The sequence below is a fragment of the Aotus nancymaae genome, unplaced genomic scaffold, assembly GCF_030222135.1.
Source record: "Aotus nancymaae isolate 86718 unplaced genomic scaffold, 86718_ANA_hifiasm-v0.15.2.pri h1tg000039l, whole genome shotgun sequence".
Lineage (NCBI taxonomy): Eukaryota > Metazoa > Chordata > Mammalia > Primates > Aotidae > Aotus > Aotus nancymaae.
In genome coordinates, this window is record NW_026988453.1 from 7,241,648 (window position 1) to 7,302,595 (window position 60,948).

General features: G+C 52.0%; 1 protein-coding gene across 2 annotated transcripts; it reads left to right on the forward strand.

Annotated features, from left to right (window-relative positions):
• Positions 1–33,164: 33,164 nt before the first annotated feature.
• On the forward strand, positions 33,165–60,706 carry SOX13 (SRY-box transcription factor 13). 2 transcript variants are annotated; one of them, XM_064360264.1, is made up of 14 exons: positions 33,165–33,222; positions 45,392–45,590; positions 47,123–47,234; positions 47,321–47,407; positions 48,981–49,153; positions 49,671–49,739; positions 50,149–50,260; positions 54,759–54,844; positions 55,096–55,258; positions 55,689–55,798; positions 55,945–56,041; positions 56,492–56,635; positions 57,612–57,828; positions 58,818–60,706. In XM_064360264.1, exons 1-14 carry the CDS (start codon positions 33,185–33,187, stop codon positions 59,092–59,094), a joined length of 1,884 nt encoding a protein of 627 aa, XP_064216334.1. In that variant the 5' UTR covers positions 33,165–33,184; the 3' UTR covers positions 59,095–60,706. The 2 variants fall into 2 exon arrangements, with proteins under 2 accessions (XP_064216334.1, XP_021532969.2); XM_021677294.2 differs by having other exon boundaries at positions 33,167–33,222; positions 50,146–50,260.
• The last annotated feature ends 242 nt before the right edge of the window (positions 60,707–60,948 follow it).

Sequence of the window (60,948 nt, forward strand, 5' to 3'; positions counted from 1 at the left end):
TACTCCCAGCTTAGCTCAGGCCTGCATCATTTACATCCTGGCCACTGCCATTGTCTGATCACTGGCTTCCTTCCTACCTCCAGCGAGACTGATGGCATCTGAGGCCTTGCTTGGAATCCCTCCGTGCCTCCCCATTTCCTTCCATCAATGAGTATTGATCAGTATTTATCAAGGGTCTGCTCTGCTCTTTACCAGTCCCTGGCTAGGCATACTGGAGAGACACACCCCTGTCCTTGAGGGGCTTACAGTCCAGAGGGGAGACAGACAAATGAATGGTTACCATATTATTTACAAGTGGGGAGTTTTCCAGAGCCCATAGATGGAACACCTGGCCCAGATATGGCCATCAAGAAAGGCTTCTGGGAAAGTTGATGTCTAGGCTGAGACCTAAAAGATGAATAAAAGGAGTTAGCCAAGCAAAACAATGGGCAAGGATGAAATCCAAAGCCCTTAGAAGGCCTTCAGAGCCTTGCTGACCATCACCTTTGGACACGCAGGCCATCCACACTGTGGGCATAGACTTATTAGTAGGTCCATGATTGTCACTCCTTTAACCTGCTCTACACCCACAGGTCCTTCCAAGACCCATTTCAGATGCCACCTTCCTAAGAAGACTCTGGTTCCAGTCCCCACACCCCATTGTCTTTGGCGGCCCCATGCCCATTTTCCTGCCCTATCTTAGCCCTCTCACTTCACTGCAACGGTACGTTGACCCGTTCCTCTACAAAATCAGAATCCAGAAAAGGCAGGACACTGTCTCATTTGTCTTCGTGTCCCTTGCACCCAGATGAGCAAGGCATATGTAGACTTTTTTTTTTTTTTTTTTTTTTGAGGCGGTGTCTCACTCTGTCCCCCAGGCTGGAGTGCAGTGGTGCGATCTCCACTCAGGACAACCTGTGCCTCCTGGGTTCAAGCAGTCCTCCTGCCTTAGCCTCTTGAGTAGCTGGAAGTACAGGCATGTGCCACCACACCCAGCTAATTTTTGTGTTTTTAGTAAAGAAGGGGTTTCACCACGTTGACCAGGTTGATCTCGAACTCCTAACCTCAGGTGATCTGCTGCCTTGGTCTCCCAAAGTGCTGGAATTACAGGTGTGAGCCACTGTGCCTGGTGACATGTAGGCATTTGATAAACATGTTGAATGAAAGGAATCCAACTCTCCATTCTCCTCTATCCTCCCCTATAACAGGACGGGAGAAAATAAGAGATTTAGTTGAGAGGCTGCAAAAGACAGGATTAGGGAGTGGTCGGAGACATCAGGAAGCCATCTAGCTGCAGGTGATCAGGTTCTTAAGAGAGGTCCGTCGAATCCAGGCTATCTGTCTGCAGGGGTTGGAAGTCTTGGAGCTGGACCACCTTCTTAGGTCTTGCTGTAAGGAGTGAAGATTCTCTGTAGCGACCCTCATACCTGGGCAACGGGAGCGGGCAGAATCCACCTTCTTTCTTCTCTTCCCTACACCCCTCACTCCGTCTCCACCCTCCCTCGCCGCCCGGAAACCTTAGCTTTCCCCTTTCCAACAGAGGTTTCCAGCTGTTGATGCCTGGATGGACCCGGCTGCAGGGAGGAGGGGGAAATTCTCTGTCCCTCCCTTCTTCTGCATGTCCCCACCCTCTCTCCTTCCCTCCTCCCCCTGCGCGCTCTCGGTCTCCCTCCCTCTTTCTCCTCTAGGCTGTCCTGTCGCCTCGCAGCAGCCAGCCGCGAGCGCCCTGCTCCAGTCCCGGCTTGGAACTGGACTGTGTGAGCACGGGTCCTGGAACCCGGGCCCAGGAGCGGCGAGCCCGGGTCTGAGCCCAGAGCTCAGCGGTCAGCCTCGTAGGCCCTGACTCGGAACCGAGCCGAGGCGCTGAGCGCGGAGCCGGAGAGCCCGAGAGCCGGAGAGCAGGGCGGGCGGCGCGTCTGGCGAGTCGCGGAGCAGGACCGCGGAAGGCAGGGAGACGGCCGCAAGCCCAGGGCAGAGGGCAGAGGGCAGAGAGCGGCCTGGCTCGGCGGAGAGGGCGCCGCCCGGCCGGAACCGAGCTCGCCGCCCCGGACGGCAGCCCCCCGTGGGGCGGGGACCCAGGGTGGCCGTGGGTCCGCAGCGACTCCTCGGCCGACGGCGGGGGGGCGTGCCCCCTCCCAGCCCAGTGGCCCCAACCCGGCCCGCCCGCGTCGTCGCGGGGGCATGTGAACGGGAAGCCCAGGCTGCGCCGCGAGGACTGCACGGAGGAGGAGCAGGAGCGCGGAGCCGCGAGCCCCGAGCCCCGAGCCCCGCGCCTGGCTGAGTAGTAAGTGCGCCCCTCCGCGCCGCGATCGCGCCGTCGCGCTCATCTCCCCCACCCCTCTGAAGTTTGACACTCGCGCCCCGACGTTTCTGGGCACCCACCGGCTCTCTTCCCTGCGAGTTTCTACCCTGTGCAAAGTTTTTCGAGGAGGGACGGACCCTCACCTACCGCCAACAACGCTGGTCAGTGGCGACTCCTTCCTGGCAGACCCGGGTCCTTGTGGAGAGGGGTGGCAGCCTGTAAGACAGTGTGTGGCGCTGTGTGTGTGTGTGTGTGTGTGTGTGTGTGTGTGTGTGTGTGTGTTCGGGCGCGCGAACCACGCAGGTCAAGCTTAGGGTGCACTCTCAACCCGCTCCTCGCCGGCCGCAGGGGACTAGGTCTTTCTTATAAGCTCGACTATGCCCCTGGTTTAAGGGTTTCTCAGCGGGAAGCCGAGGCGACCTGCGCGCGTCCTGCGTGGGGCTCAGGTGCCTACGACGAGGTGCAGAGCTCCTCCGCCATGGTTGCGTGGGGTGCTGGGGGCCAGACGCTCACCCCTTGCCACGGTTCCAGGGTCATTCCCCAGCGGACGAGACCGGCGCCGCATCCTGTTTGTTTTCTGCTCCGACTGCTCCTGTTCCACCCCCACCCCCACCCCAGGCTGCTTCTTACTACCCCCGCCTCCTGCCCTGGGATCTCGGAGCTGAGCCTGTTCATCCCGATTTCGCTGCAAACGCTGATCGCGCCAAGGGGTAGGGAGATGCGGAGCGGGTAGTAGCTCAGTTCCCAGCGGCTCGCCATTGTTTTCCCACCCCGCGCGTTCCGTACGTAAACACACACGCACACACAAGGTTGTGTGTGTGCGCCGGCTCTCGCTGCTTCGCGTCCCCAGGCGCGCAGGGATCGCCTGCGGGATTCGCCCAGCTGCCCGCGTGGGTCTTCAGGCTGAAGGCGCCCCAGGACTTAACTGGAGCTGGGGAGGGCCAGAGACGTGGGGATTGCCGGAGAGTCCCAGGCGGGGCAGTGAGCCCGGCCTGGGCGGGAAGTGAATTTTGAACTTCAGCCCTGGACCTTTCCGGGAGGACCCCGAGCGCTCGAGCGGCGGCTCCCGCCCTGGAGGGCCCGCGGCAGCTGCAAAGACTCCTTTGGCGCTCTTGGCAGCCGCCTCGGTGACAGAGGCTTGGAGGAAGCCGAGGAGTTTTCCTGGGAAGTTTGCTTTGACTCTCTGGGAATTTCCGGGCAGGACGCCTCGACGCTGGCGCTGGTGAAGGGGTCTGGTCAAAGACAGCCAGAAACGATGCTGCTAGCTCCTGACCACTAGGCTGTACTTCGATCTCAGTGGTCCAAGTAGGTGGGTCCCTACCTCCCGGAGTTAGTTCATGCCTTCCAAACCAGTATCCCCCAGATGATCACGACATGCTGGTTTCAACGATGGGTGCATAACTCTGCTCGTTTCGCAGTCAAGGGAGGCAAGCCCGGTTCCGGCCGGGCGGCGCTCTCTGTCGATCCAGGCCGCTCTCTGCCCTCTGCCCTCCGCCCTCCGCCCTGGGCTTGGGGCGGCCTCCCTGCCTTCCGCAGTCCTGCTGTCGGACTCGTCGGACGCGGCGCTGGCCAGCTAGCTCCGGCTCCCCGGCTGCCCGGCTCCCCGGCTCCCCGGCTCCCCCGCTCCGTAATCCGCGGCTGGGCGCAGTCCTGAGTCAGGGCCTGAGACCGAGCCCTGTTTCCACTGTGCTTCATTAGAAAGCGCCTCGCAAGATGCTGGGATTCAGCACTTTTGGATTCCAGTTCCCCATCGATGAACAGCGTGGGTTCGGACTTTCCCTCATGGGATATGGGCAGAGTTATGCACCCATCTTTGAAACTGGCATGTCGTGATCGTTTAGGGATACTGGTTTGGAAGGCATGAACTCCAGGAGGATAGGGACCCACCTACCTGGACCACTGAGAGCCAAAATAGCCTAGTGGCTGAGTCCTGGAGCTGGAGTTAGATCCAGATGCCACTGGTGGTGTGACTGTGGGCCATTTAACTTAACCTCTGTGCCTCAGTTTCCTCAGCCATAAAATAGGGTTAATATGAGCGCTTTGTGGGGTTGTTCTGAGGATTAAATGGCTTCATATAGTGAAACTGAGAACAGTGCCTGGCACATAGTAAGTGCTGGATGAGTATTAGCTGTTATTGCCATTATTACTCAACTGACCTTGTACAGAGTCCAAAAGAGCAAGTGGCGATTGCGCTCACCTAATGGATTATAATATTGTCCACTTCTGGGGAGGAAGAGAGCTTGTACTCTCTCTCACCCTTTCCTAATTCAGCCCCTCAGATCAAACTTATCCCTCCTACTCCTTGGCTAGTGCCATCTTCTTGAGTCTTTCTTCTTTTTCTTTTTTTCCTTCTTTCTCCCTCCCTTCCTTCATAGTTTTTGTGAAAACGTTTTATTCCCTCCTTTCCACATTCTTAAAAATCAATCTTGGCCCAACCGCAGTGTTCTCTCCATGGAAATCAGGTCCCAGGAAAGAAGTGTCTCCAAAAGGGTGTCCCTTGAGCATCCTCAGCCTGGGCTGCTGGCTCAGGATTGGATGTGCATTTGTGTCTCTGGGGACTGGGTGAATTTCCAGAGAGAGGAGCCCAGGTGTCTGGGGCCCAGGGGAAGAGTCAGGTGGGATGGGCTGGGACTGTCCCGGAAGGAGCCCTGCTCCCTGAGTAGTGTCTGTGTCTGTCTCCTGCTGCTGGGCTCACTAGGGAACCTGGAATAGCACAGCTGCCTGGGTGGATGGGATGTAGGATTTGGGGTGAGGGGCAAAGTGTCACCTCCGACTTTTGGATTTGACAGTTGGAGGATTTTCTAAGAATTTGCAGTTGGAGGATTTTCTAGGAATTTGAGTTTGTCACACGTTCCTTGTCTGATTCGGGACTTTGCAAATGCATAGCACAGGTAAGGAGTGAGCTGAGCAAGCAGGAGGAAGAACAGGCTGCTGCTGCCCAGCCACTCTGCTTTGGACAACAGGCTCCTGTCCTTTTTTCTGAGACCCTCCAACCTCCACCCCAGGCATGGGGGAGGATGGCCAGAAGGTTGCTTCTTTGTGTTGGAGATCCTGCAATTGGCAGTTTTTAGTGGTGACAACCGGCACTGTGGTCACCCCATTCATTCCTTCGACAGAAATTGTTGACTGCCTGCTGTGTGCCAGGGCCTGTGCTATGCAGTGGGATAACCAGAGAACAAGACAGGCAGTGTGCCTGCCTTCAAAGAGGCTTCTTTCTATTGCAGGGAGACAGACAAAAAATAATTTTAAGTAACCAAGACTATCAGATTATGACATGCAATGTGAAAGAAATACCGCAGGGTGATGTGATAGAAAACATATGTAGGTCAGGCAGTGGTGGCCCTAGATTGGGAGGCCAGTGAAGGCCACCCCGGGGAGAGGACAGCTCAGCCCAGGCCCTGAAGGATGGGAAGGAGCCAGCTGCATAAAGACCTGGAGAAAGGGGATTGCAGGCAGAGGGAATAGCAAATGAAACCCCCTGAGGCCAGAACATGGGCAACAGCTATGTGGCTGGAGAAGAGAGACTGGAGAATGAGAGCCAGAGCCAGAGCCTGGTAAGACTGGTTAGGAGTCTGGATTTTATTGCAGGCGATGGCAAGCCATCAGAGAGTTTTAAGTAGGGGAGTGACATGATCTGCTCTATGATTTTAAAAGATTTAATGGGACACAAGAAACGGTAATCATAGTTGCCCCAGGGGAGGGAAATGATGGCTGAGGAATGGGACGGACAAAGGATTGTTTTTGCTGCAGACCCTTTTGTCCTTTCTAAATTTAGTACCAGTTGGGGTTATTATACAAACCATATCCCCAAACCCCCAACAAACGTGGTTAACAAACAACAGTTTGTAACCTGGAAAATGTACATAAGAAGTGAAAAAAATCAGGATATAAAACTAGGGTACAGCCCCAGTCTTGTATAGATGATCGTAAGTATACACATGGCCATCATGTACACATGCCTAGACAGAAGACTGGGAGGGTGCATCACAGGATTTCCAGAGGTTACCTCTGGACACCGGACGTATGGATGCTTTAATTTCCTTCTTTATCTTCTCTTTATTTCTTCACTTTTCTACAATGGTCATGAATTACTTTTGTTTGTTTTGAGATGTAGTCTAGGCTGGAGTGCAGTGATGTGATCTCTGCTCACTGTAACCTCCGCCTCCCGAATTCAAGTGATTCCCCTGCCTCAGCCTCCCCAGGAGCTGGGACTACAGGCTCATATCACCACACCTGGCTAATTTTGTATTTTTAGTAGGGACAACGTTTCACCATGTTGATCAGGCTGGTCTCGAACTCCTGACCTCAAATGATCCCGTCCTCCTCAGCCTCCCAAAGTGCTGGGACTACAAGTGTGAGCCACTACAGCTGTCCAATTTACCTTTTTTTTTTTTGAGATGCAGTCTTGCTCTGTTGCCAACCGAGTGCAGCCTGTCTTGGTTCACTGCAACCTCCACCTCCCGGGTTCAAGCGATCCTCTTGCCTCAGCCTCCTGATAGCTGGGACTATAGGCGCAAGCCACCGTGCCCAGCTAATTTTTCGTATTTTTAGTAGAGTCAGGGTTTCACCATGTTGGCCAGGATGGTCTCGATCTCTTGACCTCGTGACCACCCACCTCAGCCTCCCAAAGTGCTGGGATTATAGGCGTGAGCAACCACACCCGGGCCAAATTACTTCTATAAGCGAAAAAAGAGAGATCACTTTGGCTGACTAGTAGTGAATAGCTGAAGGGGATCAAGGATGGAATCAGGCCAGTTAGGAGGCTGACTTGATGATTTGGATTACACTTGCTTGGGGAGGGCTTTCCACCTCCAGCTCAGATTTTGTGACCAGGAGTGCCAGGGTCAAGTCCTGGATGATGTGCTGCCTTGGCTCTGGAGAATACCCCACGTTCCACCTGCACCCGTCATTCCTCCTGGTGGGAGAGCCCCGTGGTGGGCATTTTGCTACAGTGGTGATTGGCAGACTAAGGAAAACATCCACAGTGAGAAGGATTTAGGGCCAGGAGAAATGTTTGTCCCATAACATCTCTGAGCCTCTGTTTTCCCTTCTGTGAAATGGGACAATAACAGTGATAATATCTTCCTCTTAGAACTGTTGGGAGGCCAATGGCTGATGATGTCTGCAGCAGCAGTGCTCCATGAATGGTAAGGGCTCTGGGGTTTGCTGTTGCCAGACATATGTTGGTTGTGCTAGGCCTCTTCCACCAAGGGATCTAGGTGTCCTTGCCCTTGAGAGGCTGACACTGCATTCTACAGAGGTTTTCTCCTCTCTGGGGGTGCTTTGAGATTGGTCCTTATTGGGCAGCTCCCCTGGGTAAGTCTCCAGGAAGCTGACACCACCGGAAAAAGCGGAATTCAAATGCAGCTGTGCTCCTGAGCCCCCTCCCCCAGCCACATTCAGGGGTGAAGCTGAGTGTTTGAAAAGGGGCTCTGTGCTGGGAGGGCCGGCCAGGCACACAGTAAATCGTGCTTTGAATGGGAGTTATTTTTGTGCTCAGTGTTTGCTTAAGAGGGCTCGCTCCTGCCTGAACTCGCTGCGATCCTCACCCTTTGCTAGTCCCCTTTCTGGAACCCGGATATGTCAGCCAGGGAGGCCATCACAATGCCTTTTATCAGATGGGGAGCTAGACCCACGGAGGATTGCTTCCCTTCTGTCAGCTCCCTGCCCTGAAGCAGGAAGGCACGCTCTGGACGGTGGTCTTTGCCTCGGTGACTACCCACCTTTCTGACTGCCCCTTCCTTAGTCCTTGGGAAGACTTGATTAGGATATTGCTACAGGCCAGCTCAGCACGGTTCCTCCAACCTCTGTCAGCTTCTCTGATCTAGAGTGACCGGTTTTTTAAAAAATGCAAATACTTTTCTCTGAGCAGCAGTGATACAGTGGTTCCCTCCTACGAGCCCTTGTATGCCATGGACCCAGCTTAAAGCCCATGGTGATGAAGACTTCGAAGCTCCCCTAGGAAAAGATTTCTGTCCAGCCTGTGTGGTCCACAGCATAGAACCTTTTTCTTTTTTGGAGATGGAGTCTGCTCTGCCACCAGGCTGAAGTGCAGTGGCACGATCTCAGCTCACTGCAACCTCCCCCTCCTGGGTTCAAGCGATTCTTCTGCCTCAGCCTCCCGAGTAGCTGGGATTACAGCTGCCCACCACCATGCCAGGCTAATTATTGTATTTTTAAAGAGATGGCGTTTCATCATCTTGGCCAGGCTGGACTTGAAGTCTTGACCTCATGATCTACCCGCCTCGGCATCCCAAAGTGCTGGGATTACAGGCATGAACCACGGTGCCCGGCCGCCTTTTTTTTTTTTTTTTTTTTTTTTTTTTGAGACAGAGTCTCGCTCTGTTGCCCAGGCCAGAGTGCAGTGGCTTGATCTTGGCTCATTGCAACCTCCGCCTCCTAGATTCAAATGATTCTCCTGCTTCAGGACCCCCAGTAGCTGGGATTACAGGCATGTATCACCAAGCCCCGTTAATTTTTGTATTTTTAGTAGAGATGGAGTTTCACCATGTTGGCCACGGCTGGTTACGAACTCCTGACCTCAGGCGATAAGCCCAACTCAGCCTCCCAGAACGCTGGGATTACAGGTGAGAACCACCGAGGCTGGCCTCACAGCATAGAACCTTGTAGCTGCAGGTGGCTGTCCTGCCCTAGGGGGTGGCAGGAGATCCTTCTTGCTTTAAGAAGACCCCTCTGCTTCCATGGTCTGCCTCTTCTGTGAGTACCTGGAGGCCCTGGGGCCTGCCTCCCTGCTCACTCCTGGCAAGAGCGGACTGTGGTGCTCTCAGGGAGGATCTCGATGGTCTTGATGGACAGCAGCAGTGGTCAGACCTCCTAGAGGCTGTGAGGTGAGGAGGAAGTGGCTGAGGTCTCCCCTGCCTCCTCCCAAGGTCTTCCATGGGCAAACCAAAGCCCCAGGATGTGTTGTGTCTGTGGCTGGGCATCTGAGTCCTGAGTGTGCACCGGGTGTGCACAGCTGGGAGACGTCCTGAGATCTGTAGCCACACGTTGAGGGCTTCAGCCAGGGGTGCTTTCTGGGGAGAGGAATGTGTATGGCATAGTAGAGGAAAAGAAGGAAGAAGTGGGGACAGCGTCTCCAGCTGCCACCTTTCTTCTCAAATAGCTTACGATACCCAGGCCCTTTTGGTCACAGGAAGTCTGACACTGGGAAGTCATCAAATTTGGAATTCAGTTCCTTCCACTCTCCCCCCAGCGGTGGCCTTAGCATTTAAATAGCCTTGGCATGAAGCCCCATAAACTGCCCAAGGGACTGGGGCAAGGTTGGGGGGGAGGGTATTAGTGTTACCCCCTACATTGTTCCCTGTGTCTTCTGGGGACCTGTCAGTGTTTTGGCTTGAGAGGAGAGAGAGGGGAAGGGGCCGCAGACTGGGCAGGAGCCCTCTCCATAGACTGGCTCCCCTCCCACTCTGGTGGTTTTGGTTGTAATCCCTGCCAAGCCTGGCCCTCCCTGGGGGATCCGCCCCAGAGGAGGCCAGACTGTTCTCCTCCCCTCTGCCTCACCTCCCCCAGTCCCCGCCCCCTGCTTGACTCAGAATGGAATGTGCAGCCTGTGGAACAAGATGGAGTGAGAACTAGTTCCCAGAGGGCCTTTGTCCCGCCCCCTCCCATCCCTCCACAAAGGAGGTGAGGAACCTGGGAGCAGGGCCTGGTCCCAGGTATGGCTGGTGGTGCCCTGGTGCAGAGGCAGGCAGATGCTGTGGGGGTCCAGGACCAGCCGTTTGAAGGCTTTCTTATAAGTCCGGCATGCGGGCAGGTGCTGAGTTAGAGGAGGTGAGGCAGGCAGAGCAGCTCCTGGAGCTGGGGGTGGTCAATATACTTTGTTGACTTCTTTTGTGTGTGTGTGTGTTTGGCGGGGAATCGCCTGAGGTCAGGAGTTCGAGACCAGCCTGGCCAACATGGTGAAACCCCTGACTTCTTATTTTTTTAAAAGATCGTGGCTCATATTCATTTTCTTATATCTGTAGTATCTAAAAGTAATACAACAAAGTGTATCACTTTTGACATTAGAATGAAAAGGATTTAAAATACATCTAATATTGCCAGATAGCGAAACAGAAAAGTCACCAGTGTTGGTTTCCACGGAAGACCAGAGGAGTCAGGGCTTGACCAGCGTTAAGAGGGGTTCCGGCAGGAGGAGTGGTTGTGGAAATATGTCAGACTGGGCCGATGTCCTTTCACGATGACAATTGAGGGGACCCCACAGACCCCCTGGCGGGCTCTGGGGGCGGGGTCAGCGGGGGGGCGTTGCCCGGGACTCATGGGGCCTCCTGCTTTGGCCCTGGCGCCTGGGAAAAGCTAGACAGGGAGGGGAGCCTTGGCGTGAGCCGCCCTCAACACTGATTTAAAAGCATTAACTCTTGCCTGGCCACACAAGGCAGGATCTGGCATTCCTCAGGGTGGAGGGTAAGGAGGGTTTTCCTGTCTTAGCCCTCAGCCTGTTCAGGGTGTGAGGTCCCCCACCCTCACCCGAACAACCTCTCCCCACCCTCCAGCCCTATTGAAGGAGTCTGAAGTCACTCAACCATCCCTGTGAGGTTTTGGTTCCGGCCTGTTCTATGAGGGTGCGGTAGGGTGGGGAAAGAAGTGGGAATAAAAGGCTTGGGGAGGGCTGGAAGGAAGCCTGTGTGCAGGTACAGCTGGCGCTCAGAGGCAGGTGGGGTGAGGTCAGTGGGGCTTGAATAGGACACTGCTGAAAGCAGAGGGAGTGGCCCCTTCAGCCTCTGCCATTTCTCAGGCTTGCCTGGCTCCTCTCTTCTTCGCAGGTGGAGGAGTGTGTGTGTGTGTGTGTGTGTGTGTGTTTGTGGAGGGCTGAGTGATGTGTGTGTGAGTGTGGTGTGTGTGTGTGGGGAGGGGCTGAGTGTGATGTGTGTGTGAGTGTGATGTGTAGGTGTGTGTGTGTGGGCCAGGTGTGTGTGTGTTTGTGGAAGGCTGTGGGGTGTGTGTGTGTGTGTGTGTGTGGAGGGCCAGGTGTGGGGTGTGTGTGTGTATGTGTGCAGGCAGGCAGGGGCCTGTGCTCTGGAGACCCTGGCCAGGCTCCTCTGACCCATGGGAACCAGGCAGGGCCTCCGAGAGCTCCAGGGAGACAGTGAGGACATTAGACGGATGTCAAGAAGGAAGGGAGAGTAGAGTGGGAGAAAAAGGAAGAGCCAGAAGAACCCCAAGAGCTTCTGCAGCAGATTGGGGTTTCAATGCCGGCATAGCTGGGGAGGGGCAGTAGTGGGCAGTCAACCCCTTCCCTCCTTTTGCTCTGTCAACTTTGTTTCCATGGTGATCGTGGAACCCCGAACAGGAAATAGGGTCAGAGAACAGAGGAAGGGGACCTGTGTCAAATCTTGACTTGGGTAGAGGTGGGTAGCAAGAGGGCTTCTCTTTGATATCTGAGGTAGACAAGAGATGGACTTGACTGCTCTCAGCCAGAGAATTCTTGAAATGGATATACAAGTCTAGGTGAATGAGCCTCTTTAGAGTTGTGCAGTGCACAGTCTGTACAACTGTACACATTAGCCTGCTGGAACTGGCTGAAAGCTTCAGGGACCTTTGCTTTTCATAATGTAAATTCTTCTTCTCTTCTACTGGGTTCTCCTGACCTTAGATCCACACTCCTCACCATGGTGGCACCCTCCATTTGGTGCTGATTTTGGCTATCTGTGTTACCATTTTCTGGGCACTGATTAACTTGAAGTTTGGAGAACCAGAGTTGTGTGTGGGGGGGGGAAGGGGGTTGTGTGTGAGTGTCGGTGTGTTTGGCAGTTTAGAAGGGATCTGTTGGACTGTTGACACCCTTTGTTGAGCCTGAGTCCTCTTGGGCCAATTGGGCACAGGTGTAAGGGACCTCCGGATTCCTGAGTCAGGACTGATTGGGTTTAGGAGCTCTCAGATGGGGCAGGTAAGACTGAAAAGGGACACATAGGGAAGAGGGGAAATTTCTGCCTCACCTGACAGCAACCCCTGCCCCAGGCCCTTCTGCTGTTCCTCAACTCACAGAGTCTTCTCATCTCCCTGCCTTCCTCTCTCCACCTCCCATCATCTAAACTCACCCATTCCTTGCCCTTTGGGATCCGTGCTCCTTGATCTCTAAGGAAACAGCTTGGCTAGCCAGCTTTACCAATCTAGGTGCGTGTGCTGGTGGCAGATGAACAGGCAACTCCAGAAGCACATCGGCCTTTTAAGCAGGCATGGGGCCTTACTAATGCAAGAGGTGATTGAAAAGCGGGAACTTGGCCGGGCGCGGTGGCTCACGCCGGTAATCTCAGCACTTTGGGAGGCTGAGGCAGGTGGATCACGAGGTCAGAAGATCGAGACCATCCTAGCTAACACAGTGAAACCCCGTCTCTATTAAAAAGTTTAAAAAAAAAGAAAAGTGGGAACTTGGGCTGGAGATGGAGTGGATGTTGGGGCCTGTTGGGGTCTGCTCTGGTCCTCCGTCCCTGAGGCAGGTATGTAGGGAGCACCTGCCTTGTGGCTATGCCTGGCCACCTGAGTCTGGGGCCGAAAGACGTGAGGCCAGCACAGCCTGACCCAGTTTTGAGAAAGTGAAGTAGGCTGGGTGCAGTGACTCACGCCTGTAATACCAGCACTTTAAGAGGCTGAGGTGGGCGGATCACCTGAGGTCGGGAGTTCGAGACCAGCCTGACCATCGTGGAGAAACGACATATCTACTAAAAATACAAAATTAACCAGTTGTAGTGGTATGTGCCTGTAATCCCAGCTACTTGAGAAGACTGAGGCAGGAGGATCTCTTGAACCCGGGAGGTGGAGGTTGTGGTGAGCCGAGATCACACCATTGCACTCCAGCCTGGCAACAAGAGTGAAACTTCGTCTCAAAGAAAAAAAGAAAAAAAAAAAGAAAGTGAAATAAATAACTGATATCGGTACTGACAAACCGAGGGGAAGGAGGGACAGGGCAGGATGCTGCTTCAGGAACACCCACACCAGATTTGGGCAGCCAGGGAAGTCTCCCTGAAAGATGCAACGTAAAGACCTAGAAGGTGGGGAGAACAGGTCAGAGGGAGGAGGAGGTCATAAGGGCGTGTCCCCTCCACATCTCCCAGGGGCCCCACCTGGGCCTTTGAGGGCGTGTCAGATGGTTCTGTTCATCACCAGGGACCCAGGTGACTTTATAGGGAGAGTGAGTGCTGGGCATTTGGAGACAAGGAGGCCAAGGGCTCCCAGAACTCAGGGGCCTGTAGAGCTACAGCTTGTATGTGCCAGCACGGGGGAGCATGGGTTTTGGTTTGCACTAACATATGTGGGTGCCCTGCCGGTGAGGGCCCTGGGGATGGGGACTGCCTATGGGATGGTGATGTGGGTCCAAGTGGGACTTGGGCACTGTGTGGTGTGTGGCCCAAGCTGCCGCGGGATTGAAACCCCAAGCCTCTCCCAGGCAGCTGCAGTAGGTGCAGGATTGCTAGGACCAACTGCAAATTAGCCAGGCTGGCATTAAATGCCTTTGCTGCCTCTCTCCTCCCGTCCCTCCTTACCCTCTCAAAAATCAACAACTGTGTCAACAGCAGGGCAATTGTGCTTGGCCAGCAGCCTCCAGGGCTGCCAGGACTGGGCAGGTGCTGGCAGGGGCTGCTGGAGCCCCACGCTGGGAGCAGGCTGGGCCTGGCTGCCAGGGCTGCAGGATAAACAAGGCCGCACACAGGCTCGGCCGGGAGGGAGGCCACAGGCAGGCAGGAGGCGAGAACAGGTGTCTCAGGAGCTCTGTAGACACAAAGGGCCTCTTGTCTCCTCCTCCCTGGCCCCAGGGAACCACCCCCCTCCTCCCTCCTCTCAGGCCCTGCCCAGAGATCAGTGACCAGGTCAGCCAGGGGGTGCTGTCTTCCAGATTCACCCCCTGCCTCCTCTCAGGGTTTGTTTTTCTTGCTTGAGACAGAGGTGAGACCAGTCCATGTTGGGGGGAGGTGCATTAGCCCGAGAGGCAGGAGAGCTGCCTCTGAGCAATCCACCAGCCCTAAGGCCCCTGTGTGTCTCAGTTTTCCTGCTGGAAACACAGCAAGATCTCTCTTCCCTGGGACACCCAAACATGAAATGGATGGGAGATGGGAATAGCATCTGGAACTTTGGGGAAGAAAGACGTGTTGAATGCCAGGAGTGATGTAAGCTGGGGTGAGACCTAAGGATTCCAGGTGGGATTTAAGGCAGGCGGTGACTGAGGTATGACAACCCACCTCCCTCCTTACCTATTTTAAAGCAGGCCTTTACAGAGCACCTACTGTGTGCCAGCCACTACACTAGCGACTGAGGAGGCCATGGAGAATAATATAGTACCAGTATAGACAGACAGGCAGCTTCTAGAGCCAGGCTGCCTGTGTGGTCTGGGGTAAGTAACGTAACCTAACCATGATGATAACGTTGTACCTGCCACAGGCTCATGGGGCCATTGTGATGGTGACATGTAAAGATGTAAAATGTGAGGCCAGGCGCGGTGGCTCACACCTCTGGCTCACATCCCAGTGCTTTGGGAGGCCGAGGTGGACGGATCACGAGGTCAGGAGTTCGAGACCAGACTGGCCAACATGGTGAAACCCCGTCTCTACTAAAAATACACAAATGAGCCGGGCATGGTGGCATGTGTCTGTAGTCCTAGCTACTTGAGAGGCTGAAGCAGGAGAATCGCTTGAACCTGGAAGGTGGAGGGAGGTTACTGTGAGCTGAGATTGTGCCACTGCCCTCCAGCCTGGGTGACAGAGCAAAACTCCATTTCAAAAAAAAAAAAGATGTAAAATGTAAAGAAAGGATATAAAACAGTGCCTGGCATATAGTAAGGGCCATTAAGAGGTGCCTGTTAGCCGGGCGCGGTGGCTCAAGCCTGTAATCCCAGCACTTTGGGAGGCCGAGGCGGGTGGATCACGAGGTCAAGAGATCGAGACCATTCTGGTCAACATGGTGAAACCCCGTCTCTACTAAAAATACAAAAAATTAGCTGGGCATGGTGGCGCGTGCCTGTAATCCCAGCTACTCAGGAGGCTTAGGCAGGAGAATTGCCTGAACCCAGGAGGCAGAGGTTGCGGTGAGCCAAGATCGCGCCATTGCACTCCAGCCTGGGTAACAGGAGTGAAACTCCATCTAAAAAAAAAAAAAAAAAAGAGGTGCCTGTTATTGTCCCTCTTCCTGAGAGAGAATATTGAAGGTTCAAATCTAGCCAGAGGGGGGGTAGAGAGGTAAACAGATAACGGCAGGTTGGTTAAGTACTGGACACCAGTGGTGTCCACGGTCCCCAGGATGCCCTGGAGGAATAATGAACTCTTCTAAGATTGTTTGGAAGGGATTTATAGAGGACATCTAGGCTGTTTTGAGTGAGGTGTAGGAGTTTGCTGGTCAAGAATGTAAGAACTACAAAAGCAGAAAGTGCATGTTTTAAAAAAAGAATGTAGGAAGTAGTGCCTTCTAGGCAGGGGCACCATGTGAGCCAGAGCCTGGAGGTGTGAAAGTGCCGGAAGTACATGTCTGTGAGCACAGCTGGAGGGGTGGCCTGGGCCGGGTGTGGAGGGCCTGCGTGGCCTGGAAGGGAGTGGGGCTCATCCTGAGCGCCTTGTCGGTTCCTCCAGGGTCAGGTGCTAGTTTTGGCTGTCATCTGTCTGTCTCACCTCCCCACTCCGCAGTTCACCGCATCATGAATAACTCAACCTCGCACACTCTGGAGTATCCTTCAATTTATGGAGAGGCAGGATAGTTTAGTGACAACACCATGGGTCGTTAGAGTCAGAAAGTTCTAGATTGGAGGCTTGTGGGTTTTGACTGTAGATATGGAGCCATTTACCTAATTTTTTTAAAGCCATATGTATATATATTTTGTTTTTTTTCTTGAGATTAAGTCTCCCTCTGTTGCCCAGGCTGGAGTGCAGCGGCGTAATCTCAGTTCACTGCAACCTCCGCCTCCCTGGTTCAAGTAATTGTCCTGCCTCAGCCTCCTGAGTAGCTGGGACTACAGGCACGTGCCACCACACCCGGCTAATTTCTTGTATTTTTAGTAGAGACAGGGTTTCACCATGTTGGCCAGGTTGGTCTCTATCTTCTGACCTCATGATCCACCCGCCTCAGCCTCCCAAAGTGCTGGGATTACAAGCGTGAGCCAGCGTGCCCAGCCAAGCTATATTTTCTTTATCCACAAAATGGGGTAATGGTTCTCCCCCATGGCAGGGTGATGGCACAGATTAGAGAAAAATGTGTGCTGGGCGCACAGTAAGTGGTAGCTGTTAGGGTTCCTCTGTGATCTGGCCCATGTCGGAAGCCTGTCTGGTCCTTGGTCTTTAGCTGTAACAAGGAGACAATGCTCTTTCTCCTTCCTTCTATGACTTCTGCAGAGGCGGAAGAGCCAGGCTGCCTATCGCCTGCGTAAATAAGTCAGGCTAAGAGGCCTAGGACGTCTCCCCTTATACAGAGGGGTCAGGTGCCCACTTTCCCAGGGGCACCAGCTGGGCCCTGCTGGACTGAAGCAGAAGAAGCCTGACTCCATGGTGGCTGCAGCTGTCTGTTCCAGGACCTTCCTGTGGCTTCCCACCAGGGGCTGCTCCCTGCACATGAGGCAGTAGGGCCCCCTGTCCCACCTTTTTTACGGGGGCCCCCTGACATCTCCCCTTCCCAGCTGTGCTGATGTTTCCGGGGTCTGCTGGGGCCACCGGTGCTAAGGCCCTGGTCTAGCTTCTACTGCTGATGGCTTGTATGCCCTCAGGCCTGTCACTTAGCCACTTGGAGTCTCACTTCCCCCATCTGCAACTTGGGAAGGACCATTTGGAGTCCTCTCGATATGAAATAAGAATTCTGGTTTGCTGGAAATAGAGTTAGATGAGGATGACGGCGACCACGCTGGCAGTTTTTGCTGCAGTTTCAAAACCCGGATGTGGAGTCACACTGCCACAGCCTGCACAGGATGCTTCTGTGAGGCTTATTTCAGGGGTACCTCCCAAACCCTCTAGTTTGGAAGGGCAGGGAGCATCTAATTCTTGAATTTGGCAGTTGAGGAAATTGGAAACGGTCTAGGTGGTGGGCTTTCCAGAGTCTGACCTGGCTGCGGATCTGCAGGGATGAGGCTGGTCTATGCAGCATGTCTGACTTGTTCGGAACAAGTGACAGTCCGCACTGGGATCTTGCTTTAGAGTCCCCTGGTCTCCTGCCTTGGTGTCTTGCCATTGGTTGTGGGGAACTGGTGATGGGAAGGGCCAGGGCATTGAGGAGTGTCTGGAGCCCACTGGGTCTCCAACAGTCACGGGGAACCATCCTGAGACTGGATCTGTGGGATGTGTGCTGTAGAGCCCCCATTTCCCCTGTCCTCCCTCACGTCCCACCTTGGCTGTGGACATTGCCCTGCTTTCTCTTCTTCGCCTGCAGTCATGTTTCTCAGGTAGCCACAAGGTGAGCTGAGACCAAGGAGAGGCGTTGGTGCAAAGGAGATGCTGGCCGATTAGGCTGGGGACACTACTCTGGGTTCTCCTGGCCAGGTGATCAGATGACTCCCTGCTTAGCCTTGGAAACTGCCCAAGTAAGAAAGAGCAAGGCAGAAAGAGCAGCGGGGACACTTGGATTTTTCCAGGGATTTTGTTCACATTTACATGCCATTTGCATATAACCAGTACACTAAACATAATTTTATAATCTATCCCCAGGCACATTCAGATTTGCCTTTTACTCTTATTCTTTCCAGAGATGGCTGGTTCTGCCTTTTTGCGCCTGTCTGTGCCTTCTCACTCCTGTCCCATTACTCCTACTCCTGGACAGAGGGTAGGTGACTAGGGACACAGTCAGCATGGGGTGATCGGACCTGACCTCTCTGGGCTAAGCACAGAGGGCTGAATGCACAGGCCCAACCTCCCCTCCCCACCCCACCCCAGCAGCCACCACCTCGCCTGTGTCAGGGATCAGGGCACCATGCCTGGCACTCAGCAGGTGTCCAGTAGACGTGAAACAAAAGCTCAATTCGAGTTCGGGCAAATACATGCCGTGGAGGCTCCTCCGGACCTGGCCTTTGAGCTCATGAAGGGAGAGGCTGGTGGGTTGAATGGAGCCTCTGGTGGTCCCCAGGGTGGGAGGAATCGATTTCCCTCTCAGCGACTGTGGCCAGGGAGCCATTTCTTTCTCTGCTTGGCCTTGCAGGAAACAGTGTTGAGAATGACAGGAGCAGAACGGAAGAGCTAGGCCTTGTATTAATTTGTTTTTCAGATTGAGTCTCTGTTACAAGCAATTTATTACATCCGGGTCTCCAGCCAAGCACATTCTGTTCTCCAGTGTTGGGGGAAGACACTTGGGGGGGGTTGGGGAAGAGGCTGGACAGGAAAGAGGAGCAGATGAACAATTTTATGACTGAGTGTGTGGTGTCTTGGCCTGTGCAAGAGGACGGTTTTAGCGCAGTGCATTTTGAGCCCAGCCCTGTGTGGGGAGGCGCTTCTCTGGACACCATGCCGTTCCCATGCGAGCCCAGACAGCCCTGGGGAGCAGGGTGAATGGCTTCCCTCCCACTCTCATGCCTGCCGGGCCTCAGGCTCCAGATTTCTCTCTGTGGAATGAGGTCAGAGCAGTGATGCTTGGAACAAAATCATCATTTCTTGAGGCAGCAAGGCCTGGGGAGACCCCTCCGAGGAACAGGGGAGCGGCTGTGTGAGGGGACCCCGGAAGAGGGGGAGCAGGTAAGGCGGCCACCCCTGTGGAAAGAATGGCGCACAAGCAAAACAACCCCCTCTGCAAAAGTGCTGAGCTGGTGGAATTTCACTTGGCGGCTGTGAGATCAGGGCAGTAGATAGAGCCCTGCGGGCACCAGGGCTGTGTGGGTGCGGGGGTCCCGGAAGAGAGGGCAGGGGCAGCACCTGTGGCACCCCCTCCACTGAGCTGGCCTCCACGCTGCCCAGGGCTCATCACTGGTCCCCATTCCTGGAGGTACGTCCCTTACCTCCATCCACCTGTCACGTAAGTTGGTCTCATTCTTCCCCTCTTTTTCCTCATTCTTCTCCCAACTATGGCTTTGGCTAGAAATAGCGACATCATCTAGTCTTCAAAGGGCCAGTGTTGCCCAGATGTCATGGTGCCAGAGGGCAGGGAATTCTGGTAGGAGGAACTCTTTCAGGAACCCGGAGGGAGGGCATACTTGAAGCTCCGGGGCCTCTGCCTTATGGCTGGGCCTCTGGTGGGAGCCCAGGCTGCTTAGAGAGGAGAGTGAACCCCTCGGTAGTGGCTTTTTGCATCCCACCCACATCTCCAAGCTGGGTGCAATTGGATGGTTGTCGAAGGGCAGATTCACTGGAAGGATAAGAAGCTCTAGTGGGACTCTGGGAAGAACCAGCACAGAGAATGTGTGTGTCGGGCAGTCGGGGAGAGAGGGTGCTAGGCAGGGAGAGCATGGCCTGGTTTCTAGCTGTGAGGTTTGGACTGTTACCCTCCACACAGAGCTGATGGCCACTTAACTCTGAGTTGGTTACTTGTCCTCTGTTCTCTGGGTTGCCAGCCTCCTCCCTGGCTAGCTCAAGACTTTTTTTTTGAGATGGAGTCTCGCTCTGTCTCCCAGGCTGGAGTGCAGTGGCCTGATCTCGGCTCACTGCAACCTCCGCCTCCTGGGTTCAAGCCATTCTCCTGCCTCAGCCTCCCAAGTAGCTGGGACCACAGGCATGTGCCACCATGCCTGGCTAACTTTTTTGTATTTTTAGTAGAGACAGGGTTTCACTACGTTGGCCAGGCTGGTTTCGAGCTCCTGACCTCAAGTTATCCACCTGCCTTGGCCTCGCAAAATGCTGGGATTATAGGTGTGAGACACCGCGCCCGGCCGAGCTCAAGACTCTTGCCGGAGGTTCAGGAAAGGATGAACTCAGATTCGATTCAGCACGGGTGAATTTGCTAAGTGTGTACTGAGCACGGATTCTGGGCCCAGTGTTATGCTAAGAGGAGCCTCCATAGGGCACCTTTTTACCAGGTGCTGTGAGGAACACCGGTGACTTACAGAGGCTGAGGAGCCCCTCTGGGATGGGAAGGGATGGTGTTTAGATTGCAGTTGGGTGGAGACCATGTAAGTCAGAAGGAACCTTGGACACAGGCCGAGGAGCTAGGACTTTGTTGACAGTGGGGAACCAGAGGATCTGTCAGAGAACTTTCAGAATGGGTGGCTCGTTCATTCAGGATGAAGCTGCTCTCTCATTGTCCTACAAAAAATTCCAACAGAACCCTGTTCTTTTCCTTTCCATTCAAAGACATTTTTGCTGCCTTCCGTATTGAACTGCCTGGTAACTGAGACAACTTTGTCTTCCCTGCCAGGGCTAGTGGGTTCCCAGGGCTGCCACCTGGGAAAAAGACAAGTTGCTTTTCCTAGTCTGCCCTGACTCATGCTGCTTATGGCTTTGGTCCCACTGGGGCCCAAGCAAATCAGCGTGGCCAGCTTTCCTGGGATATCCAGCATGTGCAGTTTCCAGGATGGGCATGCTTATGTTGTTCGGGATTGAGGAATATTGATCTCCAGATGTCTTTATTATTTATTTATTTAGAGACGGAATCTCGCTCTATTGCCTAGGCTGGAGTGCAGTGGCGTGATGCTGATTCATTGCAACCTCTGCCTCCCAGGTTCAAGTGATTCTTCTGCCTCAGCCTCCTGAGTCGCTGGGATTATAGACACCCAACAACATGCCTGGCTAATTTTTGTATTTTTAGTAGAGACGGGGTTTCATCATGTTGTCCAGGCTGGTCTCAAACTCCTGACCTTGTGATCCTCCCTCCTCGGCCTCCTAAAGTGTTGGGATTACAGGCGTGAGCCACCGTGCCCAGCCAACTTTGGCTCTTCTCTTCTTTTCTTTCTTTTTCTTCCTTCCTTCCTTTTTTCTTTCTTTCTTTCCTGTCTGCCTTTCTCTCCTTCTTTCCTTCCTTTTCTTCTCTGTCTCTTTCACTTTCTCTTCTTTCTTTATTTTTCCTGAGATGGAGTTTCACTCTCGTTGCCCAGGCTGGAGTGGAATGGCACGATCTTGGCTCACTGCAACCGCCCACGTTCAAATGATTCTTTTGCCTCAGCCTCCCAAGTAACTGGGATTACAGGCGCATGCCACAACGCCCAGCTAATTTTTGTATTTTTAGTAGAGACGGGGGTTTCACTATGCCGACCAGGATGGTCTCAAACTCCTGACTTCGTGATCCGCCTGCCTTGGCCTCCCAAAGTGCTGGGATTACGGGCGTGAGCCACTGCGCTGGGCCTCTCTCTCTTCTTTCTTTGACATAGGGTCTCGCTTTGTTGCCCAGGCTGGAGTGCAATGACACCACCCTAGCTCATGGTACCCTTGAGCTCCTGGGCTCAAGTGATTTTAGCTGTGACTTAGGTGCATGCTACTACACATGGCTAAATTTTAAGTTTTTTGTAGAAACAAAGTCTTGCTATGTTGCCTAGGCTAGTCTTCAAAGTCCTGGCCTCAAGCAGTCCTCCGGCCTTGGTCTCCTGAAGCACTGGGATTACTGGCATGGGCCCATCACATCTGGCTCAGAACTTTTTTTTTTTTCTTGGAGACAGGGTTTTGCTCTGTTGCTTAGGCTGGAGCACAGTGGCATCATCACGGCTCACTGCAGTCTTGACCTTCTAGGCTTAAGCAATCCTCCTGTCTCAGCCTCCCAAAGTACTCGGATTACAAGCCTGAGCCACCACGTGTGGCCTCAGAACTTTCTTACATTCTGGTTTTCTCACCTACAAAGTGGGAAAAGAATAACACCTATTTTGTGAGAGTAAAAGGATTTAATAAAGTGATATATATATATTATGACCCTTAATATAGAACCCGGAGTATAGATGGCTCTGGTAAGTGGGAGCTGACATTAGTGTCATGGCCGCTGTGGTGGTGGTTGTTGAAGTTTGTCCTGGGGTGGGACAGTTTAGCTCTCCTGGGCCTACTTGGATTTGGGGGGCCACTCCTCCTAGGGTCACAAGCATGACCTCTTTGGGATCTGGGAAAGGAAGGGAAGCAGCTCTCCGGTGTGTGGAGGGGATAAGTATTGTCCCCTGTCCCCTCTGTCCCCCACAGTATTCCTCCTTCAGTTGCTATGTGCAGATTCGCTGTGCAGCCCACGTTAAGTTACTTAGCTTCACTGCGTTTCCGCTTTTTAACTGTGAAATGCCATTAATCATGACACCCTCACTTGAGAAGGGAACATTAAAAGCATCACATGAGAAGAGTCTAGAATAGTGTGTGGGAATCGTATCCAGGTGTTTGCTACTGTTGCTGTTTGTGGCTGTGGTTATTCTGTTATTGGAGTGACCCCTGTTCAGTCAAAGAAGCAAGGGTGAGAGCCTCTGTCCCCAGTGTAGCAGCATGGGGACATGGGGTGGAGGTGAGCTGGGGCGTGGACCCGACATGCTGGCCCCAGGGAACAGCCCAGAATAGGAAAGAAACTGTTTGTCACATACTAGCTGTAGGTAGGGTGTTCCCAGGTGTGACCGAAATGACAGTCTAGCCCAGAGCACACTGCCTTTTCTTCCCACCCTAACTGCTGGTCACCAAGGGGACAGTTCTACACTACGTAGGATTGATTTCTGTGAAACCCATGGAATTTACATGTAGTTTTGAGGGACTGCTTTGAGGCATGAAGCCACCGCATTCACAAAACCCAATTGTGGGTGAATTGTAATTTATAACAATAAACAGCCTGTACCTGACCTTTGGACCCTGGGTGCTCAGGATGATGCCTGTAGGGCCTGACAGGAAGTGAGGGCGGTGGCGTGGGTGTGGGGGGCCACCCTCCCTCTGGCCATGGTGGCGGGCAGCATCCAGGCCCCGAGAGGGTTTGTCACTAGTTGTCCCCTTGGCACCAAGCCCCAGCAGGCGGAGAGGGTTAATTGGGGTTTGGAGTGCCTGTGGAAAAATCTTCTCAAAGATCCCGTGCTGTGGTTTGGAACTTTGGGGTCAGGCATACTGTAAGTGGAATTTTGTCTCCACACAAGCTTCAGTTTCCTCATCTATACAATGGGTTTCGTCCCTGCAGAAAATATCTGTGAAGTGCTTAGCTGGTGGTGATCACTCAATAAATAGCAGGACTGTCGTTATCTTTCTGATGAGGAGCGTCTGTATGTGGCCTGCCCTGAGCTACAACTCGATCGCGGAAATCAGAAGCTTAGCAACACTTATTTCCACTGCATTAAAGGCCTGCGAGCCCTCCCCTACCTATGGTTTTGTCTCTCAGAGAAGAAGTAATAATTCACTCCATGTGCAAATGGAAAAACTGAGACCTGAAAGGTTGGGCGGTTTGTTAAAGGCATCCAAATCTCTTACACAAGTGTGGGGCTTTATCAACCATCAAGTGTGTAAAGGGCATTGACATTTAGGCTCCTAGGGATCTGGTGTGTGTATTTTGACTCCCAGTTTACGGACTGGAAAGATGAGGCTCAGAGAACTTAGATGAGCCCAGGATCGCACATTGAGTTTGTAGCAGAGTTGACGCTCCAACTCGAGCCCTCTGCTTTTTCCACCGCACATGCAGACCTCTCACCTGGGCCCTTCTGGACCCTCTCTGCAATTATTTTTTCCCCTCCATACAGGTAGATCTGTGAAGGTGGAGAGTCAGGAGCCGGGAGGGACAGGGTTAAATTCTTCCTAAGCAACAGAGCTGGTTTTGAGCTGGGCGCCTTCAGTGACCCCGTTTATTGACCCCCTTCCCTTGGGTCAGGTCTGCAGGCAGTGGGGGAAGGGAAGCACTGCAGGGAGCTCTAATGGCCCAGTGGGGGCAGAGAGAGGGCCAGGAAGGGGATGCTCATCTGTCTCCCTCTTTGGACAGAGATGAACAAAGATGCCGGTGGCTTTTTCAGTCTCCATAGAAAATCCCTAAGGCTCCCTTGTGGGCCGCCATCGGCTCGGCCTCACTCTTAATCACACCGTGGAGCACGGGTAGCTCCTGTAGACACAGCAAACCCTGTGATGTGCTGTTGGTTAAGTAGGAACTGGGATATTTTTGCCAGTAAAGCACCAAATCAGAAAATGGAAGCATCAAATGAATCTTAGGGCTAGTGGGACTTTGGGGCTCGCCTGTCATTCATTGAAAAGGAAAAGGATGGTTTGGGTGGCCCACAGAAGCCAGCATCTGTGACCTCAAATGGATGAGTCCTCCCTGCAAACTGGGAATGCTGCCCACTTCCTCTTCCTCTCCCCAAGTGGCCCCTGTCCCGCCACTCCCTTCTATGAGCACAGACCTTCTGTTTTAGAGCTTCAGTCTGGACCATTGTGCTGTGTCCTCTCCAGGCAGGGAGGGCACCAGGAGTAAACCTTCTGCAGCCCTGAGCTGCACAGTGAGTCCCCCAGGGTTGTACAGCAAGTCAGGGGCAGAGCTGTTCTGAAAACAGGCATCAGCTCAGTGCTTGCCTTGAAACCGCCAACCTAAGATGCACATCCAAAACGATTTCCAGGAAAGTCAAGGAACTGATGTTAGGGGAAGACTAAATCTCTTCCTCCATCTCCATCTTCTCATCACCTGGGTCCCTTGAACTCCCTGCTGAGAAATCTTAAATACACCTTGTCTCTGGGTTGCACGTGGAAGCCTTTAATTGTTTCTGGAGGCAGTGATGGAAGGACTTCTAGTTGGTCTGGCGGGTCTGGCACTGTCTGGCTCTCGCTGCTTCTAGACACTTCAATTAGTGATGTTAATTACGGCCTTGGGAACACAGGTTCTCCCAAGGCAGCCATTCTGCAGCCCTGCTGCCCCGAAAACCCCCTCACCAGTTGGTGAGGCTGTTAATGGCCTTGCCTCTGCCCATCTGTGGATTAAAGATGCCCTGAAAGTGTAACTTATTAGCAGTTTTTTGTTCTCCCCATCTTTTAGAAAATTGGATTAAAGTAGACATAATGTAAAATTTACAATATTTAAGTATGTAGTTCAGAGGCACTGAGTCCATTCACATTGTTTTCCAACCTTTAGAGTTTCGCTCTGTCACCCAGGCTGGAGTGCAGTGGTGCGATTTCAGCTCACTGCAACCTCCGCCTCCCAGGTTCAAGCAATTCTTTTGCCTCAACCTCCCGAGTAGCTGGGATTACAGGCACACTCCATAATGCCCAGCTAATTTTTGTAATTTTAGGAGAGATGGGGTTTTACCACGTTGGCCAGGATGGTCTTGATCTCCTGACCTTGTGATCCACCCTCCTTGGCCTCCCAAAGTGCTGGGATTACAGGCTTGAGCCACTGCACCCAGCCTCTGTTCCCATTAAACAATCAATAGCTTCCCCTTCCTCTCTCACTCCGGCACCTGCAACTCTATTCTACTTTCTGTCTCCTACGAATTTAGCTATTCTAAGTACTTCACGTAAGTAGACTCATACAATATTTGACCTTTTGTGACTGGCTTATTTCAGTTAACATAACGTCTTCCAGATTTGTCTACATTGTAGATGTGTCAAGATTGCCTTCCAGCTTAGGGCTGATGATATTTCATTGCATGTATATATCATATTTTGTTGATCTGTTCATCCATTGATGGACACTTGAGTTGTTTCCCATTTTGGCTGTTGTGAGTAATATCACTATGAGTTTTGGGGGGTATATCCCCAGAAGTGGAATTGCTGGATCATATGGTAACTCTATGTCTAATTTTTTGAGGAGCCACCATCCTGTTTTTCCTTTCCTTTTCTTTTCTTTTCTTTCTTTCTTTCTCTTTCTTTTTCTTTCTCTCTCTCTCTCTCTTTTTTTTTTATGATACAGAGTCTCACTCTGTCTCTAGGCTGGAGTGCAGTGGCATGATCACAGCTCACTGTAGCATCAACCTCCTGGGCTCAAGCGATCCTCCCACCTCAGCCTCCCAAGTAGCTGGGACCACAGTGCATGCCACCACGCCCAGCTTATTTATTTTTGAGGTAGGGTCTTGCTCTGTCGCCCAGGTAGGAGTGCAGTGGTGCAATGTTGGCTCACTGCCGCCTCCATCTCCTGGGCTCAAGCAATTATCGTGCGTCAGCCTCCCAAGTAGCTGGGATTACAGGCACCCGCCACCACACCCGGCTAATTTTGTATTTTTAGTAGAGATGGAGTTTCATTTCACCTTGTTGGCCAGGCTGGTTTCAAACTCCTTGACTTCATAATCTGCCTGCCTCGGGCAGTGTTGAGATTACAGGTATGAGCCACCACGCCCACCTGATTTTTGTATTTTCTGTAGAAATGGGGTTTTGCCATGTTGCCCAGGCATCTATCCTGTTTTTCTTTTTTTTTTTTTTTTTTTTTTTTTTTTTTTTTTTTTGAGACGGAGTTTCGCTCTTGATACCCAGGCTGGAGCTCAATGGCGCGATCTCGGCTCACCGCAATCTCCGCCTCCTGGGTTCAGGCAATTCTCCTGCCTCAGCCTCCTGAGTAGCTGGGATTACAGGCACGCGCCACCGTGCCCAGCTAATTTTTTGTATTAGTAGAGACGGGGTTTCACCATGTTGACCAGGATGGTCTCGATCTCTTGACCTCGTGATCCACCCGCCTCGGCCTCCCAAAGTGCTGGGATTACAGGCTTGAGCCACCGCGCCCGGCCTCTATCCTGTTTTTCATAGCAGCTACACCACTTTTCATTTTACATTTCCATCAGAAAGTCTCTACATTCTTGCCAATTCTCCTCCTCTTTCTTTTCTTCTTCTTTCTCCTTCTTCTTAATAATAACCATCCTGTTAGGTGTGAAGTGAAACCCCATTGTGCTCTTTATCTTTTAAGAGGAACTCAGAACCTGAGGAACACTGATAGATGCTTCCACGTTGCAGCGGCCCTTGGGCCCAGGCTTTCTAGCCCTGTCCTGGCTTCCATTCTGTGTCCTAAACCCCTTTTGCTGATTTGTCCCCAGCCCATCAAGAGAGGGCAGGTGGGGTCCACTAACTGTTAGGGGCCCTGCCTTCCCTCCTGTCACAGCAGCAGAGTGGCTGTGACCTGGCAGAGGTGTTGGGAGGGTGGATGCCCTTAGGGGTCGGGAGGGTTTCAGTAAATGTGAAATTGAAAGAGTTGAGTCATTTCAACCATGGGGCACGGGGATAAAGCAAATTATGGCGCAGCCATAGAGTGGAAGATGCGCAACCATTAAGAACGGCTTTACGAATCATTTTTAATATCGAGTTTTTGGCAACATGAAAACTGCTGAGTACTATTAAGTGGGAGAAAATAAATAACATAAAAATTTGCCTATGAATTTAATGATGAAAAAGAAAGCCACCTTCAAAAAAAAAATTCATAGAAATAGGCCAAATTGTTATCAGCGGCTACCTCCTGAATGGATGTGAAATGGGTCTGTCGCCCAGGCTGGAGTGCAGTGGCGCAGTCTCGGCTCGCTGCAACTTCTGCCTCCCAGGTTCAAGGGATTCTCCTGCCTCAGCCTCCCGAGTAGCTGGGACTATAGGTGTGTGCCACCACACCCAGCTAATTTTTTTTTTTTTGTATTTTTAGTAGAGACAGGGGTTTCACTGTGTTGGCCAGGCTGGTCTTGATCTCCTGACCTCGTGAGCTGCCAGCCTTGGCTTCCCAAAGTGCTGGGAGTACAGGCGTGAGTGAGCTACTGCACCCGGCCTGTTTTCTTATTTTTTAAATATTAATTTAATTTAATTTTTGGAGACAGGGTCTTGCTCTGTTGCCCAGGCTGGAGTACAGTGGTGTGATCAGGGTTCACTGCAGCCTCAACCTCCTAGGCTCAAGTGATCCTCCTACCTAAGCCTCTCTAGTACCTGGGACTATAGTGGTGTGCCACCACAGCTGGCTAATCTTTTTGTATTTTTTGTAGAAATGGGATTTTGCCATGTTGCCTAGACTGATCTGGAACCCCTGAGCTCAAGCAATCCACCCACCTCAGCCTCCCAAAGTTCTGGGATTGCAGGTGTGAGTTACCATCGCCCAACCTGTTTTATGTTCTAAATTTTGCAGATTGGCTGGACGTGGTGGCTCACACCTGTAATCCCAGCACTTTGGGAGGCCTAGGTGGGCGGATCACTTGAGCTCAGGAGTTCAAGACCAGCCTGACCAACATGGTAAAACCCCATCTCTACTAAAAATACAAAAATCAGCTGGGCGTGGTGGCGGGTGCCTGTAATCCCAGCTACTCAGGAGGCTGAGGCAGGAGAATTCCTTGAGCCTGGGAGGCAGAGTGGTTGTAGTGGGCTGAGATGGTGCCACTGTACTGCAACCTGAGTGACAGAGCGAGACTCAAAAAAAAATTTTTTTTTTTTGCAGATTTTCTACAATAAGCACACACTCCTTTTATGTTTAAGAAAAAACTGATAAAATAAGAGTGACTGCAGCTATCCATTAGGTGTATGTGTTGCCAGGGTCTACTAAGCACTCAGCTCTGCTTGATGCTATTGAAAGTTCAGGAATGAATGTGAAGCTAGCAGGGAGGTGTGGGGATGGGTGGTGGGGAGGACTGGCCAGAAAACAGAGGGGTGATGAATATAAGGGAAGTCAGGGTCTGGACAGCCTGGTGGCCTCCAGAATGCTGCCCCTTGTTCACAAGGAACCTCATTCACAGGGAAGATACTGTGGGTGGGACTCTGGCTTTGAGTCACCTTGTCTCTGCAAGCGGCGCAGGCAGGCTCCATTGAGCTCCTCACCCATGTTCACCTGGTCCCTTGGCATAGCTGGCAGGAGTGAGTGAAACCTGTAGCCTGTGAAACCAGGGGTTTTCCTGCTCCAGGTTTACTGTTACTTCTCTTGCATCACTTGTACCAGGGCCAAGGGCCTGGTTCCCTTGACTTCCATCGTGGGAGCAGCACTGGGCCAGCAGAGGTGGGAGGGTGGAGTCTCCAGGAGATAACCTTCCCTGGCTCTTGGGACCTCTGACCAGTAGACGAGAAGCCAGTATAATCCAGCACTTAAAAAAGAGACTCATTAGCCAGTTTCTGGGTTCAGTTTCTTGGTTAGTAGTCACTGGCTATGACCTTGGGCAATGGCTCCTAGTAGCTATGTCACAGGACTAATGAAACAATTAAAAGGTTAAATCCCTATAGATTATACTTAGCATATGAGTAGCTGATTCCTATGGTCTGCTTGAGAGGTAGATTCTGATGCTGGACTGCCTGGGCTCAAATCATGTTGGTGTCTCCGTTTTTTTCTTTTTTCTTTTCTTTTCTGTTTTTTTAAGACAGAGTCTTACTCTGTAGCTCAGGCTGCAGTGCAGTGACATGATAATGGCTCACTACAGCCTCGGCCTCCTGGGCTCAAGCCATCCTCCTGAGTAGCTTGGGCTACAGGCACGTCTTACCATGCCAGGCAAGTTTTTGTATTTTTTGTAGAGATGAGGTTTCATCACGTTGCCCAGGCTGATCTCGAACTCTTCGGCTCTAGCGATTCTCCCACTTTGGCCTCCCAAAGTGCTGGGATTACAAGTATGTGCCACTGAGCCCAGCTGGCATCTCCGTTTTTTCATCTGTGAATTGGAGATGATAATATGATCTACTTCAGGTGATTATTGTGGAGATTTTTTTTTTTTGAGACAGAGTCTCGCTCTGTCGCCCAGACTAGAGTGCAGTGTCTCGATCTCAGCTCACTGCAACCTCTGCCTCCCAGGTTCAAGTGATTTTCCTAACTCAGCCTCCTGAGTAGCTGGGACTACAGACGTGTGCAACCACACCCGGCTAAGTTTTTGTATTTTTAGTAGAGACAGGGTTTCACCATGTTAGCCAGGTTGGTCTCTATCTCCTGATCTCGTGATCCGCCCACCTTGGCCTCCCAAAGTGCTGAGATTGCAGGTGTGAGCCACCTCCCCTGGCCATATTGTGAAGATTAAATGAATTAATATAAATAAAAGTGATTCAAAAAGTGCTTGGCACATAGTAAATGCTCAGTAAAAGTAAGCCATAGGCCAGGTATGGTGGCTCATGTCTATAACCTCAGCATTTTGGGAGGCCAAGGCGGGAGGATAGCTTAAGGCCAGGAGTTCAAGACCAGTCTGGGCAACATAGCAAGACCCTGTTGCTACAAAACATAAATTAACTGGGCATGGTGGCATCCACCTATAGTTCCAGCTACTTGGGAGGCTGAGGTGGGAGGATTGCTTGAGCCTGGGAGGTTGAGAGTCTGTAGTGAGCCGTGATTGTGCCACTGTACTCCAGCCTGGGTGACAGAGTGAGACCCCATCTCTAAAAAATAAAAAGTTAGCTATAATTGGGGTCTTTTGCCACATACCAGTGTGACTCAGCCAGTTTGTGGCTGACATCTGCCAATTGATCTGATTGTCTTGAGAGCCCCAGTGGACTGATCAGTGCCCATGACTCCCTTGCTAAATAATCTTGAATGTCGCCATTATTCATTTTATATTATTAGTATTGTGGGTTCCACGTGTCAGGATCCCTCCCTGGGTCATATTTCATCTCACTCCTTTGCCAAGTCTTGATTGAGGTGGTCCTGCCTCTCTTTCCAAAGGGTGCTGGTGAAGGAAATTGGGGTCCTGGGCAGACTGGGGTGAATGAAAACTGTCTGCTTTGGGGATGTTTGATGAGCATCATAGATGAAAACAGAGACTACGCTACTTCTCTCCTCCCCTTGCTTCCCTGCCCTTTTGAAAAGGCACCCAAACCAGGAAAAACAAACAGCCACCCATAAAAAAAGAGGACCATGAAAATAACAAAATGAAAGAAGAAATCTTGCTTTAGTGGCAGGCTTGGCTGACGATGGGGTAGATAATAGGAGGGGAAATGCAGTCTTTGCAGAGAAAAAGAAAGGGACACTTTGTTCACTGGAAGAATGAATGCTGCCCGAGGAAGAGCTGCTAAATTGGGGTGTCCGATGAACAAGCTTGTGTTAGGGGAGCTGGCGGTGATTAGGCTTACATGAGGCACGAATGCTGTCCCACCTAGAACTCCTGGGGTGGGGGACACTGTAGACTTGAGTGGGCTGGGCCAACCAGAGGCCAGTGTACCAGTCTGGCCTGGTATGTACCAGTCTGGCCTGGGGGTCTTGGCCGCCATGATCGCAGAGCTGCTGCTCACCTCCTCTGCCCAAACTGAGAGCTAGAGGCTTGAACCTCTCAGGGAGCCCTTAGACTTTCTCTCAGGGTATATATTTTTTTCTGGAGTCTTAGGGAGATAATCTCAGGGAGGAGAGGATGAGGCCAAAGTGTGTTTGCTCTTTGCATGCCGGCCTTCTGCATTCAAGGCTGTGCTCCTGTTAACACTGCCTGGTGGCTTTCTGGGTGAATGAAATTTACCCAGAAATGCTAAGTGGTACATAAAAGTCTTCCTTTCTTTCTTTTTCTTTTTTTTATTTTTTTTGAGACAGAGTTTTGCTCTGTTGCCCAGGCTGGAGTGCAGTGGCACAATCTTGGCTCACTGCAACCTCCACCTCCCGGGTTCAAGCGATTCTCCTGCCTCAGCCTCCCAAGTGGCTGGGATTATAGGCACCCACCACCACATCTGGCTAATTTTTGTGTTTTTAGTAGAGATGGGATTTCACCATCTTGGTCAGGCTGGTCTCGAACTCCTGACCTCATGATCCACCCCCCTCAGCCTCCCAAAGTGCCAGGATTATAGGCGTGAGCCACTGCATCTGGTCAAAAGTCTTCCTTTCTTGTACCACTTATCCATCTGGATCAGGGACCCGTTTCCCCTGCCTCTGCAGTGAGTTGTGTGGCTGAGGTGGGAAGTGGGAGAGAAAGCTTTCCTGAGCCTTTGGGATCCCAGGATGCTGTGTGGAAGCACCCACTTTGGGAGTGGGCTGTGGGCTCACAGTTGCTGATATTTGAGGCTGATATTTGAAATGCATTTAAGAAGGGCCTTAGATGGCTAGGCGCGTTGGCTCACACCTGTAATCCCAGCACTTTGGGAGGCTGAGGCAGATGGATCACATGAGCCCAGGAGTTCAAGACTAGCCTGGGCAACATAGTGAGGCTCCATCTTAATTAAAGAAAAAAAAAAGGTGGCTGAGGGCCTTGGAAATATACTGGTTTGAGTCTGAGTGGTCTGCCTGGCAGAGGTTTCCTGGAAGCACAGTCCTTCATTCAGCTGTCACAATACTAAGTGCCATTCTGCTTTGTGCCAGGCATTGTGCTAAGTATTTTCTATATAGTAACTTGTCAGTTCTCCAGCAAGCATGAGAGGTAGGTATTGTTAGCCCCATTTCAGATAATGAATCTGAGGTGTAAAGAGGTTAAAGCTCAAGTATTCATTGGGCTACTTAGAGCCCAGTGGCTGCCCACTTTTCTACCCTTCACCTCCTAATCTAGATTACAATGACAAAATGCCCATTACAATTGTTCAGCACAGGTGTGTGCCAGGCACTGGGCTTTGCCTGTGTTATCTGTTTACTCTTTAAACCTCACTGGTGAGTATATATTACTACTCGTCCCAGTTATTGATAAAGGCAGGAGGATCATTTGAGCCTAGGGGCTCAGGACCAGCCTGGGCAACATAACGAAGCTCAGAGAGTTAAACTAGTTGGTTAGTTAGGAGGGATGCTGGGTTCGAACCAATGCTGCGTGTCTTCCAGAGCATCATTTTACCACGCGCTGTGAAGGCTTAGTCTACGTGGCTTAGACTTGTCATCAAGCAGAAGCCAGTGCTGCCCAGCCCACCCCAGTACCGGTAGAAGGAGTGTTTGGCAAAGGTGAGATTTCATCAGCCTGGTGGGAAAACACGGCTGTTTGCGCTTGTCCTTTCCCCTGTCTGTGGTCATCCCTGTAGTCCCCACCTTCCCCTCCCTCCGGGGTTGGCAGGAGACTGCAAGGGTTAATGGAACAGCACGTCACCCTCGTGGGCTCCAGAGGAAATGAGGGAGCTCATGAGTTCTGCGCAGCTTTTGTGTCATCAGCAGGGGAAGAGAAGGCACCGTGGCTTGGCCAGATAAGCGGTGGTGCTGCGAATGTGGGGCTTCCTTGGCAGATCTGTAGCCTTTCAGCCTGTTTGCGCTGTGGGGCACCTGCTGGGACTTCCAGAGTGGTTGGAGACATCAACAGGGCACTCAGAAAATTGACAGTCTAGGCTGGGGAGGGAGACCTGCTCGGAACAGATGGAGGAGGAAGAGGGTGATGGCCCCGTGTTCTGCAGGTGCACGTCTTCTTGTTTGATCACGTGGGGTAGGGGGTGGCGGTGGGTCAGGGAGCAAACACTTTTTTGATTTTTCACAAACACCGTCATATTTAATCTTCTGGATAACGCCACGAGGTAGGTATTATTTGTTCCATTTCCAAGATAGGGAAACTGAAACTTCCCCATGGCCACACATCCAGTGGTATATAATAGAGCCAGTCTTCAGACACAGGTCCATGAGACAAAGTCCTTTTGCCATTAGCCACACCAGGATGCCTCCCAGGAATGCTGGGTCATCACACCCACCCACCTGCCTCCAGAAGAGCTGGGCTGCCTGGGGAGGAGAATAGGGTGTGAGTCCTGCTTCCTGTTGCTCTGGGGTTAGGGAGGAGAGGGACTCCTTCCTGCTTTAGGGCTCTCTCTCTCTTTCTCTCTCTTTTTTTTTTTTTGAGACAGAGTCTCACTCTGTCACCCAGGATTGGAGTGCAGTGGCATGATCTCAGCTAACTGCAACCTCTGCCTCCTGGGTTCAAGCGATTCTCCTGCCTCAGCCTCCTGAGTAGCTGGGATTACAGGCGCACACCACCATGCTCGGCTAATTTTTGTATTTTTAGTGGAGACAGGGTTTCACCATATTGGCCAAGCTGGTGTCGAACTCCTGACCTTGTGATCTGCCTACCTCGGCTTCCCAAAGTGCTGGATTACAGGTGTGAGCCGCCGCGCCCGGCCATGGGGCTTTTCCTCTTTACTCTCTTCCCTGAACATATATTCTGTACCAGATTCTATAATTATACCTTATCTCTTACTCACAAAATAGTTCTTAGAATCTCTATTTCACACATGAAGAAATTGAGGTTTTAAAAGGTCTAGTCTTTTCCCCAAGTTCCCAGAGCTTCCTGAGTCTCTTTTGACTAAGTTTTCCTTGGCCACGACTCAAGTCAAAAACAACTGGAATCCTATAAGAGGTGAAGACTGTGGCCATTCTATCTTTGCTTGACCAGAGCCTGTTACTTTGGACTGAGGAGAGTGGCCGGGGCATCACCTGATAAATGAAAGGATGTGGATTTGGACATCAGTGAGGCCTGAGTTCAGATGCCACTTCTGCTGGGCCCTGGGTAGGACGTTCCGGCCCCCTGAGCCTTAGTCTTTGTAGTATTCTTGTGAGGATGGGCAGGGAAGTGAATGCAGAGCCCTGCGCTTCGTGCTTGCAGCCAAGTGCCGTGCCATGCCATTGCATGCTTGCTTTTTGCCTCTCATTCTTTTGGTCAGTATTCAGGGCTATCCCCCAAGGGGCCTTTGACAGGGCCAGTCAGCCTCAGCTGCACAGTTTCTGCATCTGCCTTCCCGAGGCTGGGCACTGTCCCTGCAGGAAGCCAGATGTGCTCACCTGTCCAGGACACAGGCTTGGCCTTGCTGTTGGGAGATAGGTTGAGGCCTGCCGCTGCCTTCTAGCACTGGTGGGGTGCAGGAGAACCTGAAGACAGGCTTGGGTCCTGGCGACACTGTTGACCTCTTCTCCACGTGGGGCCTTCTGGAGGCACATATCACACTGGGAGCCTCGACAGCTCTTTCAAGCGGTCCCGTCTGTCTCTCTCTCGACCCACTCCCTGGGTTGGGAGAAGACTCAGGTGTCTCCGAGGCCTGAGGACCAGGTGGGAACATCATAGCTACAGTCTCTCCCTGGCCACAGCTTTCCTTTGTGCCCGTGGGCCAGGGTCAGCTGAGTCCCGGCAGCTGCAGAACCTCAGGCTGTACTGGGATTCTGTGCCAGAGGTGCTGCGGGGAAGCCGCCTCTTCTCCCAGGCTCTGGAGCTTTCCCAGCCTCTGTTTGATGCTGGCCACTCTACCAGGTGAATGCCACTACCTTGGCCAACCTGGAAACAGCCAAAGGACTGGGAGTGTTGGCTGTGGCCCCCTGAGCTGGGCTAGACCAGACCGGGCTGTGCCCTGGATCGGATAACCCCCAGGGCCCACAGAGGCTGAAAAGGGAGAGAGGGACTCTCAGGAAAGCTTTGTCCCAAGCCTGCAGCCAGTCCAGCTCCCAGCTCTGAGTAAACATTAGAGATAGGATCGGGTGTAGCCAGGAAGGGTGGCAAGGTGTGGTCTGTTAGAAGAATGGCAGGATGTGGCACCGGGGCACTGTTCTGGGCACCCACGCCTTGGGCTATTGTTTAGGGCAGCCTGAGGTTCTCAGCTCTCTGGGGCTTTCAGAGGAAGTGGCATTCCCATGGGACTCAAGCCCTGCCCCACCCCTGCTGCATGGATCTATTTCCCTGGCGATGCCCCTTGGCACCACCCTCTCAGGGCAAGCTTGGGAGTGGGAGCCAGCAGTGGAGGGGGCTTAGGGTGTGCCCAGCGGGGAAGTGTAGCCATTGGCCCTCTTGGAGGGTCTGCTTGTCTGTTCAGGCTTCCTGTACCCCAGGGTCTGAGTCACCCGTCATGCTACGATGACTGGAATTTATCTCTATCTTTATCTTCATCTCGATATTTTTTTGTGGGGTGGGAAGGCTGTCGTTGTGGAGGGAGGAAGGGCTGACAGTAAAAACTCCTTTGATTCCAATCCAACAGGGTCGGTCGTTGACTGGTTAGAAGAGGAAGTGGCTGGTGATTTGTTTTGTGCAAAAAGGGGCTAGGTGTGTGTGCGCCTGTGGGTGGGTGGGGGTCAGAGGGGCTGTGACAGGGCTGGTTGTGGGGAGGAGAAAGGAAGAGGATCGGCACCTGCAGCAGGCTTTGTTATATAAGGGCCGTGCTTTGAACCACTCTCCCTCCGTGGAGGTGGGTGCCTCTCTACACCTTGTCCCAGGTGCTGGATTTGGGGGCCCCAGGGCCTGGCAGGCACCAGCTCAGAGACTCAAGGCTCTGCTTGTCAAGGGTGAAGGTGGCTGGAGCTCTCTCCTCTTAGAGGTCTTCACTTCTTAAGGATGCTCACTGGGTGAGATAAGACCAAGGTGGAAGAAGGACGGAAGAGGGATTGTGAGGTAGGTTCCTGAGAAGGCAGGGAGGGCAGAGCAGAGATGCCGTCCAGTGTCCCAGCTGGCCGAAGCCTTCTGACGCTATATAGTTTTTTGTTCTGTTTTGTGCACCCAGGCTGCAGTGCAGTGGTGCAATCTCAGCTCACTGCGACCTCCACCTCCTGGTTTGAGCAATTCTCCTGCCTCAGCTTCCCGAGTAGCTGGGATTACAGGTGTGCACCACCACGCTCAGCTAATTTTGTATTTTTAGTAGAGATGGGGTTTTTCCATTTTGGTCAGGCTGATCTCGAACTCCCAACCTCAGATGATCCACCTGCCTCTGCCTCCCAAAGTGCTGGGATCAGGCATGAGCCACCGTGCCCGGCCATTCTATGTAGTCTTGAAGCAGTGCTGCCCAGCAAGCTGTGTGAACCCGATGGCCCCTGACCTCAGTTTCTCTGTTTATAAACTGTGTTAAGGTTGAGCAGGAGAAGAGACTGGGCACGCAGGAGCACTTCCACCCGCGCGAGAGGCTGACGGGCCACCCTGTGGACTTGTGGTCTCTGACCAGGACCAAGGCGTCGGACTGGGGTGGAAACTGAGGGAGCCCAGTAACTCCCATATCCTGTGGACCCAGGGTTCTTTGGCTTCTGGGCATTTTGGGAGAGTGGAGTTTGAAGTTACTGACCTTAAAACCTTTTGAGGAGCCACACGGAAAATCACTGAAGCAAGGAGCCTGCTGTGTAATGAGGGAGTAAATGAACTTGAGGGGTTATTTTAGTCTCTGGAAAGTCAAAGGGAACTTAAGGGAGGACTCCAACAGGGTCTTTACATCCAAAAACTATGGAAAATGTTTCTTATCTGACTCAAGATAAAAAGAAAAGGAAATGGACTCGCTTTGCTGCTGGGGGTATTTAGGTAACTCATAGGAAGAATTTAGACTCAGGGATGAGGCAGCAGAGGATAATTGGGTTTGGGAGAAAAGCCTGAGAGGGCAGGAGCTGTCTAATAGTCTTAACAGTATCTATCATCTGTTAAGGATCCAGGCCTGCTTTGTGCTGTGCCGCTGAACTTTCTGTCACTCTCTCATCAGTCTAAGAATATTTATTGAGCTGGGTGTGGTGGCTCATGCCTATAATCCCAGCACTTTGGGAGGCTGAGGTGGGCAGATCACCTGAGGTCGGGAGTTCGAGACCAGCCTGACCAACATGGAGAAAGCCCATCTCTACTAAAAATACAAAATTAGCTGGGTGTGGTGGCGTGTGCCTGTAATCCCAGCTACTTGGAAGGCTGAGGCAGGAGAATTGCCAGAACCCTGGAGGCAGAGGTTTCAGTGAGTCAAAATCGTGCCATTGCCCTCCAGCCTGGACAACAAGGGCAAACTCTGTCTCAGAAAAAAAAAAAGAATATTTATTGAGCACCTACTATGTTTCAGGCACTGTGTTAGCCACTGGAGCTACAGTGATGATCAGAAACAGGTATATTTTTGGCTACTGGGTGACTCCAAAATAATTTTCTTTTTTGAGCCTCCTGGGTTCAAGTAATTCTCCTGCCTCAGCCTCCCAAGTAGCTGGAATTACAGCGCACCACCACGCTCGGCTAATTTTGTATTTTTACTAGAGTCAAGGTTTCACCATGTTAGTCAGGCTAGTCTCAAGCTCTTGATCTCAGGAAAGTGCTGGGATTATAACCACGAGCCACCGTGCACGGCAACTCCAAAATAAATTAAGCATGTAAAGGTATCATTACCAAATGTGATTAAGTACTTTGAAGGTTGAGCTCAAAGTGCCATGAGAATGTAAAATAGGCACTCTGATAGGGTTTGGGTTGTTAACGGGAGATTCATCTCTTCATGTTGAGGTTCTTTTTTTTTGAGATGGAGGAGTCTCGCTCTGCCACCCAGGCTGGAGTGCAGTGGCGCAATCTAGGCTCACTGCAACCTCCGTCTCCCGGGTTGAAGTGATTCTCCTGCCTCAACCTCCCAGGTAGCTGAGACTACAGGCATCTACCACCATGCCTAGCTAATTTTTTATATTTTTAGTAGATATGGGGTTTCACCATATTGGTCAGGCTGGTCTCGAACTACTGACCTTGTGATCCACCTGCCTCCTCCTCCCAAAGTGCTGGGATTATAGACATGAGCGTCTACGCCCGGCCCATGTTGAAGTTCTTACTCCCATTTTACTGAGGATGAAATGGGCCCAGAGAGGTTAACTTACTTGCCCAAGGTTGCACAGCAATGAATGGTCAGAGTTGGGATTCAAATGTACCCAAGTCTGTCTAATCATAGAAGCTCTTCTCTCAACCACCTGACTCGCAGAGCATCCCAGACTGCACACAACTTATAGAATAGATATTCACCCTGTATTATTTAATTTTTATGGACACCAGTGGGATATGGGTTATTGTGCCCATTGTATGGCCAAGGAGACAGGCTAAGACCAGTAATTAACTTGCCTAGGTTCACACAACTTAGCCTGTGGCAGGGCAGGAATTTAAACCCAGATTGTTGAACTCAAAACCTGTGGGTCTTCCAGGCTGTCCCCTGACTCCCTCCAGGAACGTCATTTTACAGACACAGCTTGCAGGGGTGAAGCAAACTGTGCAGAGACCCTCAGCTGCAGAGTGGCAGAGCAGTGAGCACAAAACGACCGCTCTCGTTCCAGCCTTATCTAGTTGATTATGGGACCGTCACTGTCCTCTCTGGGATGGTTAGGGTCTGGAGCCTCGCACTGATGCACTTCACAGAGACACCTGTGTCTCTCTGGGCCATGGCAGGCTGAGGCTCAGTTCCCTTAAGACCAGACAGGGCAGAGAAAGGAGCTGCTCTTCTCAAGCAGGCCTGTGCTTGGGGAGGCGGAGAGGGAGGTGAAAGAGGTACCCAAGGACCCTCTCCCCAGAGGTGGAGACCCAGCAGGTGCTCTCCAGTGGGGGCGGGGTGGCATTGCGCCTGGGCTGTTGCCTTTTCACAGACAAGTGGGTCCAGGGGATATGAACTAAGGGCCAGTGCCCAGCACCTGCAGTTGAGCCAGACACCTGTGCGGATGGAAGGGCCCATCTGGGCAGGGTGATCTGGTGGGCATCAAGCCCTAGTGAACAGACTGACACCTCTAAGCCAGCTTGGCTGGTCACCAGGAGCCACTGTCTTTGTGCTGGAGGCCAGGGTAGGCTGCTGAGAGGTCCAGGAGACAGGTTCCTTAATATAAGGGTGATCCCCAGTACCTGGCTGGAGGGACTGTGGGGGCTAAGTGTGTAGAAGCTCAAAGGGAGGAGGTGTCTTAGTGCAGTGCTGTCCAACAGAAATATAATGGCAACTACATGTGTCATATTTGCTAGCAGCTATATTAGAAAGTACAAAAAGAAATAGGTGAAATCAAACTTTTTTTTTTTGAGACAGAGTCTAGCTCTGTTGCTCAGGCTGGAGTGCAGTGGCGCAATCTTGGCTCACTGCCACCTCTGCCTCCTGGGTTCAAGCGATTCTCCTGCTTCAGCGTCCTGAGTAGCTGGGATTACCGGGGCTGGCCACCATGGCTGGCTAATTTTCTGTATTTTTAGTAGAGACGGGGTTTCACTGTGTTGGCCAGGCTGGTCGAGAACTCCTGACCTTGTGATCCGTCCATCTCAGCCTCCCAAAATGCTGGGATTACAAGCATGAGCCACCACGCCTCGCCCAAAATTAATTTTAATAATGTATTTTTATCTAACCCAACTTATCCAAAAAGAATTTCAACTTGTAATCAGTAACCATTATTAATGAGATATTTTGCATTCTATTCTGTGTGCTAAGCTTTCGAAACCTGGGGTGTGTTTTCTGCCCACAGCACATTTCTGTTGGGACTGGCTGCATTGTAAGTGCTTAGTAGCCACATGTGGCAAGTGGCTGCAATCTTGGGCTGTGCACTCGTAGGGTTAATTAGGACAAATGATGGCCTCCTCTGCCTCCACCATCAGCTCCTGGGATGGATGGTCATTCACCATCCCCAACTGGGGAGATCTTGGTGGGGCCTTTGTGTCCTGCTCATCTGACCATGCTCCTGGAGGCCGTGGCTGCTGCTGGGATATCTGGGCTGCGGTGGGAAGGCTTTGAGGTAGGAGCTGGAAGCCCCTGAAGTTGGGACAGAACGAAGGAGAGACGCTGAGGACCCAAGTCCGGACCGGTGGCCGGCCCGCGCCCGCGGTGGGTGTGAGTGAGGTGGCGCGGAGCCCACGGATCAGAGGCCCACAGGCCCGCATTGTGCGCCTGTCACACTTCCTTTGGCTTTATTGCTTTTGTCCAACACCCTATTGTCTGGCTTCCTTTTGTCCCCCATTCAGTGCTGCTGCCTTTTATTTTCCAGCCAGCCTGGTTGTTTTCATTTCTTTTGTCTGAAGTTCCTGAGAGGAAGGTTTTATTTTCAGCGGTTTGATTAATTCACAGCTTGAGCCCAGGGTTTGTTTGTTATGTAATTGCTGCCTTCGGCTTTAGGATAAAACCCCCTCCCCGACTGCGCCCACTCCCACTTCTCTCCCCCCTTGCTCTCGGCCTGGCTCTGAGCCCCTCCCAGTGCCCGGATGGGCTGAGCCGCCTGCTTCCTGGACGTTCTCCAGGCCCCTGGGCTGTAGGAGGGGACCCCAGAGTGAGCTGGGCTGGGGTCTCTTCTCTTCTCTGCATCTAGGTGGGATGGGGCTGTCATTCTTACAGTCAGGGAGACCCCTCTCTGCAGTGCCCTGTCCTGGGACCCAGCCCCTGGGGAATCCTACGCTTTGAAAGTGGGTGAGCAGGAGGCTCTGGTCTGATCAGCAGGGTGGAATCAAATCAAATACACATGCATTCATGCGCTGCCTGCCAAGCGACGTCGCGGTCACCGACCGACCACACGTAGGATGGTGGTCCCGCAAGGTTCTACCACTGTATTTTTGCTGTAGCTGTCTTATCTTTGGATGTTTGGATACACAAATACCATTCCATTACAATTGCCTACAGTATTCAATGCAATAACACACGGTACAGGGTTGTAGCCTAGGAGCGATAGGCTATACAATACAGCCTAGGTGTGTAGTAGGCTGGACCAGCTGGATTTGTGTAAATATACTCTGTGAGGTTTGAATAACAAAGAAGTTGCCTGGTGATGCATTTCTCAGAACATGCCATGCTATTAAGTGATGTAGGACTGTATACAGATACAGTCAGCCCCCTGTATCTGAGACGGTTGATTCCAGGACCCCCGAAGATATCAAAATATGCGGATATTCAAGTCCCTGATATAGAATGGCACAGTGTTTGCATATAACCTATGCACCTCCTCCCATATACCTTGGTTTTCATTTGTTGTTTTTATTATTTTTGAGATAGGGTCTCACTCTGTCACCCAGGCCGAAGTACAGTGACTTAATCTTGGCAGCTTCAAACTGCTGGCTTCAAGCGAATCCTCCAACCTCAGCCTCCCCAGTAGCTAGGACTACAGGTACATGCCATCATGCCCAGCTAATTTTCGTATTCTTTTGTAGAGACAGGGTCTTGCTATGTTGCTCAGGCTAGTGGGTATCTACAAAAAAAAAAAAAAAAAAAAGCAGACTCCTGGCCTCAAGCAATCCTCCCGCCTCAGCCTCCCAAAGTGTTGAGATTACAGGCATGAGCCACTATGCCTCTAGATTATTTATAATACCTAATACAATGTAAATCTTATGTAAATAGTTGTTGCACTATATTGTCTACGGAATAATGACAAGCCTACATGTTCAGTACAGACGAAATTTCTTTTTTAAATATTTTTGATTTGAGGTTGGTTGAATCCATGGATGTGGCACCTGTGAATACAGAGGGCTGACTGAATATATTTTATTCCATTATAATGCTTACTTATTTAAAATACTGCACATGTACTCTATTATATACAATGCATGTTTCATTTTATGTCATAAACATTTTACAGAGTTGATGCAATCTATACCAGTGCATCCGTACAGAGTTGATGCAATATTTAAATACCATACTGCACCTGGGATGTTTAAGGGATTTTTTACTGTACAGATATTTTTACTATATCGATTTTAGCCTTACATACCTCCCCTAAACATTAATCCCCATGCAAAAAAATAAAAAATAAAAATAATTATTTAATAGTGCTTTTCTAACTAGTGCATCTCAAACTCACCTGGAGGGCTGGTTAAACCTGATCCCTGGCCTAACTCGCAGAGATTCTGATTTGTGGGTAGGACCCAAGACTTTGCCTCTCAAACAGTCCCCCAAGGCCTGCTGAAGCTGTTGGTCCTCATACTATATTCCAACTAGCAGTGGTTTAACAAACACCAGGTCACGTGATGGTATTTGGAAATGTAATAAACAACAAAACACCGGATCAGTGCTTACTGGTCCCACGAACTGTTCTAAGTACCATATAAATACCAACTCCTAGTCCTCACGGCTGCCCTATAGAGTAGGGACTCTTATCATGCTCATTTTATAGGTGAGGAAATGTGAAGTGTAGAGCAGCTAAGCAATTTGCCCTAGGTCTCTGGGCTAGTCAGTCGCTGAGGCAGGACCCATGCGTAGCTGGAACGTGCTGTGTTCCCACTGGAATCCAGTCTCTGGATGTGCGCCCCAGTGACTTTGGAAGAGAGGCATCTGCTGCTCCTCCCAAGCCTGGCGTGACCCCTGGAAACCACTCCCTGAGATCCTGCGATTGCTTGGCTCCTCAGATGTCCCAGGCAGTGATGTGACAGGAAAGGAACAGCAGGTGCAGAGTCTCAGGAGGGTCTGCAAGGAATACCAGCTACTTAAACCAGGAACTGCAAACTCAAATGCCTATGATGGCCACACTCTAAATGAGAGATTCTAGGTAGATATTATAAAATATTTTTCGATTTTTTTTTTTGAGACATAGTCTTGCTGTGTCATCCAGGCTGGAATGCAATGGCGTGATCTCCACTCACTGCAACTTCAGCCTCCCAGATTCAAGCAATTCTCCTGCCTCAGCCTCCTGAGTGGCTGAGATTACAGGTGTATGCCAGCACGCCCAGATAATTTTTGTATTTTTAGTAGAGGTGAGGTTTCACCATGTTGGCCAGGCTGGTCTCGAACTCTTGACCTCAGGTGATCCGCCCACCTCAGCCTCCCAAAATGTTGGGATTACAGGCAAGAGCCTCCGCATCCGGCCAGAACATATTTTTCTTAAAGCCACTTATCTCAGCCTGTTATTCCCACCTCCAAACCCCACTTTTTTTTTTTTTTTTTTTTTTTTTTAAAGAGATGGAGGTCTCACTATGTTGCCCAGACTGGCCTCAAACACCTGACCTCAAGTGATGCCCCTGCCTCAGCCTCTTGAGTAACTGGGATTACAGGCATGAACCACCATATGTGGCTATTTCCCCCTTCTGATAGATGCATGAAATAAGGAATCGTTTACTTTTACCTTGTCTCCAACGTAAGAAAAAGACTATACGTCTTATATATAGAAGAGTATGTTCTCTGTATTTAATACTTGGTTTCCTTTTTGGGAAGTAGTAGGAGCACAGAGGCTAAGGTAGACGGTCTGCCCATAAGAAATACCCATTACTCAATTCCAGCTAATTTTTGTCACCACAACAATTGAACTAGAAGTTCAAATCTAGATTTTTATGTGCTATCTCTTGACTTTTAAGTTTTGATAACTAATTATAAAAATGCATTTGTAGGCTAGGCACAGTAGCTTATGCCTGTAATTCCAGCATTTTGGGAGGCCGAGGCAGGCAAATCACCTGAGAGGTCAGGAGTAAAAGACCAGCTGGCCAACGTTGAAACCCCGTCTCTACTAAAAACACAAAAATTAGCCCGGCATGGTGGCAGGTGCCTGTAACAGCTACTCGGGAGGCTGAGGCAGGAGAATTGCTTGAACTCCAGAGGCAGATGTTGCAGTGAGCCGAGATTATGCGACTGCACTCCAGCCTGGGTGACAGAGTGAGACTCTGTCTCAAAAAAAAATGCATTTGCATACACACAAACATGCACAGACAGATACTTGCGCGCACACACACTTTTCAACTCTGTTGAGCTCAGAAACTGCCAGTCAGGATCTGGCCTCGTGAGTTGGGCCCATAAGTCCACTAGTCCCATAGTCCCAGCATTAAACAGGCAGGGCGTGAGGAAGGGTGGGCACACTCTTCTCTAGAACTTTTTGTTTAAAAATGAAAACCAAAACAAAAAACATGAGGGCCACAAGAGCCTTTGCTGATTTTTCTGTGGGTTCACAAGTAGGCTTGCACTTTCTTTTTATTTTATTTTATTTTATCTCTCCCCAACTCCTCACCCCCCGCTGTCCCTCCCCTATTTCCCCCCAACAGACCCCAGTGTGTAGTGCTCTCCTCCCTGTGTCCATGTGTTCTCATTGTTCAACACCCGCCTATGAGTGAGAACATGTGGTGTTTGATTTTCTGTTCTTGTGTCAGTTTGCTGAGAATGATGGTTTCCAGGTTCATCCATGTCCCTACAAAGGACACGAACTCATCGTTTTTTATGGCTGCATAGTATTTCATGGTGTATGTGTGCCACATTTTCCCTGTCCAGTCTATCATCGATGGGCATTTGGGTTGGTTCCAGGTCTTTGCTATTGTAAACTGTGCTGCAATGAACGTTCGTGTGCATGTGTCCTTATAGTAGAACGATTTACAGTCCTTTGGATATATACCCAGTAATGAGATTGCTGGGTCAAATGGAATTTCTATTTCTACGTCCTTGAGGAATCGCCACACTGTCTTCCACAATGGTTGAACTAATTTACACTCCCACCAACAGTGTAAAAGTGTTGTTCCTATTTCTCCACATCCTCTCCAGCATCTGTTGTCTCCAGATTTTTTAATGATCGCCATTCTAACTGGTGTGAGGTGGTATCTCAATGTAGTTTTGATTTGCATTTCTCTAATGATCACTGATGATGAGCATTTTTTCATATGCTTGTTGGTCTCATGTATGTCTTCTTTTGTAAAGTGTCTGTTCATATCCCAGCATTAAACAGGCAGGGCGTGAGGAAAGGTGGGCCCACTCTTCTCTAGAACTTTTTGTTTAAAAAATGAAAACCAAAACAAAAAACATGAGGGCCACAAGAGCCTTTGCTGATTTTTCTGTGGGTTCACAAGTAGGCTTGCACTTTCTGTGAGTGTGCCCATGTGAGGGGCACCAGGAGGCGCTTGGGTGGGGTGGGGGAAGCAGAAGGTAGGGTCACTGCATCTGGGCAGAAGTTTACGACTGCAGACTCACCTCAGCTCACTCTGTCCCTCCCCAGGATGTCCATGAGGAGCCCCATCTCTGCCCAGCTGGCCCTGGATGGCGTTGGCACCATGGTGAACTGCACCATCAAGTCAGAGGAGAAGAAGGAGCCTTGCCACGAGGCCCCCCAGGGCTCAGCCACTGCGGCTGAACCTCAGCCTGAAGACCCAGCCCGGGACTCCCAGGATGGTGCTGACCCCCGAGCTCCAGCCCAGGTGCCCAGCACTTTTTCAGGGGCTACTGGGTCAGTGTCCCCACCCTGCTTCCGTCCTCACACGCATGCGATGTCCCTGGCCTCTCTCCTAGGCTGGGCAGGCCCACAACCCTAGATGGCAGCAGATACAGGCAGAAATGGTGATCATAGGGGTAAGGCGCCGTGTAGGGGAGCAGGGAGGCACTGCCAAGTTCGGACTGAGGCCAGAAGCCAGGTCACCTATCAGAGCAGGACCTGGACTCAGGCCCGCACTCACTCACTCACTTGCTTGATAGTGACTGTTCACCTTTGTGTGACCCAGTCTTTGCTTCTGAGGACTAGATGGGGAGATGATGGGACACACATGCTAAAAGTCTAGCTTTAAAGTAATCTATCAGATTTTTCAGGTTATTTGGGAAAATCAATCTGATTGCCCAAGCAAGAATTAAGTCACTGCTAAAGATGATACGGTTCTTTACCCTTAAAACAAGAGAATGGGCTGGGCTCGGTGGCTCACGTCTGTAATCCCAGCACTTTGGGAGGCTGAGGAGGGCAGATCACGAGGTCAGGAGATCCAGACCGTCCTGGCCAACATGGCGAAAACCTGTCTCTACAAAAAATTAGCCGGGCGTGGTGGCTCACGCCTGTAGTCCCAGCTACTTGGGAGGCTGAGGCAGAAGAATCACTTGAACCAGGGAGGTGGAGGTCGCAGTGAGCTGAGATTGCGCCACTGCACTGTAACCTGGGCAACAGAGCCAGACTTCGTCTCAAAAAAACAAAACAAACAAACACAAAAAAAGAGGATTGAGCTACATGATTAATAAGGATTCTTGCTCCCCCTAAAAATTCTATTATTTCACATAGGAGATGTAAAAAGGAAATATATAATTAAAATTCAAATAAGTAAAAATGAGGAGAGTTACAGGCTCTGAGAAGGAATCCAGCCTGGAGGAGAGGGGTTCGGGTTGGGGGCATTAGTGATCAAGGAAGACTTCCTGGAGAAGTAGAGCCTCAAGCTAAGCCTTAAAGGATGGGGAGGACTTTGATGAGAAGAGGAGTGAGGCAGGCAGTGGGGAGTGTGAGTGACTTGCCAACCCCTACCTGCTCCCCATGCAGCCCCGCTGGCGTGGTGGGTGTGTTGAAGGGAGTAATAATTCATAGCTTACTTTTGGCCCCTGATTGCAATGGCAAACCTCATTCACATGCATTAACACCCTTGATCCCAGCAACAATCCTGTGACAGAGGAGGTATTAATAGGTCCATTTTCAAAAGAGGGAAGTCACGTTCAGAGCAGTTCAGGGACTTGTGTGGGATCAAGCAACTTGTGAGTCACTAAGCCTGGACTGCAACGCAGGTCTTTTGTTTTGAAATCTTTTGTTCTTTTCCTGAGCAAGGTCCAGCAGGTGGAGGACGGAAGGGGCCTAGCAGGTGGAGAAGTAGGACTTAAGCAGAGTTGGGATCTCTCAGGATACACATCTTTGAGGTGCTCAGCCCTCCCTGCAGCCTGTCCCCTTCTCTTGGGGGTGACAGTGACAATTCAGCATGTCTTACAGGACTGTAGCTCTCCAGAGGGTAATGGGTCCCCAGAACCCAAGAGACCAGGAGCGTCGGAGGCTGCCTCTGGAAGTCAGGAGAAGCTGGACTTCAACCGGAATTTGAAAGAAGGTAGGATGTCTGCTTTAGTTAGAGGCAGAGTCCTGGGGCAGGGAGGTGTTAGGACAGTTATTCCTCACCCCTTTGCTGTCTTCCAGTGGTGCCAGCCATCGAGAAGCTGTTGTCCAGTGACTGGAAGGAGAGGTTCCTCGGAAGGAACTCTATGGAAGCCAAAGATGTCAAAGGTGGAGGCCTGTAGGGGGTGGGGGAGGTGTGTGAACTCCATCTCTCTTCTCCTGGCCTGGCCGTGCAGCCTGGCTCTGTAGGGCAGTTCTTGGTACCCTCATACCTATCCTGTGCCATCTGGCTCCTGCCTGGCCTTAGGTGTCATCACCATCCCTCACCTGGGGGCCCCAAGCATTAGGTCTGATTCCTCCTGTGCAGGAGAGGCCTGGTAGGAATCAAATCCCAGGGCTATGAATCTGGGCTCTCACCAGGCACCCTTGTGACTTCAGGCATGTCATTGCCACTTCCCAGGTCTAACTGCAAAATGAGCAGAAAGTTTCCTTTCACTCTAATTAATTCTAAGTCAGTGGGACTTCACTAAGTGAATGAGAAGTGGTTATTAACGGGCTGCTGCTTGGATTCCTTTGAGTGATTTTTTTTTTTTTTTTTTTTTTGAGATAGGGTCTCCGTGTGTTGCCGAGGCTGGAGTGCAGTGGCACAATCTTGGCTCACTGCAGCTTAAATCTCCTGAGTGATCCTCCCATCTCAGCCTCCTGAGTAGCTGGGACCACAGGCACCTGCCACCAAGCCAGGCTAATTTTTATTTATTTTATTATTATTATTTTTTTTTGGAGGCAGAGTCTTGCTGTATCCCCCAGGCTGGAGTGCAGTGGCTCGATCTCAGCTCACTGCAACCTCCACCTCCCAGGTTCAAGCAATTCTCCTGCCTCAGTCTCCTGAGTAGCTGGGATTTCAGGCGCCTGCTACCGTGACAGACTAATTTTTGTATTTTTAGTAGAGACAGGGTTTTGCCATGTTGGCCAGGCTGATCTCAAACTCCTGACCTCAGGTGATCCACCCGTCTAGGCCTCCCAAAGTGCTGGGATTACAGGCGTGAGCCACTGTGCCTGGCCAATTTTTATACTTTTTGTAAAAAGAGATGAGGTCTTACCATGTTGCTCAGGCTGGTCTCAAACTCCTGGGCTCAAGCAATCCTCCCACCTTGGCATCTCAAACTGCTGGGATTACAGGCATGAGCCACCGTGTCCTGCCTCTATTAGTTCATTTATCCCTCACAGTAACCCTCTGAAGTGATTATTATGCCCACTTTACAGATTTTGAAAACCCTGAAGTGCAGAGAAATTGATAAACTTGTCTAACAGCTCACAGGCAGGTTGGGTTGAAATGGGAATTTGAACCCAGACCCAACTTGCTTCAAAGCCTGAGTGTGTCCCCCTGGATCCCTCTGATGGGATGGTGTCCACCCTGGCCCTGTGTGGTACTGAGCACTCAAGGACATCTGAGAGGCCTGGGACTCAGGGGCTGAGATGTCCCACTGTCAGCATTTTTAGGGCCTGGAATTCGTGACTAATAGGGGAAAACTTCCAGGCTAGTAGTTGCCAGGTAGCAACGTGAAGATCCCCCTTCAAGGCAGGCGTCTTGTGTCATCGTCTCTGTGGCTCAGCCCCTAATAGTCCTGGGACATAGCAGTTGCTCAATAAGTGTCTGATGAATAAATGGGTAGATGGATGGGTAGGTAGATGAACAAATAAAAAAAAAAATCCCATCGGGGGCTGTTTCACTGTGGAGCAGGGACCCAAGAAAGCCTAGCAGAGAAGGAGCTCCAGCTTCTGGTCATGATCCACCAGCTGTCCACCCTGCGGGACCAGCTCCTGACAGCCCACTCGGAGCAGAAGAACATGGCTGCCATGCTGTTTGAGAAGCAGCAGCAGCAGATGGAGCTGGCGCGGCAGCAGCAGGAGCAGGTAGGGCCTGCGCGGTGGGTGTGGCTTGCTCTCCAGGACCTAGAGAAGGGGGCCTTAGGCGCAGGCAGCAGCAGGAGCAGGTAGGGCCTGCGCGGTGGGTGTGACTTGCTTTCCAGGACCTAGAGAAGGGGGCCTTAGGCGCAGGCGCCACCAGTGCAGGCTGGGGCCAGGGGTAGGTGGGGCGGGGGCTGTAGGATTCCTACCTGAACTGATTCATGAGTCCTTGAACCTGGGAGGTGGAGGTTGCAGCAGTCAGGGGTTAGGGGTGAGAGGGTATGAAAGGGACTCTAGGAAGAGCAGCTTGGGGCTTCCTGCCCAGCCTCCTGGTCCTGGAGGGAGAGATGAACTTCCTGCAAAGGGAGAACCAATTCTGAGGGCTGACCGCTCTGTTCCCCACTGCCACCCCACTCCGCGGTTTGCACTACTGTGGAAGGCAGGGCGTGGTTACGGCTGGGCAGGCTCTGGGCACCAGGGTTAATGTCCATGACCCACTCTGCCTACTCTTTCCCTCTCCCAGATTGCAAAGCAGCAGCAGCAGCTGATTCAGCAGCAGCATAAGATCAACCTCCTTCAGCAGCAGATCCAGGTAACCAGGAGGGCGACCTGGAGAGGCACAGGAGGCAGCTGAGGGAGTTGACACCGGCCTGGACAAGAGCTGGGGACAGGGGATGTGTGTGCCAAGTTAAAGCTCCCAGAGCAGAATCGCTCAGACCTGACCCTAGGAGGGTTATTTCTGTTCTAGCCCCCAACCTGTCTTCCTTCCCTGTTTTAAGGGAGGAGGTTGTCATGTCTTCCTCCCCAGCTGAGACCTGAGGGCAGATAGACAGGGGCCCACAGAGATGGCCTGGGGCCAGAGAGATTCTTTGGAAAACTGTCCCTTCTTTACCCCCTGTGCCTCTTGTCTCTGGGTCCATTCTCTGTGTCATGGGCTGACCGTAGCTGGGTAGCTCTTTGGGTCCCTGGGGACTCACACAGGGTTTCTTTGCCTTCAGCAGGTTAACATGCCTTATGTCATGATCCCAGCCTTCCCCCCAAGCCACCAACCTCTGCCTGTCACCCCCGACTCCCAGCTGGCCTTACCCATTCAACCCATTCCCTGCAAACCAGGTGAGTGTGAGAAGGGACGTCCCGCCACTGCGGTCAGCCTGTCCCGAGGTCAGGGAAGGCGCCCTGGAGCCGCTCTCATCCATTAATTTGCTATGTGGCCTTTCTGGGCCTCAGCTTCGGATCTCTCTGGTGGAAAAATAATCCTCTTTTTCTGAATCTTGCTGAATTTCACTGAACTTCACTGGGAGAATGAAAAGAAATAGCACATTGGAAAACCATAAAACCCTTTCCAGATGGAAGATGATGTAGCAATCCAGGTCTAGTCTTCCCAGTTCTGGTACATTTACTATGCCAGAGTATTAATATCTGGAATATTTCCAGGGGCTCACTCCTGTAATCTTAGCACTTTGGGAGGCCGAGGTGGGCAGATCACTTGAGGTCAGGAGTTTGAGGCCAGCCTGGCTAACACAGTGAGACCCCATCTCTATTAAAAATACAAAAATTAGCTGGGTATGGTGGCAGGTACCTGTAATCCCAGCTACTCAGAAGGCTGAGGGAAGAGAATCACTTGAACCAGGGAGGTGGAGGTTGTGGTGAGCTGAGATCATGCCACTGCACTCCTGCCTGGTTAACAGAGCAAGACTCCATCTCAAAATAAAAATAAAAAAAACCTGGAATATTAACTGGAGTTTATAAATCTCCGAAGTTCTTTTTTTGTTGTTTTTGAGACAGAATCTCACTCATTGTGTCTCCTGGGCTCTGGAGTGCAGTGGCTCAATCTCAGCTCACTGCTGCAACCTCTACCTCCCAGGTTCAAAAGATTCTTCTGCCTCAGCCTCCCAAGTAGCTGGAATTACAGCTGTAAACCACCACACCTGGCTCATTTTTGTATTTTTAGTATAGATGGAGTTTCGCCATATTGCCCAGGCTGGTCTCAAACTCCTGACCTCAAGTGCCTTGGTCTCCCAAAGTGCTGGGGTTACAAGTGTGAGCCAACATCTCCCAAATTCTAACAGCCATGATTCCTACCTTTAAACTCCTGTCCCTGCCTAGACCATGTCACTCTGGCCTTCTACCCCATCACTGAAATTCAGCAGACTGGCCATGTGTCAGACAAGGGTGTGGGACATGACGGTGCGGGGCAGCTGGGGGCGGAGCATAGAGTCTGGGATTTATTTTGTATGCTGTGGGGTGCATGTGAATGTTTGAGTAGCAAGTGTGTCTTTCTGCTTTGAGGGGTAGGGCATGGAGGGGAGACTGGCCAGAAGCAGGAACTGCTGAGGTGATTCTAGCAATATGGGATGATACCTGAATTAGGGCAGCGACAGAGAGTTATGGGGACAGGGCAGAGGTGCTGCCCATAATTACCCCAGGAGTGCAGACAGCTTCAAAGGCAGCTATGCTAGTCCATCCTCCCTGTTCCACAGGCGAGAAAGAGACAGAAGAGGAAATTCCCCAAGGCCCATAGGCCGTGAGCTTGGGTAGACTGCTCAGCCCCACCGACTCTGCTCCTGCCTGGTTTGCGCCGGGCACTGTAGGGTGATGTAAATGGGAAACGCAATGGACTGAGGAAGCCAGGCCCATCTTCATCCATTAAGGGGCTGTAGAAAGATGCCACGGACCAGGTGGCTCATGAACTACAGACGTGTATTCCTCACAGTTCTGGGGGCTGGGAAGTCCAAGACTATGAGGCCAGCGTATTCGGTGTCTGGGGAGGGCTGACTTTCGGGTTCAAGGATGGCGTCTCTCACTGTGTCCTCACGTGGTGAAAGGGGTAAACAGGCTCCCTCAGGCCTCCAATCCCATTCCTAAAGGCTCCACCATCATGACCCAGTCACCTCCCAAAGGCCCCACGTCCTAATTCTGTCACATTGGGAATTAGCTTTCCACATAGGAATTGTTGGGGGCAGAAACACTCAGACCGTAGCATTCTGTCCCAGACTTCCCCACATTCATGTTCTCATCATATGCAAAATACATTCATTCCCTCCCAATAGACATTCAAATCTTAACTTGTTCCAGCATCAATTCAAAACTTTCAAGTTCAACCGGGCGCGGTGGCTTACACCTGTAATCCCAGCACTTTAGGAGGCTGAGGCGGGTGGATCACGAGGTCAAGAGATCGAGACCATCCTGGTCAACATGGTGAAACCCCGTCTCTACTAAAATACAAAAAATTAGTTGGGCACGGTGGCACGTGCCTGTAATCCCAGCTACTCAGGAGGCTGAGGCAGGAGAATTGCTTGAACCCAGGAGGCGGAGGTTGCGGTGAGCCGAGATTGCACCATTGCACTGCAGCCTGGGTAACGAGCAAAACTCTGTCTCAAAAAAAACAAAAACAAAAACAAAAAAAACTTTCAAGTCCAGAGCCTCATCTAATCTCACCTAGACCAGGCACAAGTGGCTCATGTCTAATCCCAGCACTTTGGGAGGCTGATGCGGGGGGATTGCTTGAGGCCAGGAGTTCAAGACCAGCCTGGGCAACAAAGTGAGACCCTGTCTCTACAAAAAATAAAAAAATTAGCCCAGCATGGTGGCCTGTGCCTATGGTCCCAGCTACTTGGGAGGCTGAGGGAGGAGGATTGCTTGAGCCTGGGAGGTCAAGGCTGTAGTGAGTTGTGTTCGCGCCACTGCACACCAGCCCAGGAGACAGAGCAAGACAAAACCAGACAGACGCCGAGTGAGGCCCTGTCACAAAACAAACAACAATAATAAATCTCACCGAAATCAGTCATAGGTCAGACTCGAGGTATAATTCATTCTGAAGCAGATTCCCCTCCGGAAGTGAGGAATGAATTTCTGAGGTCTGTAAGCTGCTTAGTTTATGGCACATTGTTTCAACAGCCCGAGTAGACCAAGACAGGCCCAGCGTGGAAGTTTCCAGTTAGCAGGGGGAACTGGGAGTGGAGAAGGTTGAAGGTGAAGGACAGGGCAATTCCAGACCATTGCAACTCCCCATGAATGTGGAGGGGAGCCTTGGAGGCCAGGGGACACTGTGATCTGGCCGGGGATAGGACCCCAGCTGCTTTCCAGGTGAGAAAAGGAAGTAAGCTATGGGAGCCGGGGACTGGCATGGCTGCCTCCCACTTTGTTTGCTCCAGAAACTAAGCAAGCAAGGTCCCTTGCAAAAGCTGACTGCACAGTGGCTGTCCCCAGCTCACAAGCCTTACACAGTGCTCTGTGCCCACAGCATGGGCTCCACACTCCTGACCTTGGCCTTCCCGGGCCTTGGAGCCGACCTGGCCCCCATGGCCTGCCTCATTCCACACAGCTCACACTCACACACCCTGCCACCCCGTCTCTACCTGCCCGAATCCTGCTCATTTTGCAGGCGCTAAGCTCACACCTCGGCTCCCCCAGGGAGCCTGCTCTAGTTACCCTAGCTGGAGCAGAGTTTGCTGGCGCTCTGCCTGAGCGGCCCTCATCACCACCTGCCGTGCACTTCGTGATTTCTACATGTGGCTTGTCTCTCCACCTGGAGGCTGGGCCTGGGAGTGACGTAGGGTAGGTAGGAGTGTCACGTCGAGGAGAAGGAATGGCTGTGGAGTCTAGAGGTGCCGGGTTCAAATCCTGATGCTGCCATTTAATAGCTCTGTGGGCAACGCATTTTTCTTCTTATTTTTATTTTTGAAAATTTTAAATTCTTAATAACAGAAATGGGGGTCTCACTATGTTAGCCGGATTGGTCTTGAGCTCTTGGCCTCATGCAGTCCTCCCCCTCAGCCTCCCAGAGTGCTAGAATTACAGGAATGAGGCACCACACTCAGCCCCGTTTGACTTCTAAGGTTTTCTTTTTCTTTTTTTTTTTGAGACGGAGTCTCACTCTGTTGCCCAGGCTGGAGTGCGGTGGTGCAATCTCGTCTCACTGCAACCTCCGCCTCCCGGGTTCAAGCAATTCTCCTGCCTCAACCTCCCGAGCAGCTGGGATTACAGGCGTGTGCCACCATGCCCGGCTCATTTTTGTATTTTTAGTAGAGATGGGGTTTCACTGTGTTGGCCAGGATGGTCTTGATCTCCGGACCTTGTGATCTGCCTGCCTGGGCCTCTTAAAGTGCTGGGATTACAGGCGTGAGCCACTGCGCCTGGCCGGTTTTCATTTCTTTATCTGTCAAATGGGTTGATGATGTATTCAGCCCCTGTTATATACTGCATACCATGTATTATTGTGAGATGATACATATGAGACATTCTACACAACAGGCAGCCGCTTTTGTGTCCTGCGCCCAGTAGGTACAAAATAAAAGTAGCTGTTGGATGAATAGATGGTGTCCCCTCTCTCACTGTGCCATTGGATGGGACTCTAGAATCTGGGAAACTCTATTTAGAGTGGGTTGGGAAGGGGATAACCCGGTGAAGATGCGGTTAGCGTGCAGAGGCAGTGGGGGTGAGGGGACAGGAGGCCTCCAGCCATGCTTTGGGGCTGGGGAGGGCAGTGGTTGGAACCAAGCTACGCCAGCTGCAAGCCATTGCCCACCTTGTGGTGCTGGGACCTCGTCAAGCAGGGTGTCTGCTGTTCTGTGCTCATCCAGGACTTTTCTCCCTGCCGCCTTTTCCATAGTGGAGTATCCGCTGCAGCTGCTGCACAGTCCCCCTGCCCCAGTGGTGAAGAGGCCTGGGGCCATGGCCGCCCACCACCCCTTGCAGGTACCGCCCTCTACCCACCGGCCTGGGGCTCCCTGCTGAGCTCTGACGGCTGGCTGCCGCCTTAGGGGACTGCGGGGTGTGGACGGGTGAGCCACGGTTTCCCTGTGTTACTGTTCACCTGCTCCTTCTGTGTCCACTTTTCTGTCTGTCTCCTTGTGTGTTCTGGGTATGCTCACCTCACTTCCTCTCTGTCCCACTGTGGGAGTCTCCTCTGGTGTCTGTCATCCTCTGACCTGCCGGGTCTCCCTCAGGAGCCCTCCCAGCCCCTGAACCTCACAGCCAAGCCCAAGGCTCCTGAGCTGCCCAACACCTCCAGCTCCCCGAGCCTCAAGATGAGCAATTGTGCGCCCCGCCCCCCCAGCCATGGGGGCCCCACGCGGGACCTGCAGTCCAGCCCCCCGAGCCTGCCTCTGGGTAAGCCTCCTGCTGCCCGCACTTGTCTGTCAGCCCTCTTAGCGGGGAGCTGGCGGCATGATGCGACCGTGAGCAGGTCCCTTCTCCTCTCTGGGTTAGACTTGCTCTTAGCAGTAGCTCCCCTTCCTCCTCTCCCTCATCATGTCTGTCTGGGCTTTACAAGCATCAGCGATTCAGGCCAGAGTTGCATAGTTCCAGGGGGTGCTATTCTCATTTCTAGTCTATTGATATGCATAATAAATAGCCAGTGTAAGTGGCATCCCCTTGAGGACGTGCAATGCCGTCACCCTGTGGAAGGACAGGAGGGAACACTCACTCAGGTGCCTCACGGGAGTGGCATGGCGGGAGGCTGATGGAGTTTGGGCTCTCACTGGGCTGACGCCCTCAGCTTCCCTCGCTTCTCTTCCCTCTCTTCTGCCATCTCCCACAGGCTTCCTTGGTGAAGGGGATGCTGTCACCAAAGCCATCCAGGACGCTCGGCAGCTGCTGCACAGCCACAGTGGGGCCTTGGAAGGCTCTCCCAACACCCCCTTCCGTAAGGTAGGGTCCCCCATTGCCCTGAACCTGGGGGCAGCCACGGATGGTGGCCAGGGTTGGAAGACACAGTCTGAGGCCACCAAGATAGGAGGAGGGGGAGGAGTGGGTGATGCAGAGGAGGCTGATGTCAGGTTGCCCTGTCAACCTAGGACCTCATCAGCCTGGACTCATCCCCGGCCAAGGAGCGGCTGGAGGACGGCTGTGTGCATCCACTGGAGGAAGCCATGCTGAGCTGTGACATGGACGGTGAGGGCTCCGGCGCTGGGCTGATGGGCAGGAGGGCCCAACTCTGTGTCCTGCCAGGACCAGGGCAGGCTGTGTCTGCCTCTGATCCCTTCTGTCCCTCGGTCTGTTGGGTCCTCTCCAGGTGTGTGTGCCTTTGCTGTCCCATTATGCGTCTGTTGGCTCTGTCTCTGAGTCTGCTTTCCGCCCTGTCTCTAAGACTGCTGAGTTTCTGCTGTTTCTTGAGGCCATATTGCTGTGATTTTCTTGTGTGTCTGTCTCTGGTTCCCTGGCTGGGCCTCTTGCTGATTCCTCTGCCCCCTCTGCTCCTGCCTTGCTCCTCCCGGACTGGCAGCTGTGGGAGCCTCCTCAGTGCCTCCTGCTGGTCAAGTAGGGGAACGTCTCTCTGCTGGCCCTGGGGCACTCTCGTCACCCCAGACAGGCTACCTAGCTGACTTCTCTCCTGTCCCCCAGGCTCCCGCCACTTCCCTGAGTCCCGAAACAGCAGTCACATCAAGAGGCCCATGAATGCCTTCATGGTGTGGGCCAAGGATGAGCGGAGGAAGATCCTGCAAGCCTTCCCAGACATGCACAACTCCAGCATCAGCAAGATCCTTGGTAAGGGCCAGTGGGTGGGGCCAAGGTTCAGGAGGGGTGGGTGGGGCCACGGTTCAGGAGGGGTGGGTGGGGTCACGGTTCAGGGGGGGTGGGTGGGGCCACAGTTCAGGAGGGGTGGGTGGGGCCATGGTTCAGGGAGGAGTCAGTTGTCCAACCATGCAGGAGTCAGCTGGGTCTATTCAGGGCTTTCTTGGTGATATTCCATACTGTGTTGGACTCCAGTGGAATCTGATAATAGGGGTGCAGGAGTCGCTGGGGATGTGAGGGCAGCTGGGTTCTGGGGTCTTGTACCACTGAAGAGTTCAGTAGCACCTGTCCTCAAGAACTCAAGGAGAGAGAGAGAGACAGAGAGAGAGAGAGAGAGAGAGAGAGAGAGTGTGTGTGTGTGTTTACATTCTTTAGTACTCGTGATCTAAACCTAACCTGTTCCACTGTTTGCCCAGACCCTTGATCTGGCAGAAAACAGGAGAGACTAGTGTTCTTGGGCTGTCACTAGAAAGGTTTTTTAAAATTATATGTCCTGATTGGCCTTGGAGGGATGTTGGGCAGATGGGCTGAAGGGGGCAGGTGTTTTCAAGACTGAGGCTCCTCTGGTGTCAGCGCAGGACCCTTGTCGACGGAGACATCAGGTGTTTTGTCCTGAGCGGGGAGCCTGTCTGGGTTGTTGAAGGCCTGAGGTGGCTGCTCTTTTGTTTATGCAAATCAGGCAGGCCAGAGGCTCAAGGCAGTTGCTGGATTGTTAGGAACATGGGTGGGTGCTGAGTCTTAAGCTGGCGGTCGGATACCCCTGTACAGGCCAGCTTCATTCATTCATTGCCCAGCATCCAAGGAGCACCCACATTGCGCCAGGCTCTTGCTAGGTGCTTGCACATATATTATCTTGTGGACCCACCTGGGCACCAAGGTCTTCTCAGGTCCTGCTGGGGTGGTCAGTGGAGCCCAGCACTGACTGCCTGCCCCTGGGGGGTTGGGTCAGGATCTCGCTGGAAGTCCATGACCAACCAGGAGAAGCAGCCCTACTACGAGGAACAGGCGCGGCTGAGCCGGCAGCACCTGGAGAAGTATCCTGACTACAAGTACAAGCCGCGGCCCAAGCGCACCTGCATCGTGGAGGGGAAGCGGCTGCGTGTGGGCGAGTACAAGGCCCTGATGAGGACCCGACGCCAGGATGCCCGCCAGAGCTATGTGATCCCGTGAGCAGGCCCTCCACAGGCGGCCAGGAGACTGTGTGTGCACATGTAGCTCTCATGAGTGGCTGGGTGTCCATGTGTGGCCTGCCTTTGTGTGTGACCCCAGGGGTGCTCTGTATATGCATACGTATGTGTGTTATCTGTGTGTAGCTAAGTCTGCACGTGCGACTCGACTGTGTATGGCTATGTATGTGACTGTGGTGAGCACCCAGTGGCTGAGGACATAGGATTGTGACCGGAGGACTGGCCACATGGACCTGGAGACGGTGCCTGTAGATCGCATAGCAGAGGAACTTAATAGAAATTCAAAGGTCCTAGAAATCAAAGTATTCATCACACAGAAAGGTTCCTGACTTGACTAAAGCAAGCACCCTAATTTATTCCTGTAAACAGGAAATCTCCTAGGGCATTTAAAATATACAATTTCTGCCTGGTGTGGTGACACATACCTGTAATCCCAGCACTTTGGGAGGCTGAGGCAGGAGGATCCCTTGAGCTCAGGAGTTTGAGACCAGCCTGGGCAACATAGTGAGACCTCATCTTTAAATAAAAGTAGCCAGGTGTGGTGGTGCACACCTGTGGTCCCAGCTACTTGGGAGGCTGAGGTAGGAGGATCGCTTGAGCCAGGGAGGCCAAGGCTACAGTGAGCTGTGATTGCACCACTGTACTCCAGCATGGGTGACAGGGATGACCCTGTCTCTAGAAGTAAACAAAAAAATAAAACACACAGTTTCTAAAAATTGGATTCATACATGATCCTCCAAGAATGTTATCTGTTGAACACATCTATGGCCCTGGGTCTGCAGGTCATCTGCAGGGCTGTAGGTACCGGTGAATTTGGCCATCAGAAAGCAGGCTGGGGGCAGGGTGTTTGAGTCACAGCCAAAAGGGTGTGGAGTGGGAGTGCACGCTCTGAGGAGGCCTGGAGGGGAGATGGGTTTGGGGTTGAATTGAGTTTGCATCCATCATCGTGCCTCTTCTCCACTCCGTAGCCCACAGGCTGGCCAGGTGCAGATGAGCTCCTCGGATGTCTTGTATCCTCGGGCGGCAGGCATGCCGCTGGCACAGCCGCTGGTGGAGCACTATGTCCCTCGTAGCCTGGACCCCAACATGCCTGTGATCGTCAACACCTGCAGCCTCAGAGAGGAGGGTGAGGGCACAGACGACAGGCACTCGGTAGCTGACGGCGAGATGTACCGGTACAGCGAGGACGAGGACTCGGAGGGCGAAGAGAAGAGCGATGGGGAGTTGGTGGTGCTCACAGACTGATCCTGGCTGGCTGGGCCCGGCCCCTTCTCCTCTGGGGAAGACCTTGTCCCAACCCGATGGGCACAGCCAGCCAACCTAAGACTATGTTGGTACTTGGACTTGGTCATGCTGCAGAGATGGGCAAAGCTGTGCACTTGTAGATACATTCATGAGGGGAGAGGCCCCCTCCCTTCCTGAGGAGCTGTTGGCCTAGGTGGGCAGGAACTGTAACGTGGCTGTGGGCTGAGCTGGCTGAGCACCTCAGCCTTTAGGGCTCATGGCCAGGGGACACTGTATGACCCTCCTCTCCTGCAGGGCTGTCCACCTGGGGTATGGCAGCTACAGACCTGTCTCCCTGGGGTCACATGCTTTGTTTCCATTCTTGTTCTGGCTGGACCAGCCACTGTGGGACCAACACTCCTCCCACACTCCCCCAGACCACTCACCAGGATCGCTTTGCACTTTGTGCAAAAGGGTCTGGTTGTCCCTTGCTGTCTTCGTCTCTGCCAAGCCCATGGTCCCTTTGGCTGCTGTGTGTGTGTGTGTGCACGCATGTGCACGTGTGTGTGTTTTCATCTGTTCTTTCATTGCACAAGATATTTATTGAGTGCCCACTATGTGCCAGGCACTGTAGTTTGCTGAGTTCCTGTGGGTGTGTCTCTCGATGCCACTCCTGCTTCTCTGGGGGCCTCTTTCTGTGCTTCTCTTTGTCCCCAAATTGCTACCTCTTTGTCAGTCTGGGTGTCTCAGGTTCTGTGTGTCCTTGTATGCATTTCTGTCTCTCTCCGTCCTTGGTTCTCTGCAAGGCCCTCATTGTTTCTCCTTCTTGGTGTCTGTCCTTGCCCCCTGTGCCCTCTGGATTCTCTGGGTCTGTGTAGGCCCCTGGTCTGCCCTGGGCTCGTCAGCCTTCCTGACCTCCTCCTGCCCTCCCCTTCACTCCCTCCCTGGCTCTGCCAGTAGGTTCCCACGGAGCCATTTTTAGCTCTGATCAGCATGGGAATGTGCCTCAGCCTCCAAGGGGCTTTGTCCTGGTGCCCCCGCCCCTGGTCCCAACCTGATCCCACGAGGGAGTTGGGACAGGAGGATTGATGGTGCTCCCCTTCCTGCCAGTGTCAGAGGCCCTGGAGAGGGGCTCCCCATGGCAGCTAGTCTTTATTCCTCCCTCATGAGCATGGGGTGGGGGGCTCCCCATTCTTGGAAGAAATTGAGAAGACTCCTGGGCTTCAGCCTCTCCCACCCAGCCCTGCCTCTCACCTGCCTCCTCTTCCCTCCCCGGCTCTACACTAGGGACTGGATCTCAGCTCTGATCAGTTTCACAAGTTAGTTTCCTAAGGAAATCAAATCCCATTTTCACCTAACTCTAAACAGCCCTCGGATCAGTATGGGAACTCCAAATCCCACAGGGCCAGATGTGGAGTCTGTGTCTGCCCCTGTCTTCTCTCCATCCTCAGCCTCAGAGCCGCCCCCACTTCTCTCCAGGCTGTTTCTTTTTTTATGACTGTAAACATAGATAGTGCTTTATTTTGTTAATAATAAGATAATGATGAGTAACTTAACCAGCACATTTCTCCTGTTTACACTCGGGGGATTTTTTTTGTTTCTGATGACATAATAAAGACAGATCATTTCAGAATCTGGCCCTTGTGCAGGGGAGGAGGGAGGCTGGCCTAAGTCCAGAATTCCTTAATATGCCACCAGCCTGGGCACCACTGTCCCCTGGTGGTAGCCTGCAGGAGCTTCAGGTGTGGGGCCTTGGAGGAACCAGCTTAAGGCAAGAGAATCCCAGGCCAAGCCTGTGAGTGACAGGTGCCATCCACAGAGCGCACGCTGAATGCCCCTACCTTGAGGAGGTGAGCCCACCCGGATCCTAAGAAA

What these genes read in the sequence shown, in the direction of transcription:
- SOX13 (XM_021677294.2), top strand. Translation starts at nt 33,185, where the DNA reads ATGGAGGAGGAAGAGGGTGATGGCCCCGTGTTCTGCAG. An exon ending in CAACCGGAATTTGAAAGAAG is followed by an intron (nt 47,235 to 47,320) that starts GTAGGATGTCTG and finishes GCTGTCTTCCAG; the next exon opens with TGGTGCCAGCCATCGAGAAG. An exon ending in CCCCCCGAGCCTGCCTCTGG is followed by an intron (nt 55,259 to 55,688) that starts GTAAGCCTCCTG and finishes CATCTCCCACAG; the next exon opens with GCTTCCTTGGTGAAGGGGAT.